The 59,223-nt window shown below is 33.8% G+C and overlaps 3 protein-coding genes across 6 annotated transcripts; 1 reads left to right on the top strand and 2 right to left on the bottom strand.

The window, feature by feature from the left end:
* Nucleotides 1-8,582: 8,582 nt before the first annotated feature.
* LOC147394948 (thioredoxin H5-like) lies at nt 8,583-10,700 on the top strand. The gene is made up of 3 exons (XM_086454452.1): nt 8,583-8,893; nt 10,264-10,386; nt 10,495-10,700. Exons 1-3 carry the CDS (start codon nt 8,774-8,776, stop codon nt 10,630-10,632), a joined length of 381 nt encoding a protein of 126 aa, XP_086310578.1. The 5' UTR covers nt 8,583-8,773; the 3' UTR covers nt 10,633-10,700.
* A 922-nt stretch (nt 10,701-11,622) lies between these two features.
* LOC147394947 (plasma membrane ATPase 1-like) lies at nt 11,623-21,623 on the bottom strand. Its single transcript, XM_086454451.1, has 20 exons — nt 21,295-21,623; nt 21,073-21,192; nt 20,536-20,634; nt 20,296-20,433; nt 19,990-20,124; nt 19,720-19,899; nt 19,428-19,634; nt 19,215-19,334; nt 18,998-19,117; nt 18,317-18,544; nt 18,069-18,213; nt 16,971-17,135; nt 16,352-16,590; nt 16,135-16,167; nt 15,112-15,193; nt 14,366-14,526; nt 13,329-13,517; nt 12,805-12,987; nt 12,531-12,709; nt 11,623-12,066 (listed from the first exon to the last, which is right to left on the bottom strand). The coding sequence occupies exons 1-20, from the start codon at nt 21,346-21,348 to the stop codon at nt 11,970-11,972; spliced, it is 2,874 nt and encodes a 957-aa protein (XP_086310577.1). The 5' UTR covers nt 21,349-21,623; the 3' UTR covers nt 11,623-11,969.
* Nucleotides 21,624-34,610: 12,987 nt separating this feature from the next.
* On the bottom strand, nt 34,611-58,634 carry LOC147394946 (inositol hexakisphosphate and diphosphoinositol-pentakisphosphate kinase VIP2-like). Of its 4 annotated transcripts, none has more exons than XM_086453494.1 (31): nt 58,496-58,634; nt 58,111-58,299; nt 57,947-58,006; nt 57,602-57,648; nt 57,115-57,198; nt 55,459-55,522; nt 55,167-55,320; nt 54,468-54,538; nt 53,771-53,875; nt 52,872-52,964; nt 50,388-50,462; nt 49,187-49,272; nt 48,857-49,063; nt 48,647-48,746; nt 48,468-48,538; nt 46,528-46,609; nt 45,443-45,595; nt 45,149-45,191; nt 43,876-43,958; nt 43,652-43,714; nt 43,462-43,536; nt 41,680-41,805; nt 40,743-40,981; nt 40,527-40,571; nt 39,560-39,626; nt 38,294-38,365; nt 36,928-37,181; nt 36,792-36,849; nt 36,175-36,342; nt 35,873-35,947; nt 34,611-35,114 (listed from the first exon to the last, which is right to left on the bottom strand). In XM_086453494.1, exons 2-31 carry the CDS (start codon nt 58,198-58,200, stop codon nt 34,851-34,853), a joined length of 3,174 nt encoding a protein of 1,057 aa, XP_086309620.1. In that variant the 5' UTR covers nt 58,201-58,299; nt 58,496-58,634; the 3' UTR covers nt 34,611-34,850. The 4 variants fall into 4 exon arrangements, with proteins under 4 accessions (XP_086309620.1, XP_086309622.1, XP_086309621.1 ...); XM_086453496.1 differs by having other exon boundaries at nt 58,129-58,299; XM_086453495.1 differs by lacking the exon at nt 58,496-58,634 and adding an exon at nt 58,407-58,424.
* Nucleotides 58,635-59,223: the final 589 nt, after the last annotated feature.

Here is a 59,223-nt window from a genome sequence, read left to right as displayed (position 1 = left end):
AAATAGGGAAAATTACTTAAAGGAACCTTGTGGAAGGGTTTCTTTCTAAATAGCCTCTAAGTTTTCGAGAGTTGCTTGACAGGGCATTTAGTAAATTTTTTCTCTCTAAATGGTCCTTGGACTTCATTTCCACATTTCTCATAATTAAATGCCCTAATTGTTTGAATTCATCATTTTTATCCAAAAATTGGATTTTTGACATTTCAATCGAGTTTCGGAGACTCCATTCCATCATAAAGGATTTAAGAACGAAGAAGAAGCAATTTTAAGGGTTTTTTCATTTTTTTTTTTAGTGATGAAAATTGATCGATAATGGTTCTCTTGGGTTGAAATCATTTAGACAAGTTGTTATCTCAAGTTTTTAGTCGATTTTTCCATGTATTTTAATTGGAAAAACTTGAAAATTTAAAATGAGTGGATTTTACTAGTGTCGAGTTCACCGCTTTTTTTTTTTTTTTTAAGTGTGTAGATATGCAGGCTTCGAAACATTTGGAAAGGTTTAAACTCATCTACATGGGTTTTAGAGTCGTCACCATTCAATTAAAGTGTGAATGACCACTATAAGAAAATATTTTTTTAAAATCTGATTTTTAGTTTGTAGTGACTCACATATCCAAAAGATAAAGGAAATTGTCTATTCAGAGATCTATGGTAAAGAGGTTCGGTTGATGGACAAAAAAGGTGTTAGGCACCTTGTCCCACTCATCCTAAGATGGTTACCAATGTATGACCATAGGTGAAGATTAGAAACACTTTTTGGATTTTAAAAAATAAAAGGAATTGTAGAGAAACTTGAAAGAAAGAAAAAAAACATAATTTTGTTTTGAAAAATGAACAAATCAATATGATGAGCAAGTCTCTATTAAAAGTAGGCGTTTGCTGAAATTTTTTTTGAACTTCAGACCTTGATGGAAACCCACATAGATCTCATCATTTAGAGTCTCAAAGCTTCAAAATAAGTTTATGTACTCCTTGGGGAGACTTTATTTGTTGGTTTGATCATTTGGTGGGGTTCATGATTTAAACCACCCCATGTAGGAATCAAGACTACATACATGAGACGTTGTCTATTTTTTTATTGTTTTGTTGGCTCTAAAGGTTGAATATAGGTCTATAAAGACCTACATCCTTACTTGTAGTCATTTTATAAAAGTGAGTATGTGCAAAGTGTATGCATGTGATAGATTTATCAAGAGAATATCACCTCCAAAGAGGGTTTACTCTCTAGCTCTATTGCCATCAAAGAGGTAAAATAGAAAAGATTAGGAAACTTACATTGCAAGTAAAGTAAAAAAAAGTAAGTATCTACACTATAAATTTAAATTGCATGAATATAAAGCAAAAAAAGAAAAACTAACATTAATGCTCTCAAAGAGCTTATTGAGGGCTTATAGGAGAAGATTTTCTCTCTTTTGACCATTGGTAACATATGGTCAGACTAAAAATTAAGCATGGCCATTGGTTACCTCCATACCTAACCGAAAACATAAATGTAGTTTATCTATTGGTTCATCGCGAGACCTTTGCGACCACTCGAAAATTTACTTGAGTCAAATCCCCTCTTGAAAGGTTTTAGGTGTTTTCGGGTTTGGCCTAGGCAAAAATGGGGTGTCTATAAGGTGAACTCGACAGTAATTAAAAAAACATCAAGTTTGATAGTAAAAATTATGATCTCGAAGGGACCATTAAAAAGAAAAAGTTGACTATAAATCTTCTGTTAAGTTAATGAGCAAAATTTAGAGATTATTTAGAAAGAAGCCTTTTTAGTGAGGGTCCTTTTAAGTAATTTTTCCTTTATTCTACTTAGTACGATCTATGAGGTCCTTGGTGGGCATGGAACATTTGTGAAGAGAGGTATTGTGAATCCCAAAAATAATAATCTATGAACTGGCCGTAGCGAATCTAGCTCACAAGAAAGTATAAAAAGATCAGTTTAGACTCAAAACAGAAAGCCAAAAAAAGAATTTAACCCCTTAATCATTAAGAGAAGATAAAATATAACGTGTATTAAAGAAATGGATATAATTTACACCTAATCAAACAAACAATTACAATCACAAATGGGGAAAATTTTCAAACTGAACCAACAAACAAAAAATTTCTAAAAACAGAATTTAACCCTTTAATCATTAAGAGAAAATAAAATATCTCTAGTAAGTAGTAAATTAAAGAAATAGGCATAACTCACACCTAATTAAACAAAAATTCTCAAGATCCAATTTTGTTTAAATTCGTAAATAAATAAAACTCACAAGTCACAAGTGGTGATTGAATTCGACAAAGACCCATTAAAGGGTTCTCACTAAAGAGCAGAACAAAATTAATTTCTCTCAAATGGGTAGAATAAAAGACATAATTTACACCAAATCAAACAAAAATTATCAAGAACTTAAGTACCAATTTTGTTTAAATTCATAAGGAAATAGAACTCAGAAGTGATTGAATTTGACAAGGACCCATTAAAGGGTTCTCATTAAAGAGCATAACAAAATCAATTCCTCTCAAATGGGTTAAATAAAAAACAAGAAAGTGACTTACCCAAGAACAGAAAAGAGGGTTAGAACTTAGAAGCCAAGGCTTGAGCTGTAGCCAATAACCAACTGGAATCTCTCCACCACAGGAAGGGTAGCAAGGGCAAAGACAATGGTCTCATCAGGCAAATCTGATCCCCTTAGAGTACTCTACTCAAGAACTTCAGACAAAAGCTTGAATCTCTAATAGAATCAGAATCAGAAGCAGAAGCAGCACGGGCAGAATCACCAAAAGCTGCTGATAGAACAAGGGAAGAAATCCTATGGGTTCTCGTTATTTGATCCTAATTTCACTATGAACCTCATTTGAGGTTGTAATTTGGAGAGAAATCAAGTGTGGGTGAGAAGCGAGAGAGTGAGTTGGATGGTTGAATTAGTAAAAAAGGTTTGACCTTTAAGTGAAGTTGTCGAGGAGAGATGAAAGAAGGAATGAAAATGGAGGAAATTCTTTTGAGGTTTTTTTAAGGAAAGAAGGTTACAACTGTAGCTGTTGATGATTATGTTGCAATGGCAGCCATTGAAGAAGATAAAAGAATACTGGTTGGGAGATTCGTCAATGTGTCCAGCTCATCTTCAATGGCAGACATTTTTGTTGGAATAAAAAGATGCAGAAGTCAACTGGGCGTTTGGTTCCGATTCTAGAATCGGATGCATCGTTTCGTTCGGATTATCGAACTGATTTTTACATAATCAGGAATCAAAGTTATGGAGAATCAAAAACAACTGTCACGTTGTTTCTCCTTATTCTCGATGACTATCCATTTATGGCGTTCTTGAAACACATTTTGCAATAATAATAACAAATGTTAACAAAATAATAAAATCATTATCATTATTATTATTTTAAAAATAATGATATTAATAATAATTATAATGAATTACAATAGTAATAATTATAATAACAAAAACAACAATCATAATAACAACTAATATTAATAAATAATTATAATTAATAATAATAACAACACCAATAATAATAATAATTTTTATAATAAAAATACAAAATCATCATAATTTTTTAAGGAATCTTAATCTTAACGTGTTCTAATATACAATTCATTTGAAAACTAATAGAAAATAATCTAAATATCATCTTTTTCAACTCTTTCAAAAAATATTTGATTTTTCCTCTTAAAAATCTATTATCTTCAATCTCTGGAATATTATTTGTGGCACCCCCAAATTTTAATACGAATCCTTATGATCTTATGTCAAAATTCAAGACATTCAAAACTCTACCCAAACTTGATATTAACATAAATACGATTATACAATGATAAAAATAATATATAACTAAAGAATATTAGCATGTGAAAAACAATCTCAATTCTAACTTATGACTCACTTACAATATTTTAGTTTCACATCATTAACAAAATGAAATAAATAATTAGATCCTAAAATATCCTTAAGCAAACGGGAATTGTAACTCATTAGTGATGAACTTTAAATGCTAACTCAAAATTTGCTCTTCAAGACTAACTTCGAAATCTGTCAAAATTGAAAGAGTGGAGGATAGGATGAGTAACAAGGGAGTTATCCTATAGAAAACAAATATCTTAAACTAACAGTCATCTAAATATACAGAAAATCATTCTAACACATTTTTGAAAGATATGCAATTTTTTTTTTCATGTAAACAATAACAAAATGGTTAAATCATTTTATATTTAAATAACTGTAAATCATGTCACATTATATAAAATTTATAAAATAGACAATAACTAAAGAGTAATAAACATCTATATCTTTTGTCAACCTAGCAGTTTTATTTTCAAAGTAATAAATTAAATACCGAGCTTTAAAACCTTAGGAGACATTTCAAAATAAAATGTAAGTCAATCTGAAAATAAGTAATTCATTTCATTTACTTATAAATATTCAACTTTGAAATCTCATTTTTTAATTTTTAGCGAAACCATTCTTAATCATAAAGTAAACATGTTAAAAATATAACTATAATCATTATTTAAAATAATTAACAAAAAAAAAAAAAAAATTCAAATTTTATAAATTAAAATAAAGCAGGTTCAATAATTAAGTACAAACAATGGTAGAATGTCTGTTAAGAACGTTGAGAACCATGACTGAATATCTCCGAATCAAGCTTCGAATATATTTCAAACTTTACCGATGTAGAATCTCATCGTTAGTTCCTAATTTTGTGGTCAGTCGTTATACTTACTACACTAGGATGACTATTTATCCGGCTCAAGTTGACCATTAACTATAATCATAAAGTGCAGGTCTTTTCACGAAGTGTCAATACGTTTGACTACTTTAAACTGTTAATAATTATTAACTAGTCATCTTCATTTAAGCTTATCCGACGAACATATGGTCTCTAAGACAACTTTACACTTTCTATAAACTACCACTACATCACATAGTTCACCCGATAAAAATAGAGATGAACATTCCGGATCTCAGTTATGATGCTACTCTCCTATGCATCCCATACTACATATGAGTTTACCATCGCAACTATTCATTTTAAGATAGTATGTCACTCCGAATGTGATGTGACAGACTATCCCTTAAGACTTTCACAAACTCTTTAATGGATTCCAAAATAGTTTTATATATATATATATATATATATATATATATATATATATATATATATTTTTTTTTTTATTTTTTCTTTTTTAAAATAAAACATGCAAATGTGTGGAATGGACATCCGATTTCTTACCATGCAATGGCCTAACTCGTAAAAATAAAACAGTACTCATCGTTTTGCTATAACATAAATTGTAAATAAACATGCAACCATCACCTCGCGATAATAGAAATAATTTAAAAATAATGACAAAAAATGATCAAATATAATTTATGTAGGTAATTCGAGGCACAACCATTGATGATAAGTTAAAGGTATGAAAAGCAGGTGAAAAAGTAATTTTTCAAAGTTCTTCAAATTGAAAATAGATTTTTAGAGATGAAAATCTTAAATAGGAGATTTAACATCAAGTAATTTTTAAATTTTAGTTTGAACGAAAAGTTCAAGAAATTGAGAGTCAAAAATCTAACAAAACGTTGAAAATTGTATTTTGTTCTTAAATCAAAAAATTAGATTTTTATTTGTTGAGATTTGGATTTTTAAACAATTTCCATTATTTTCAAATGAGGGTAATCCCTTATTTGCATTTCATAACTTGAAGTAAATGAAAAAGTCAAATAAAATATGAAAAGTGTACAAACTGATGGGGAAAAACAGTGTTGAAATCAAACTGAACTAGAGTTGTTTTCATAGGATTGGACGATTGAGGTAGTTAGGTCAACCGATCCCGAGAGTTGCTCACCCTCAAGTTCTTCATGGGGAGAAAGATGGGTCGATCGAGCAGAAGAGATTTGTCCCCTCATTCAATGATTTTTTCCCAAATTTATCAAAACTTTTAAAATTGATTCAATAAGGTTTTTAAAATTAAAAGCTACAATGCATTGAAAACTATGACTATTAGAAGGTCTAGAAGTTCCTACCTTAGATTGATGCTAAAATTCAAGACAAAAAGTTAAAGACTGAATTGAATCAAAGTCTTCTCCCTAAGATGGTGATCGAAAGATTTATTTTTCTGGTTTCCCTCAAAGTTTGCGATGAAGTGATCGTTATCCTCTCCTTCGTCGAAATCTAATGAATCTTTTAAGTATAGGAAAATTTGATTGGAAGGTTTTGTGGAGGGTAGGATTTCTCTAGGATTTTTCTTTAGAAGAGGAGAATACATATTATTAGAATAAAATCTGTAAATTTATCTTTTTTTCTTGTATTTATAGAGTTCTAGGGACGTAATGGTCATTAACATAATTGCTCTTGTATTTTTAATAAGTCTATGTTCCGAACTCCAATTTTTAAGATCTTATAATCTATTTCGATCAATTTTTCGTTGCAGATCCAATGGTGTAATCGAATTTATCAAATTCCAACTCAAGAAAAAAATTTATGTTAGTTGACCTACAAATTTCCTTGAGATACAAGAATAAAAATATGGGGCATTACATTATTTTACTCATATTTTCAATTCTTAGGTAGTGTAATTGGGTAATTTTTTTTCCAAAGATCAATTTTCAGAAACAGTGTTAACCAAATGAAATTTTGGTTTTGGAAATCAATTTCTATGATCTGATTTTAACTTGATTTTGACAATACATAATTAGAATCAAGATCTACAATCTGAACTAAACACCAGGGAAAGAGAAATCAACGTAGAATTTTATATTGTCTCATTTTTCCCCACGATTGAGAATACTCAAACGGTCGATTCTATTTTTTTTTTTTGGCTTATCCTATCCCACCTAGTCAGGCAAAACAAATAGATATAAATGGTTGAAAAAAAAAAAAAAAAGGAAAGGAAAAGGAAATACTTTTCCACCTAGCCAGGGAATATATATATTCTTCTCTAAGAGACATAAAATGACCTAAATGCCCTCATCTTCAATCACCCCCTCCCCCTTTTTTGTTTAACCTAAATGTTTGAATCTTCCACCTTAAAGAGATTATGGTTCTAGATTCTGAAATTAGTTACAAAAATCTAACACAGCCAACCAAACCACCCCTGAACGGGAAGGGTAGATTCAGTTTTTTCTCACCTTTTTTATGTCACTTAGTTTACCTTGAAAAGAATGTGTCATCTATTTATGCATGATAAGGTTGCCTAATATTGGTAGTTGGTGCGGGAAATGTAACCATATGCATCTGCAATGACATGCTAGTTGGTATAGTTAACCAAGATATTCGATTTCAACCTATATTGGAATGAAATATTCAATGTTTCGAATTGTCTTGCATTGTCTCTATTGAGATAATCCTGACTGTTCGATGTAATTTCTATGGGTGTCAATATAGAGTTTAAATTAAGCAATTATATAAATACTTAAATTAAGCAATTCATCTCTCTCTCAAGATCCCCTTCAATGTGTTGAGTTCACATTTTTTACTGTCGAACGCACCACTACTTACTGTTAAGTTCACCATTTTTTAAAATAAAAAGTGGTGAACTTGACACTTGCAAAACCCACCTATTTTTAATTTTCAAGTTTTTCCAACTAAAATACATGGAAAGATTAACTGAAAACTTGAGATAATGACTTGTTTAAATGATTTCAACCCAAAAAGAACTATTATTGATCAATTTTCATCCAAAAATTAAGAAAAGAAAAAAAATGAAAAAACCCCTTGAAAATGATTTCTTCTTCTTTCTTAAATTTTTTTTGGCGGAATGGAGTCTTTGAAACTCAATTGAGATGTCAAAATTCAATTTTTGGATGAAAACGATGAATTTGAACGGTTAGGACATTCAATTGTGAGAAATGTGGGAGATGAGGTCCCACGACCATTTAAAAAGAAAAAAGTTTATTAAATGTCCTACCAAGCAACCATTGAAAGCTTAGGGACTATTTAGAAAGAAATCCCTCCACCACGAGGGTCTTTTAAGTAATTTTTCCTAGTATTTTTAAATTGGTTTTTGTTAAATCAGTTGGGCGAAAGATAAGAATGAGTTTAATGGGCATTGGAACATCTTAAAGAGATTCTTGATGGAACCAAATTTAGCTTTGTGTGCTAAACCCATTGGACATGTGTTTTTAAATCACTTTTTGGTATTTTATTCCTTATCATAGAGGTTGTTACTATTTCAGCTACTTTTTAAAGAATATCCATCAGCACACCAACTTCCTTTTATAACACATCAAACTTAGAACCACCTATTTTTAAAAGAGCTGCTATTGCCACACCAATTCCTATATAATTCACAAAAGAATTGCATACTAATCCAATCTTAAAGCTCACTACCCTTCATTATAATCCATCCTAAATAATAATAATAATAATAATCTAATGGAGACATAAATAAAATTTGATTTGATACTATAAAATTATCCTGTTAAAAGAAAAAGTTGGTGTGGCAATAGAAATTATATACTTTTTACTATATGGAAAGGGTACTTGTTCTATGCCTTATCAATATGGCATCGAATCTCATACCCTTCCACTCCTTCAACCTGATATTTGTGTTCTCTCCCTTTTCTTCAACTATAAAAAGAAACACTTTAATTTCATTCCAAAACCAGCTTCCATAGACCAAATTAAGACTTAAAAGAGTGAAGAAGCATTTCCTTTGTATATTATTTATTGGATAAAGAAACTGTGTCAAAGCTGCTTTTTTTTTTTTTTTTTTTGGGTTTGGGACTTTGGGTTAAGTTAGTTGGTATTTGATTTGTTGGTGTGTAAGATAAAGAAGGAAGAAATGGGAGGATTTTTTTCTAAGTCGTATCGTGCTCCATTGGATGATGGCCGTGTTAAACCATTCCACACTTTGGATGAGTGGCAGAAGCACCTCAAATCTATGGAAGGCTCCACTCAACTGGTCTCTCTCTCTCTCTCTCTCTCTCTCTCTTAGTTATCCCGAGAATACATTACGTATCTCTAAGATTTATCCCGGTTACTCGGGGTTTCATTTTTAGACAGTTGGGATCGTGAGTTACTACTATATAAATTCCCTTTCCATGTGTCTATGGACAAGATTTTGTGTCATTTCATGAGTTAGCGGAACCCAATCTAATATATATATATATATATATATGTGGGTTGTATCTGTTGACTAAAAAAATAATACACAATCTTGACTGTGTAAATACAACATTCAACAGTTGGAAATTATCCTCTATGCATAGGGAAGCATTTTGAGGCTTTGAAAATGTCAAATATTGTGTCAAACAATTTTCAATATATGGGAAGTTTTGGAATGGGCTGATTTTTTTGTGAGAATGATCACTATGGTAAGGAGATCATCCTCATAAAAAATCATCTCATTCTTAAACTTTTGACCCCATCAAAAGTGATTTACAAATAATTGACGGTCCACGATTGTTCCACTTGTAAACTAGGGTTAGAAGTCTCAGCATGGCTAATTTTTTTGTAAGGATGATCTCCTCACCATTTTGAAACTTCTAACTCATATATTGAAAAATGTTTGACTCTTTTTAGGGCTCCCTATATATATACATGGGACAACAATTGTGGCAAAATCTATGAAAATGATTTTTATTTTATATAACTTAGAAGTTTCAAAAAGGGTTAATTTTTTGTGAGAATGATCTCCATTCGAAACTTCTAACCCCATCAAAAATGGCTTACAAAAAACTGTTGTCATAAATTGTCTCATGAATCGTTCCCATATATATATATGGGTGGTGTTGGGAGGCCCTACAGAGAGCCAAACATTTTTCCAATGTGTGGGTTAGGAGTAGAGTTTCGGAATGAGCTGATTGTCTCACAAAAAATCAGTCCATTCTGAAACTTCTAACCCCTATTTTGAAAAATATTTGCCATAATGTTTGACTCTCTTTAGGGCATCCAAATGCTTCCCTATATATATATATATGATTGAGATACAGATAAATTCTCGACAGTTGGATGTTGTGTTTATATGCCACCATTGAATTATTGGTCTCATTATAGAAAGAAAATAAAAAAAAACTTACCCATCGAAAAGAAGGTGTTCACTAGCTTAATTGGTAAATTCTATGGGTGATGATACCGTAGACTTGGGTTGAATACCCATCATCACTAAGTTACTGATATCGATAAAAACAATCTTATTGATCAAAATAGGAAAAAAAAAAATTAAGCTTAAATCTCTTTGCATTGTAACACACAGCCACACTTCACTGGAAATGTTATATGGATCTGATATTGTTTTCTTTCTTTCTTTTAATTTTGTGTGGGGGAGTGAAGATGGTGATTGATTTCGCAGCATCATGGTGTGGACCCTGTCAATTCATGGCGCCAATCGTTATCAAGTTGGCTGCAACATACACGGATGTCATCTTTGTCAAAATCGATGTCGATGAATTAAGGGTATATTCTCTATCTCCCAATCTTCTCTTTTATTTTTATTTTTACTTTTCCTCGCTTGGTAGGAAAAATATTTGTTAATGGGTTGTATGGTTTTGATGATGATCATAGGAAGTAGCTCAAGAATATGGGGTGGAAGCCATGCCAACGTTCATATTGATCAAAGAGGGTAAGGAAGTCGATAAGGTCATTGGAGCCGATAGGGATGAACTCGAGAGCAAGATTGAGAAGCACAGAGGACTTGTATGAGATCCATGTAATATTCCTACGTAAATAATCAAAGAATTGCACATGGTGCTAGTGTGGCGTTAGTAAAAGTTGGTGTGGCAAATAGTAACACTCTAAGTAAATAGTCTCTACTTAATCTTATCTATATGTTTCTTTTTTACACTTTTAGTGCTTGTAAGAACAATAAGGATTAAACATGCAGAGTCATCCTGTTCTTGGATGCTTCAAAGATTTGATGCTTAATGAAATCGACTCGGTGAACAATGGGAGAGTGCCTCGAAGCTATTATAATTCTTCGTTATTGTTATTGTTATTTTTATTCTAGTTAGAACGATCCATCATAATCACGTTAGTGGTGGGTGTGGCATGGGGAATTTTACAGTTATTGCTAATCCCAAAGATGATAATCTATTGTACCGGTCTTGAGAAACATGTTCAGGTCAGATATGTGTCTACTCATATCCGTATCCAAAATTTTAATGCAGGTCTAAATTCGGGTCTGACTCAAATCTTACTAGCTTAAACCATTTCAAACAATTACAAAGTAATTTATTAAAAAATGTGGTTTAAATGTGAAGACCTCTCTCCTCTTTTGAAAAAAAAAAACTGAGTACTGCACCTAATATTCTTTGTTGATGAATGATAGACTAAAAAATATATCATACAATATATAAAATAATGTCATTCGGATATAGGCAAATATAGAGATGGGTCCGTACCCGACTCGGACCAAGGGACATCAACTCATATTTTAATTCAAAGATGCTTGAAGAAATCAAATCCGTTAAGAATTGGATGAATCGGATTCGGATTAAATACAACCCATTTTAAGCTTTATGAGAAACCCTTCTCATGGATCTTTCTTTCAGGATTTTCCTAGCCAGCTGACCTTAGAATCTGGGCTGGGGAACCCAAACTCAACATTACAAACTAAGCCAACAATCACTGCTACAAAACTACTCCCCAAATAAGCTTCAACAGTGAATCTAACTCACAAGAAAGCCAAAAAAAGGCTTAAAACAACTTAATGACATAAACAAACAATGCTAATGCACATTTCTTCCCTGCCAAGCATTTCTTTTTTTCTTGGTGTACGGCATATGCTGGCGTAATAGAATTTCGAAGACGAGAGAGAACAAAGGGAGCCTCCACAATGTGGGCACTATTAAAAATTAGAAGAAAAAAAAAATTGTCTAAATAGGGTAATTATACTAATATGTGGGTTCAATTCATTGGGAGCCCGTACAAATGGGGCGGACTACACAACTTTCAACACTAGCAGACTTTACTCGTAGCAGCGCAAAAGTAGTATGTTCATAGCACTGGAGGAGGAGGAGGAGGAACACCAAGAGCTTCTATCAGACGGTATAGGATTGCTGGATTGTGTCTATGTCGAGACCCTTCAATCTCACCACTGATTCTACATGACCTTTCAACGTATGGAGTTCTCTAAGCCTGCAACAAATCACGAAAAACAAAACAAATCAAAGAGAGAATAAGTAAAAGTTTGGGTGCCAATAGTCTCTTTGTAGATTTCTATTCTTTAGGTTTAGGATTTTATATGAGCCTAACTAGGCCTAATCGTAATCAACTACCGAAATTGTTTGTGTTATAATGTTTTGTAATGTTGATTAATAACTTGACCCAAATCTTTGTAATTTTTGAATAGTGTGTTTTAATCCTTAATTGGGGTGTGATAAATAATTTTAGAAATTGGGGTGTAATAAGTGAAAGTTTGGGTACCACTAGCAACTCTATTCTGTTTCCAATGCTCAAATAATAAATTATGCTACAGCCAGTAATAACTAAAACTAAACATAAGGGGGTAAAAGATGTCATTATTAGTAACATAATGGAAATTGAGTGAACAAAAAAACCATTTTGGCTTATTTATAAGATCAATCGATCGATAGCTTTACCTTGCAATCTCAGCCCGTCTTTTGGCCTCTTCAGCCATATGATTAAGTTCTGTAAAATTCGTGTGTTCACCAAACATTTTAGTGTCAGGTGGGTGTAATCCATGAAGTGTTCTCTGAGCATGCGCCCACTTAAGCTCACGTGCTTCCTTCCCGAAATCCTTCTGCGTCGTGAAAGCAATCTGCGAAACAGAAGAATCCAAGGATTCTCAATCAGATACGTTACTCGAAAGTCGAAACATGAAGCTTAACAATGAACCAGAGTCATCATTCATACCCTTTGTTCAATAACAAGATCCCAAGCCCTCCCACTCAGAGCATAGCGGATAAAGAACTTTATGAAATCAAGTGGGATGTAAAAGACGATGTTATAAAGCCAAATGATACCAGCCCAACCCCAACCAATCCCTTCGATCGCAGCAAAGCCCCAGTTTGCGTAGACTGCAATTAAAGTAGCAATCTGCACATATTGAAAAATCAAGGCTAAGGGTGTTTCCTTGAATAAGAAGGTTAGAGCAACTCCAACCAGGCTTCAAATCTCTATGTATAGAGATGGAGGAGCCCCTCCGAACCAAACTCCAAAATGAAGATTTGAGCTCTAAATCACTATTCACATCTTCAAATATATAACGCCCAGAGAGAATTTTTGAAGCTCCCTATCTCTATCATTGTTCACCTTTTTCAGAATATCTATTCTATCAAAAAAAAAAAATCATAAATGCTATTTTTGGCCTTCTTATTGAAGAAGAGGCCAATTTGAAGACTTTTGCATATATAGAGAGGAAAAAGAAGTTGACTCACCAGCTGAGCAACCAAGAAAGCTGACACAAGCAACAAGCCGGGACGCTCAATAAAAGACCAACTTCGTGATCGTGTCACAAATATGAGAGCCTGGCTGATCGTGCTCACTTGAAGGTATATAGCTGAAGCAAGTTTTTTAATGTCATCTTGATCTGTTTTTTTCTGAAGACTAGGCACCTTGAATATCCGCTGAAAATTACCAAAGGAACACGTTTTAATCGAAACAATTAAGTGAAACAAAAATTAAATCCTGTCAAATATACTAAGCAATTAAATCATCATCTTTTACACTTTTAAGTCAATATGTTTGTCCATGCCATTTTCGGATTTCTTCTTCAAGTCCTCGACTTGCACCAAAAGCTCACTGGTGTTGTCATTTGACTTCTCTAAAATAACTTCCCTTATTTTATCTCCCTAAAGGAGCTTTTATTAAATTTTCTCAAATATATTCATTTCCGATCGTCTTTCCTCATCGTTTCTTTTTCCTACCACTCATTCATCTCAAAATCCTCGTATGCTCATTATATGAACATGTTTCTTGACAGGCCAACACTCAGCTCCCATAAAGCATGGATGGTTTTTTGTTGTCTAGAAAAAAATTTCCTTTAGTTTGAACAGTAAAGTCAATCACATAACACTTCAAATTGTTCCTCCACTTTGTCTACCCAACACTTTTTTGTGTCAATCGTCACCAATTTCTACGTCTTTATGTATAATAGAACCAACCAAGTGACGGAAATAATACCTTATGGGATATTGTTTGTCCATCAATCTTAACTAGTGTTTCATTCCTAGAAGTGCATTGACTAAAGTTGAGCACTTAATTTCTAATATACTCCATAATTGTAGTTTCAATAAACTCCCTCTCTAATTTCATCTACCAATATTAAATCATCTGACACAATAGACAGCTCCCCATAGTGCCCCGGAAACTATAAAATTCATTGTTTTAGAGTATCAATACGTGTCATGCCTATTGCCTTGTACCTTCATGAACTTGTCGATTTTAATTTTTACTAAAGAGAAAGGTTTCATACCGGGAAGAAATCTGTTTTGTATGCTGCCCAAAAGAAAATGACAGTCATCATTGCTAAGTAACCTCCAAGAATTATGCCCGTTGCAAAGATCTCGGCTAACTTCCAGCTGTCTGGAAGAGGAGATGGTTTCACCCTATCCTTCGATATTGTCATTATGGTACCTGAAATTACAGAGAGCCAACACTTGAAGTCCCTTGCACTGAAGGGCAAAAGAATAAGCATAATATTTAGGGCTTAAAATGGGTTGGATTCGGCTCGGAGATGAGTATATCCATATCCAAATTTCTTTATCTGGGCCTGAACCTGTATCCAAATCCACTCAGATCCTACTAGAAAAACCAATCAGATCTAATGTGGATCCGACACGACCAAATTGCTTGATTTGGGGTTGGATAATTCCAAATAGTTCAACATTTTTATTTTATACTTCTTTGTTAATTGCTTTACTATACTATTTTTTACCATTATAATCATTTTATATGTTATATTAAAATGGCAGGAAAGGATATTTTGAAAATTCTAAAAATATAATTTTCAAAGTCATATATAATTTGGATCTAGGTGGATATATAGATGGCTCCATATCTGACACGGATCATGGGAAATCTATCCATATCCGACCTATCTTTTGCTTCAGATCTACTTCAAGGACCTAAATCCGCTAAATTTGGATCTCGAATAAAATCCAACATATTTTGTGCCCTAATAATAAGAGAGGGATATGTGCTTTCTAGTGAAGAACAAACCGTCGTTCAGAATGGCAATGATGAGCACCATGAAGGGTGGAAAATCAAATCTCCATATCAGAGCAAGCAGCATGAAACCAAGCTGTCACAATGAAAATCAAGTGGAATTGGTTAAGAACCATAAACCTTATTTATTAACCCAACCAATTATATTTGTGGCCGGGACATAATTCTTATAACATAGCTACAAGAATAGTACTTACAAGTGTTTTTAAAAACCAAACCGAACCAACGGTCCCACCACGTCTGATCAGATTTAAAAAAATAATCGGTCTGGTTCTCTTTGAACCTGTCTTTTATAAAGAACTGTTGGTCTTTCAAAACCAATGGTCCAACAGTACGAACCAACGGTTCTCATGAACCAATTCTTGAAATCTAAAAATTATTAGTACTAAAATTCATTTTTATTAGGATTTTTTTTAGGAAAGAAGTAGAAAATTTTGTAAATTTGAAGAAAATAGAAAGATTTCACAAAAAACTTTAATCCTATTACATTTTTTTCATCAATTCATGAAAGAGCCCAGGAATTTTCTTTCTTTTTTCTCTTGTTTGATTTATAATTATTTTTATATTTTAAAATTATCTAATAAATTCAAATAGGACCGATCATTTGAACAAATTTTCGATTTGATTATCGATCCGGTTTTTAAAACATTGTGTTAATCCAAAAGACTGATCTGTTGGAAAAGAGGCGAACTATGAATATAAGAGGGTCACAGGGCTTAAATGGGGTATGACTCGCCCAAGAGAGGAAAATATACACTCAATACTCCCCCTCACCCATAAGAGTGGAAACATTAGAACCCGTGACCTATACGAACCAGCGCTCTGATACCATGTTAACCAACCAACTACTCCAAAAGACCGATATGTTAGAAAAGGGGAGAACTACGAATATAAGAGAGTCACGGGGCTTAAATGGGGTATGACTCACCCGAGAGTGGGGGAAAATATACACTCAACACATTGGTACTTATTAGAGACAATTGTGTGATGAACCACAAAAGCTATCGGATAACTTACCACAATACGGATGGTAATAGATACTGCATAAATCTGCAAAAAAACAATCTGCCCAATATCAAGAAAAGCTCATATACTAGAGAAAGAGCTAAATTTTTTGCTTTAAAACATCAATAATAGTAATCAAAATGCAGAAAGAAAAAAAAAAAAAAAAAGTAAAATGAGTAAAATTTTGACAAATTGAAGTGTATTGGCACATGAACAATCCATGAATTACCGTGTAATTTTTCATCCTTTGGAAGATTGCACGACTGGTCAATACAGCACTGATAATAACACTAAGGCCAGGCTCAGTGAGGACAATGTCAGAAGCACTACGAGCTGCGTCAGTTGAATCAGCAACAGCTATCCCAATGTCAGCCTTTTTAAGAGCAGGAGCATCGTTAACTCCATCACCAGTCATTCCGCAAATATGTTTCATAGCTTGCAAGCGCTTTACAATCTCATATTTGTGCTCTGAACCAAGAACCATTAAATAAGCAATGTCATCTGAAGAATTACATTTGAAACATACAACCACAGCCGATTAAGAGACCGCAAGAGCACAAGGGGTTGGCCTAGTGGCAAGCCGAGCCTTGATAAGCTCCTCAGGAAGGGTAGGTCAAGTGTTTGAAAGCTCACAAAGCAAGGAATTTCTTGAGGCCACCCTTCAGGGTCCAATTGACCCTCGACTCAACCAATTGCACTTAGGACTTTCTGAGGGGGCGGTGAGTGTGACTGTAGGATTAGTCTCACCCAAAGGGTAGGGATACCAAAATAAGCAAAAAAATAAAAATAAAAATTAAGAGGCCGCAAGTACATAGAACAAAACAAAGAGATGGGTCAGAAAGAAGTACCGGGGAAAACACCGGCAAAACCATCAGCTTTCTCTATTAGATCATCAACCGGCAAAGCTGCAATTGATTCATCCTTGTGTTGTCCTAGCAAAGCAGATGATGGGTACATATTGGTTCCCATTCCAAGACGGCGTCCTGTTTCCTTTCCTATCGCCAGTTGATCACCTGATAGATGTTGAAAGTTGCAACTGCTTTAAGGTTTATTTATTCTTTATTATAAAAACAACTTAATAAGCTAACAAGGAACTGACCCATAATATGACAAAGAAAAATAACTAAAAGGGCCAATGCAAATAATTAGCTAACATTAATTCACTGTACCAAACAATAACAATGTTGAAGCTAGCTTCCAAGGAAACTATGCTTCAATTTCGAGAATGTAGTTCTTGTTTAAACTAAAATTTCTTGCTAAAGGGTTTTTACCGTGTCTCAATAAATCCCAGAGGTGTTAGTTGAAGAGTTGAATCTTTCATCTAGTTCCCATAAAAGGCTCTGCATACCCCCCCCCCCCCCCCCAAAACTGCCATTTTGGAGAGCCAGACCAGAGTCCTTTGAAGGGTCTCCAACACACCCTGCAACTGCCTCTCCATTTTGAAATATTTTGAGAGAAAAGTTTTTGGTCGGCAAAAGAAGAGAGAGATTTAGAATCTCTACCCTTCGGCAGCAAAGGACAATGACAGTTGGGTAGGATTTGCTATAGCTGATTTAAAAAAACATTAAAATATTTATAGAGTTATTTTGAATAGCACGGTTGGAGTGCATATCCCTTAAATATCCATAATGGCTCTTCATAATAGAATGCCTAGTAACTATGGCTATCCCTTGGAGTTGCTCTAATATTCATCCGAGAGATTTTACTCTCTTTCCAAGAGTCCAAAGGTTAGTAATGAACCAACCTTTTTTCTGTTTATGCATAATGCAATTATAAGGGAATAACATCTTGCAATGAAGGTGGTTGTAAGCCTGAATGTTGTTCATCATTACTATCAAAGAAACAGCTCTGGGGGCAACACAAAAAAAAAATTGCACACCACATCTAAATTGCTGCTATTCCAATGGTGAAATAATAACGGATAATGTCACGAAGCAGAAATCTACCTGTAATCATCTTAACATTTACCCCAAGGTTCAAAGCCCTCCTAATCGTCTCTGCACTGTCATGTCTGGGTGGATCAAAGAGAGGCATGAGACCAATGAACTGCCATGGACCTCCTGGGCTTTCTTTCCTTCCCTCTGGAACTTCCTGTTCAATGACAAAACACAAACCCAAGAAAGTAAAGCAAACAAAGTGCATTATGAGCATATTTCAGGTATAAACAGCACAAAACATGACAAACTTAGATTACCTGATATGCTACTGCAAGTGATCGAAGGCCTCGCTCAGCAAACTTATCAATCACAGCATGAACTCTACGCTCTATGTCTGACTTATTATGCACAAGATTCAGAATCTGTTCCGGTGCACCCTTGCTGACTCGATGCATTTTTCCTTCACCATCGATATAAGTAAGAGCTGTTCGCTTGTCAGTCGGGTTAAACGGAAGGAAGTGAACCTCTTGAATGCCAGCTCGTGCCTTTTCGTAGTATAAAAAGAATCAGAAAAAATGAAAGAGTCAATAAATCAATTAATATAAATAGAAAGCTGCTATTGGCACCCCAACTTTTTACTTATTACACCCCAATTTCTTAAATTATTCATGACAACCCAATTAAAGCTTTAAACACTCTCTTCAAACATTACAAAAAGGTTTGGTTCAATTATAATCTCAACATTATAACACTTGTTAAATCAATTTCAGTTGTTGTTTACAATTAGTATTAGGCTCACATAAAATCCTACACCCAAAAAAACAGAAATCTGGCAAGGAAAAAAAAAATTGAGAGAGCTTCTATTGGCAGCCCAACTTTTACTTTTTCTCAACCATTCACTTATTTTCTTTGTTTTTAATTGGGGTGTAATAAGTAAAAGTTGTGGTGCCAATAGAAGCTCTCTATAAATAAGAGAACTCATATGGTTCACTAGTTACCTCTTTTGGATCGGCCAGTGTCCCAACTATAGCAGTATCTATTGCATCCTGGTTTTCAACACGGGAGGCTCGGGCCGCCATAAGAAGAACGGCATCCGGGTGTACTCCTTTTGAGAAAACCTGAGTAAATAAAATCCAGGCACAATAGTGTGTCAAGATTCCACATTATGCACTGAATCTAGAAAGGCAACAACACACCTAACATATCCTATCTCACCTCAATAAGATTCTTGTCAACCGAAAGCTTGTTCAATGTCAAAGTTCCGGTCTTGTCGCTACATAGCACATCCATGCCAGCCATTTCCTCTATTGCTGTCATTCTCTTCGTGATAGCTCCCTACATTAGTTAATCCAATGGCATTGTATCAGAATTCCTAAACTCACATCAATTAAAATGACAAAATTCCCCGAAATTTTCACATTGACCAACCTGTTGAGCTAAGCGATGGGAACCAATTGCCATTGTAACTGAAAGAACAGTGGGCATGGCAATGGGAATCCCTCCAATAAGAAGCACTAGGAGGTTATCGATTCCTGGGCGGTAATCCCGGCCTTGTATCGGATACATCACAATAATCTCAATTACCATCCCCACAGCAATTGAACATATACAGAAATTCCCAATTGCAGTCAAGACCTACAAAGCAATAAAACAAGACTAAAATCAAAACAACAATTTTAAATAACATGTACGATGAGCATCTCATCTCCACTTTCCTTACTTTTTGGAAGTGTCCAACTTGATTGGTGCTGTCTACAAGATGGGCAGCCTTGCCAAAGAAGGTATGAACTCCAGTGGCGATGACAAGCGCTTCAAGCTCTCCTTGTTTGCATGTAGACCCGGAGTAAACACCATCCCCCGGGCCTTTTGTTACAGGTAGGGACTCTCCTGTAAGAGAAGACTATAAAGCCCATACAAGGAAACTTCAGTAAGACAGCTTAAATCTATATGGATTCAAAAACTAAAAGGGTAAACTAGATAGTATAGAAACCTGGTCAATTTTCAATGGATCTCCTTCAAGGAGACGGGCATCAGCGGGGACTATATCCCCAAGTTTGATACTGATTATGTCACCAGGAACAAGAACAGCTGCATCTTCCTCATTCCACCTTCCATCCCTTAGGACCTAAGTATTTTTAATTAATAAGAAACCAAAACAGAATTCAAGGTGTACATCAGACCCAACCTTTAAAACAAAATTAATTCAATCTCAAATCATGAAATTATAATAGAAGAAATCCCAAACAACAAATACCGACTATTAAATCCAAATAGAGAGTTCTTTGTTTTGTACTACCTTGGCTTTGGGAGCGAGACGAGCCATGAGAGCAGCGGCTGCATTACCAGCGTTGTTCTCCTCAATAAAACTGATCGTGGAGTTGATGATAAGCAGAGTAATGATGCCAACAAAGTCCTGCCAATCCGGAGGCTTCCCCTGCAAACATGGAGTCACAATTTAGAAAAGAAAAAAAATATTATTGTGGAAGCTCACTCATTTTACAAGAAAAATGAGGGGAAAAAAGTTATCAGTGCTTACTCCTCCATTTGCGAGGGCGATGGCCATGATAGCAGCAGCTTCCATGACCCAAGACAAAGGGTTCCACATAAACCCTAAGAACTTCAAGAATTTACTCTCCTGAAACACCCAGAAATCAAAACAAGATGAAATTTTGAAAACAACCCAATTACAGACAACCAAAAAAAAAAAAGTAGCAAAATTGAAACAAAATGGGGTTTATGTGTATATCTTCAAGAATTTACTCTCCTGAAACACCCAGAAATCAAAACAAGATGAAATTTTGAAAACAACCCAGCTACAGAAAACCAACAAAAAGCAGCAAAATTGAACCAAAATGGGGTTTGAGTGTGTATCTTAAAGAATTTACTCTCCTGAAACACCCAGAAATCAAACAAGATGAAATTTTGAAGACAACCAGGATAAGTACCAAAATTGAAACAAAATGGGGTTTGTGTGTGGAGGATGAAATTTTTAGAACGTCCCAGTTACAGACAACAAGACAAAACCAAAAAACAAAATTGAGACTAAATGGTGAGTCTGGAGGCACAAAGGAACCTTCTTCTCTTCGAGCTTGTTGTGCCCAAAGATAGATAATCTCTCTTGAGCAGCCTCACTTGTTAGACCCTCTCTACTACATCTCAGATTCTCACAAACTTCTTCTATGGGTATGTTTTCCTGCACTCAAACAAAAACCCATCAACAAAATCTTCAACAACAAAAAAAAAAAACATCAAAATCAGAAAAACAGAATGAGCTCATCAAGTTCAGATCTTTAACCAAGTCCACAGCTTCCTTCAACACAGCCTCCAATACTTCAGACTTGTCCCCCATCTCTCTCTCTCTCTCTCTCTCTCACACACACACACACACACAGACACACACACACACACACTCTACAAAACAAAGAAAAGATCAGAAACCATGAAAATCGACTATAAAAGACCAAATCTGTCTGAAAGAATGGAAGAGAAACGGAACCAACTAACAGTAAGAAAGTAAGTCAGTAACAGTTGAGGCGTTTTATCTACTTTCTCTCTCTGTCTCTAAATTCTTCAGCTTTTTTTAGAGAGAGAGAGAGAGAGAGATATTTCGTTTCGTTTAGGGCACGATCGTCCATTCTCCCCGAATAGACGGCCTTAAAGTAGAACATGTACTTGGCGGGTACACTCTATTATTTATTTATTTCTTAAATTGAAAAAGATATATACTATTAAAAGACCAAATTTTACTAATACCACACCCATTCCCGTACAAATCAAGAAAGAATTGCACACAGTTTGTGCGGCGTTAGTAAAAATTGGTGTGGCAATAGTAACTCTCTTGAAAAATTCTCGATAATTCCTCTTTGTCGTTATTTTGGTGTTTTACAACTAAGCCCCTCCAGGTTCTGTGTATACTTGAGATAGATAACTAACTTGACTTCACTCTTCTTTCATAGACTAGTAGAAAATGACACAAATGCTCTCAATTTTCAACTTTCAACAAAAACCCATGTTTTTTCTCCCAAAAATGTATTATTTAAGCTCTGTAATCACTATGATTAATTATTTTTAATCTAATCAACCTCACTTCAACACTTGTAAAGGAAGGATATAAAAATCTCGTCTCTAGGGAGTGAGCCCTTTAACCCAACAATCTAGGAAAATGGACATAATCCCAACCAAATTCCTAAAACTCCAGAGTGTATACTCTAGTACGGGAAGAAGCACGTGAACCCCCAAAAATCATAGTAAATATTTATGAACTTAAAAGAAGGTTCAAGGTTCCAACATAATTTTTATCTTTGTGGCACGATGATAACTACTAATAGAGCATAAAAAGAAAGTAAATATCTTGTAAAAACTTTCTAAAAGATAGACGAGGCGAAATAAAGTAGGTCAGATTTACAAGGATTCAAAAAAGAAATTTATAAATAAAAAGGATTTAAATGCAAAGGTACACAATCTCTTCTAAATCTAATTTACTACTTTGCAACAATTAGTTTTCAACTTTAGTGTTTGAGAGTTATTGGACAATCGATGGAATTACCAACCAGAAGAACTCAAGACAAGGGTTGGAGGATCACATTATTGAGGTATAAAGGTTGTAAAGTAGATAGAATCTTAGGATTGAAGATGAAAGTTAAATATTTTTAGAAATTTATATTGACACCCTAACTTTTATTTAATACACCTCCATTTCGTAAATTATTTATTACACCGTAAAGATTAAAACATACCATTCAAATATTACAAAAGTTTGGTTCAAGTTATTACCTCAACATTACAAAGTAGTATAACACATTAAAATAATTTCAACAGTTGTTTACAATTAGGATTAGTCTCATAAAATCCCAAATTGAACCGATAAATATCTAAATAAACAACAAGAGAGAGTTTTTATTAGGCACCCCAACTATTATTTATTCTTAGCTATTGATTTATTATTTTAATTTAATTGAAGTGTAATAAGTAAAGGTTGGGGTGCCAATATCAACTCTCATTTTTAAGAAGAGGATAAGTAAACAAATAGAAGATGAGGGTATTTAAGTCATTTTGTATTAGACTATAGGAGTAGACAAAGGTCAAACGAGAGATATGCCCAAATCACTAGGTATCTCAAATAGTCACCCAAATATTCGGTACTATCTAAATCCCCATTTTTTTATTATTTAAAAAAAAAAAAGTCAAGAGAGTCAGTGATGATTTTCTTGGTCTCGTCTCGTTTTTCTGACCTTTGACTTTTCCAAATGTCGAGATCCCATACGGTGTGGTGTCCCGTTTCTAAAGATAGGATTGGTGTCTACGTGGTACAATTTGATTAGGATCAAACACATTGGGCTATGTGAAAGGCTTGGTTAGGAGCCCGAGGTGTTAAAACAACAACTAAAAATTGCCACGTAAACACCTATCCTACTACTTTATAGGAACGGGTCACCAACTCACCGTATTGGTTCCTGAGTCTTTTTCTAAATGACCTGCATATCTACTGTCCTTCTCTACTTTTGTGACACTTGTTGCGGTAGCTCTACTCCCACAACCACTGTTCCATGGGCCCACACAACTAATATCTATTTTTATTTTATTTTATTTTAATTAAATTTTTTAAAGGTTAGAATTAAGTGTATTTCATCTGTAAATAACATATTTGTATGGTCCTCCATCTTCTAGTGGGACCCTCTATCCCATTATATGTTAAGGTGCATGGATATATAGTTCATTGAAACATAGATTTTCAATCACAATGATTGGTGATGTGGGTGGGCATATATTATGATGAGTCGTGACTTTTCTAACTAAAAAATTTTCACTCGATTAGTACTCGACTGACATGGTAAGGGCATAAAACCATAGATCTTTTTCTTCGGATATACAAGAAAACAATCAATGGTTCTATGCCCTTGTCCACATCAGTTGAGTATGTCCAAGTGAAAATTTTCAAGTCAGAAAATCATTCACTATATTATGATAGCTAAGTTAAGGTTACCCATTGTTTTAGAAAAATCCAATTTACATGTTTGTGATTGTACCTTTTGTTTGAAAATAGTTTCTTTTCTATAAAAAAAAATATTTTCCAACCCAAAATCCTTAGGATTGAGGAATCCAATTTTGTATGATTATTTTTTAATAATCATAAAACGACGTGCTGATACATACGTAGTCTATACATGACTAACGTGGCAATAACACAGAACCGTAAATCTTTTTCTTGTGTATCTCGAAGAAAAAGATCTATGATTCTATGTCTTTGCCACGTCAGTCGCGTATGGACCTTGTACGTTTTAGCTCGTATGTTATAATGACTCTTATTGTTTAAGAGAAAGTAATTAAACACAAAATAATTTCGTATATACCTAACCTAAAGTCTTTTTCTTCTTCTTTCTTTTTTTATTTAATGGTTTTTTTGAGAAAAGAAAAAGGTTGCATTAGGTGACTCGCAAATGTAAGAGTTTAAAGTTTTCCAACCATATATCTCTTTTATATTTAACAAAGATTGAAATCGTAATCGAATTAGAAGAAAAAAAAAATTGCAGAGATTTAAAAGATCAAAAATAGTGAGTAATTGAATAAAGGTGGTTGTGACGATGATGGAGATGTGTATTATGTATCATATAATCATTGTATTTTTTGTAGGTTTTTGTAGTTTTCATGTGGCCCATAAACAAGGTGAGCTGAAGTAGGGCTAAGTGAGTGGTAAACTTGTTTTAAGGCAATTTTAGTAAATTTTAATGGGCAACCAATGTAAAACTTCTACAATTCCCCTAACTAGGAGAATTGTGCAAATTAAAAGATTATATTTTGGATTGTCATAATAAGATTATGAAAACTAATTTTAAGATTTTAGAATCTTTACTAGTTACATTATTTTCAAAAGTAATTTTAAAATTTAGAATCAAATTCGTTTTTTATTGGTGGTGGGTTCGATACCCACGTACCACTCCTCTAAGGATAAATTCTCATGTTTATTTGTTGACTTCTCTTACGATGATTGGGGCCTTTGGAATCAATTTTTAAGTGGGGGAATGGTTATATCATTTACGGTGTATTTCGATATATTACATAGGGTTTAAGTATGACTCGTGCAGGAGTGACTACGAAATTCATTGTGTTTTCACACTTTACTAGCGTTGAGGTGTGCAAAGAACTATATATGCTTTTCACTCGTATATCGATGAAAAGCATGTATGGTTCCATACATATATCCACGTCAACGCAGTGTGAAACACAATGAATTTCACAGTCACTTCAACATTTTCCTTTTAAGTACATCTTTAATTAAAGGATTGGGATCCATTGACTCCTAAGAATGACTCAAGAAAATAACAGACGATCCCAACTCTTTAAATACAAAATCCAATGGTTGAGATTTATGAGTATCATGATAATACAAATCTCATATATACTTATCACAAGGATAAATCTCAATCATTGGATTTTCTATTTAAAGGATTGGGATCATTTGTTTTTTTTCATGAGTCATTCTTAGGAGTTAAGGGATCTTGACCCTTAATTAAAATGAACAAATGCATCCGTTATTGAATAAACTAGATTGTGCCACATGGCATAATCTATAACATTTTTTTTCATGGAAGGTCAACAGGGTTAAGGCAAACCCAAACCAACTACAACTAAAGAAATGGGACACCAAAGGCATCCTGAAATAAAATAGAGACAATGTTGTTAGAAAGCAACTGACAATCTAACTCAGTATAAACCAGATTAACCTGGTAAAAAGCAAGTAAGTCAACAGTCTTGTTGGCCTTTCTGAAGACGAGGGAGAAGGAAACTTTGATGAACCTGTCAAACAAATTCCTTATGGAAAGAACCACACGAAGGACACTCCAAGAGGGACTCCAACTGTCCTTCGGGACTTGATTGCTAGCAAAGAGTTGGATTGGATCTCTAACATCACTCGGCTTTCTAAGGGATTTTATTACAATGTATCTCTCTTATTAATTTATTATAAATAAAAGGGTGAAACAGTGTTTATTCGATCTTGATTTAGAGATTGAAGTGTTATCTTTTTTGAGTCTTTCTGATTATCGAATCTTGAAAGTAGACGTCTAGAAATATCACAACCACCCAATAACGTGGAGGGAGTAAATCTGCTTTAGGACATCGCATGCACCTTCATCTAAAGTTGCTAACCAATAAGTTCAATTTTTTTTCAACATATATATGATTATTCTATAATTATTATAATATATTCAATTTATCCAAAAATCAAAGTCATATTAATATCATTAAATCTCTTTCGTATTTTTGTTCAATGATTCTCTATCTTTAAATTCAATTTGTTATAATATTACACATTGAAATATTGGATACTTACATGTTATTTTAGTGTAAAAAACAAAAGAAATTTTTTTTAAAAGAAATAGATATCTAATATTAGCTGATTTTTTTATATTTTCTATGAGAAAATCAATTTGATAAATCCAAAATCAGACATAATATTAGATTTTAGAATCGAATAGTGAGTAAGATTTGGATTCTAGAATACAAATCGAACAACCCCCAAGAAATAACTTCATCATCATTGAAAACATTTATAAAAAATTAAAACAATTTTGTATTCTAGAATCCAATCTTACACACACAAAATTTTAGTATTGTAGATTTTTTGTCCACAAAAAACTTCAATATGATCCCTTAAATATGGTGGGCCTCAACTCATCTTTGCAATGTTGAACAAAAGAATGACAAACCATCATCATTTAATGTTAATGGGGACCATAATGGACAGATAATAAGGAAAAGAAGTGTGGGTGAGGTCGACTTGATCATCTTAGATTGGATGGTAGAGCAGAGAGCGTGACCTGCACAAACTTTTTCAGGTTCTCAAACGTGGTTGCCACAATTGCACCTTTATTTCCCATTTTTAATAAACAGCTTTCTTCATAATCATTTTTTAGAAATAGTTGATATTAGGGGCATGTTTGCTGACTCCAAAAGTTTTTGAGTCGAATTCTAGAATTCATTTCTTAGTTATATATGATCCGATGTTATGTTTTACTTGGATTACAAAAGTGATTCTCCCATAATAAGAATTATAATTTGGCTACAATACAAAAATGAGACGAAACCGTTTCTTGGATTTTGACATTTGTTCCCTTCTTTTTTTTTTTTGGATTTTTTGTATCACAACTGTAAAAACATGATTACCAAAATAAAGTGCTGATTCTAGATTTTGAAATCACTTTATTTAATAAATAGTGTATCCAAATGAAAATATGATTTTTAGAAATTAATTTTTATAAGAATAATGATTTTCTGATTCCCCCTCTGACATACACCCTCATCACAGAACCGTAAATCATTTGCCTCAGATACGCAGAACTATAAATCTTTTTCCTGTGTATCCCGAGGCAAATGATCTACGGCTTTGTGATGGGATTATATATCAGAGGGGGGCGTCAGATTATCACGATTCTTTTTATTATATGAATTTAACAATCCAAAATTAGAATATAATAATGAGTTGTGATAATCTGACTTGGCACATGACATACTCAATCGACTTATCTAACGTGATAGACTCGAAAATAGTAGATGTGCTCTCCTCGGGATATAGAAATGTATTTTTTTATGGGGAACCGTAGTTCTGTATTCTAAGGAGAACACATCAACGGTTCCCAAGCCTATCACGTCAGATAAATCGATTGAGTTGCAACATGCCTTAAGTAAAATTATCTACACTCACATTTAAGATTAATTAATTAGTTTGACGAATGAAATTAATACTTTTATCAATTTCATCGTGTACTTAAGAAAAATAAGAATTGAATCAATTTTAGGGCAAAATATTAGATAAGTGAGGTAAAAAAAATGTGAGATCTACAAAATTACGAAATAAGATTTTAAAAAGTTTAGACCAGAACAACCTTGTCTGGTCTTGATGTTCCATGTTCCCAAACAGGTCCTTAAAAAACATGCCAAACCAAAAGAGAACCAAATCTTTGCATCTCTGGTGAGTGCTTTCTTAGGAGAATAAATTGATGAGTTGGACCACCATCAAGTTTTAACTCTAATAATGACATTTGCGGTCCCCTTGTTATAGACCATAGTAATATTTACACGTGTAAAGAGAGAGAAAGAGAGAGATACAATTCATACTTTATGGTTGATTGAGAACAAATGCTAAAATAAAAATACAAGACAAATGAAAAAGAATGTGTAAGATAAACATTATAAGATGGGACAAAAAAAAAAATATTTAAAAAAAGTGATGTTTGAAGATTGAAAATGATGTTTTAGAGAGAGAAAAAATAGAGTTGGGCCAATTTAGTGAGTCATGAGTTGACTTGAATGAGTCGATATATATGAGTCAAAAATAATTTATTAATTAGTGATTATTAACTAATAAGATTTCAATGAGACTTCAACAATCTCTACAAATATATATATATATATATATATATATATATATATATATATATTTGTTTTGGACAACGGGGGTCTCTGGACTTACGTTCGACTAAGGATACCAGATGAGTTAAGGTCGGAACCAAGGCATATGGGACCCTCCCCTGACTATGTGCAATGCCCACACATCACACATCTCTTGTTAACTCATCTTCAAAGTCACGATTGAAGGTCAAACTTCTTTTAGTGTCCGGTGTTATATATACAATAAACGTATTTATTTGCTATTTTTCAAAAAAAAAAATAATAATAATAATCTAACACATAATTTGGCCAAGTTTCTAATATGAGATGACAGAGTTTCTAATTCAACCATGGTAAGTCCACTATATATATAGAGTTCACTACTAAATTCAATCTAAGTCGAGTTGAATCTATTGAGTTTTAAGGTGACTCACTAAGATCAAAGATTAAAGAATCTACTTTTACAAAACTAAATGAAAAAATATATATAGAAATTTTGTAGATGGTCAAACGTCATCTAAATACTCATTTTGGTTCAATGATTGAGACCCAATTTTTATTTATATGATGATGTGATCAAGTAGGCCCAAAACAAAATGCTTTACTGTTGACATATAGATATCAAATGGGTGTGCATGTGCATGGAACACTTACACGTGTGGTCAGATAATAGGAGAGGTTGAGTTTGTGGAGTGGTGGGTACCCTTCATATTAGGACATTATTGGGGCCTTCAAATTTGATGGATTATGAGAGAAAACAACACTGAAATCTTGACCACTTGTCTGCTCTAAAACAAGCGAGTCGTGCTGGAGTGATGTCAGCTGGGGACACTTTGACATGGTGGTGCGTACATGTCCCTAGATATGTTTTATTCGTATCTTGAAAGAAACACATCTACAGATATGCTTGTACCACCATTTCAAGATGTTCTTTATGTGCCCCCCACTAAGGTCACTCCAACATTAAACAAAACGAAATCTATATTAGAAATATGAATCGAGTTGGAGTGACCTCATTTTGCATTTTCTTGATGTGGAGGTGAGCATAGGATCATAGATGTTTCTCACTTGTATCTCGATGAAAATCGTCTTGTGATTCATATATGCCTTCACGTAAAGAAAGTGCGAGATGGGATCAATCTGTGACGTCACTTCAATATTGTTTTAGAAACATTGACGTATAAGCTTTTCTATTTTCATCCACGTACGCTTCACATCAATCTTTGGGCTTATCCTCCTTGCGAATCTGACCAAGTTGAAGAACCAAACACTTTAAGGGGAAGGAGAGAGAGAGAGAGAAAAAAAAAATTTGATTGGGACATATCTGTTGGGATTTTGGTGGAACATTTGAGATTCTTTTTCAAGTTGATGATATTCCCTTGACCTTAGTCTTCTCTTCAAGAATTAAAAAAATGACTAAACATGCCCTCATCTTCAACATCTAACCTTGGTTCTGAAAATCATTTGAGATCGAAATTATTTGAGGGAGTTGTCTCAATCTTATTTGTGAACAAGGATACATCAAAATTGGGACTTGTTTTTCTTCCTCAATTCTTCTTGTCCTTCTTCTTCTACTTTTCTTTTTTGGTTCACATATCTGAATTAGACTCCAATATCACCAGAGAAATTGAGATGAGTTGCGAAACTAGGACTTAAAACCATGGCTCTAGTTATAAACTCTTAGATTTTCTCCTTGTCATCTTCAATCTCCAAGGTAAATTCTTTAGGAAAACATTAGTCTCAATCTAGGGTCGAGGTTCTCCATCAAATATACGGTAGAGATGTTAGGGATTCCAAAGAAAAAGTATCCTTAGAAAAATGAGTGTTGATTTTGTAACTCAACTTGACGGGTAACTCAAAAACTCACTAACGTGGTAGGTGCAAGAATAGTAGATTTTTTCCCTCGGTATACACAACTACACATGTTTCATGGGGATGTTCAGTTGCGTACTCGAGGTAAAAAATCTACGCCTCTTGCAAGGTACACGTTAGTTGATTTTTTGAGTTACAAAATCATTACACTAGAAAAATTGTATCAATCTCTAGAATGTAAATAATAATCTCTAAGTAAAATATATATTTTCCTCTTATTTCAACTTTCTCCATCTGTTTGATGGAGAGCCTCAAACATGGGTTGACACTAGAAAAATCTAATTTTTTTAATTTTTATCTTCAACTTTAAGATTTTATCTCCTTCAAACATTTAACTTCATAAATAAGATAAGATACAAGACCGTGGATACTGGAGTAGAAAAATCAATGATTTTCTACAAGAGGTTAAAGTAAAAGTTGGATAAATTATAAATAGTTTAGTCTAAAGATTGAGGTACATGGAAATAGGGTTTGTAACGAATCGATTACCACTCCAATACCAATTTGAAATTTTCTAAAGATGTACCCAATCCGATCAAATTAATGAATATATGAACTGAATCCAATCTGTTTCGTTTTATCCTTATTCTGAATTCGATCCAATTCGACAAAATTTTCAAATTATCAATGTTTAAAAAATTTATAATATTTAAAAACATATAAAATTTAAAAAAAAATCCACTTTTCAAGTGAAAATATAGAGGGAAGACAAAAACACTAAAATGTGTTACTTATATGTATTTAAATGAAATTAAGAATATAAAAAATATTAAAATATGTTCAGATCAGATTTGGGTAAATCTGAATTCGATTTGAAATTGCATTGGATCTAAGATTTCAATTTGAAAATTTGATTTTTCATATTTTTTAGATCATTTCAGATCATTGTCAGTCCTACGTGGAAATAAAAGATTTTAAAAAAAAACTTTGGGGAATTTTCAGACAAGATTTGAAGTTGAGGGTATTTAAGTCATTTTCGTAGATCATCCCAATTATTCACTAAAATGTGGGTGGATACGTCTTAGACTAAAAATCACCAAAAGACAAAAGTGTAAGACAGCTTTTTAATTTAAAGCATTTCAGAGGGTCAGACTAAAGTAAATTTTACGTCTCTTTTATGAATCATTTGTTTACGATGATATAGTACATCTTTAAGTACTGTAATAAATCTGCATCAGTATGATGGACGCGATTGATTTGTTGACGTAACTGATTCCGTACAGTTTATCAAATTTTGAAAGAATTGTCGAGTGTAGAATCCGAGTTGTACGGATGAGGGTATTATTAAAGAGGAGCCTAGAAAGTGGCGTCTGGTCCATATTTGAGACCAAGATGACTCGTTAAAGTCAACTCCTTTTGAACGAGTCAAAACATTAAAGTTGAGTCCATTCTTTTTATAAATAAATTATTATTATTATTATTTTCTATAATTCTATTACAACAGTTATAAAATATTATTTTTATATAAGATTATAAATATTTAGATTATTAAAATTTTAATATTTTACATCACAGACAACCAAATCAAGTTGACTCAATTGAGATATTCTAAATATCCTAAGAATCATTTCTGATCTTAGATATCTTGTCTCATTGCTTGCAAGATCGAGATGATTTGTCTGAGTCAACTAGGTTTTTGACTAATTTTATATTTGAGATTTAATGACTTGGATTCTTCTTCAACTAAAACTTACTCCCAATCACATTTTCATTTGTAAAGATTCCATATAGATAATATATTAGAAACGCAAATGATTTTTTGACTCCAAATTTTCACTCAATCTATACTTAGTTGACATGGTAAAGGCACAAAACCGTTGATCTATTTCTTATGTATCCCGTAAAAAAAGATTTATGGTTCTGTGCCCTTGCAATGTGAGATATGTACAGATTGAGTGAAACTTTTCGAACAAAAAAATCACGACTCTATTGAAAAATGTTGAAGTGATTGTGCATGACACTATGTTTCGTATTGTGCTGATGTGAATGTATACATAGAACCATATATGTTTTTCCTCAAGATACGAGTGAAAAAAGCATCTATGGTTCTGAACACACCTCCACATCAACACAGTGTGAAACACAATGTCTTGTGCAATCACTCAAACACAGCTCCAATATATTAGACTTTTGAATTATACGTAATGAATTGTCGATACTTTTAAGAATACTCTCCGTACCTTCTAATTGGATTTTTTGTTTTTATTTTTTACAATAATTATGATGGTAAGATTTAGTTATCATAACTATGAGTCATCTAAAATAGATCACTCAAGTATGAGTAAAAAAAATTATTTATCAATTTTATCAAGTTTAAAATCCAATTTAGGATAAATTTGACGGCGAAGATTGGTTCGAGGTAATATTTTTCCTGCCCCACTGCATCAGATTAAATTATCTTTCTCTCTTCTTCATTAAAATAAATAAATAAATATGCATCGACACCAAAAATAATGTGGTGGCGGAAGTAATGGGAATCGGATTCTTAAAAGCTGTAATTGAAGATAGTGGAGAACTTTTTTAAAGAGAAAAATCTAATGCGAGGAACTGACATTTGCATTATTTAATTTATCTTTTGTTTCTGATGATCTGTTTCGATCTTATATACATTTTATTTTATTTTTTTGTTTATGTAAAAGTTGTAATAAGGGGGGTATGAAAATTTATCACATTTGGTGTCCTGATTAAGAATATTATTTACAATAGGAATCTATAGATTTTCTTTGACCTTTTTAAGTGGTAAAGCATTCAAATGTCCAAAGAGCAGAGACAATTCGTATCCCGAGAAGTATCTCTGTGTCTTATTGCATGTGGACTTATGATCAATCCAGTTCAGACCTTTAAAAAATTTAATACATTTAGTCTTTATATGGTTGTACTTATACATTTGAGCTACGTGGACGGCCATGTTGGCTCAAATGACACCTCTTCCCCCATGATTTTAAATCTCGTCCGATACGTCTCGGTATGGTCCACCAACGAAACAAATAGTCAAGTCAAACATGTCAGACGAGATTTAAAATCATAGTTCCTTTTTCTCATTTTTGAACTAGAAGACTCAAATGTATCAGAAAACTCTTCCAGGAAGACTCAATCTCATTCATGAATGAGACGAGATGGTAAAATGAGTTTTAAAACCATGCTCTGCCCCCTTCATGGTTAAGTTTAGGTTTAATAAAAATAAATAAATAAACACAAAACTTCTTTTTTTTTTTCCATATCAAAGACTTCGAAAGTTGAACTCCAAAAATTAAAATGGATTTATCAATTAACATTTTTAAAAGGAGTCCTAATAACCTGACTCTCTTTTTCTATACGCACCCTCCACAGAAACTGTACAAAATCATAAAGATCTGTCCTTGTGCATCCTGATGCAAATGATTTGTTTCACCCAGAAAGAGGAGGAAAACTATTTGCCACGCTCACACCACCAAAATTTGGATATCATCCTCTATTTTTGTATCTAAACTTAATATAATCAAGATCATTTTGATTAAAAACAAATAAAATTGCATCCTCTACCATCATGGTGGTTGGTCTCTATAATCTATAAAATCATGGTCGCTAGTTTTCAAAAAGTATAAAAATCTCCATTTACCCATATAATTTTCAAAAACCTTTCAATCAGTATTAAATTTTAAATATAAGGCCTTTTGATACATGAACGTTTACACATGATACCTTCTATTTTAATTAGAAGTATATATATATATATATATATATATATATATATATATATATATATATATATATATATATATATATATATTTTAATTAATGTGCTCAAACAGTGGAAAAGTATTTGCTTGTACATCATCTATCAGAAAAATATTTTCCCTGTAATCAAACCAACCTTAAGTAAGATAGATTTTTCTCTCATTAGTAGTAAAGAGATAAAGAGATTGGTGAGCCACATAGAACCTGGACCAAGGTCCTCATTCGGGCTAAGTTTGTACTTTCAATGCTAGTGTTTTTAATGGAATCAGTTCTTCAAAGACATTGTATACGCAGTTGTACAGAGAACAAGTAACATTGCATTTGATGCACCCAGAAATTTTCTTAATAAAGAGATTTCGAATTCTAAAAGTATGATATAGCTTCTATTGGCACACCAACTTTTACTTTTAACACAACATTCTGCACTTGAACAAGGGAAAAGGTTGCATGGACCGAGGCCCACATTTGAGCCATGTTGGTCCAAATGACACCTCACCACTCTTGATTTGTGGTCTAGATTGGATTCAAAATATATATATATATATTTCCGGGCCAGATCTTGAGTTTGAAATTTAAAATTTAAATTCAAGGGTAAAAAATAAAAACAAAGAAGGATCCAAATAATGCCAATGGTAATGACTCACAAAGGGAGACTTTGTCCCTACCTTATATGAAGAATGAGAAGCAATCTAGCAGAGCACCATATGCAAAAAGAATGTTGTTGTTGAACTTTGTTATACTTTCAAAGTATCAACCAAGACAGACACATTCCATGATTATTTAGCCTTCTTTTCTTCTGTCCAAAATTGAATGAGTTGAGAAGAAACACAAAGAATGCCCAATAAGAAAAAGAAAAATAAAAATAAGGGGTAACAGTTACTTCCCATTAGTGGTGGCATGCTTATGGAAAGGCCACAGGTTTGCGAGGCGTTCTAGCACTGCGGCGCTTTTAGAGAAGTAGCCTGAGAAGCCCTGTGGAGTTGAAGGGGGTGGGAAGTCCTCGGCAGGCATTGCGAATGGGCGAATCATCTTCTCCATCTTCTCTAATGTGAGATATGATCCCACTTCTTGCAGTCTCTCTGGACCCATTATTGGGAGCGTGTGCTCTTGATGCAATGAAGCAGCCTCACCATCCTTATTCTGCCAAGAAAAAAATTTAGAAAAGAAATGAATTTGCACTAAACAACTGAACATCACAAGCGTCCATAATTTAATTTCAATTAATCAGTCCCCTATTACCTTTCGGAACAGGCCCAGTTCAATATTCAGTTTGATCAGATGATATTAGCATTCCAATTAGGGCTGTCAATGGAGTCTGGATTGATGTTTTGGATTCCAATAAGGTTTTGATCCAATATCTTATTGGGATTGGATTTGGATCAACCAAGTTCCAATCCGATATTATGTTAGAAAGTATATAAATTATATTATATATTTGATGAGATATATAAAGTTTATTTATATTTTGTATATAAATTTGGGTTTGGCCCGATCTAGACCCGGTCTTTAATGGATTGACTCTGGATCTTAGTATTGAGATCCGATAAGGGTCCCATTGGATAATTATTGGGTCATTCCTGGACCCGATCTGATCCAAATTGGATAGGTACCATATCAACCCGATCCAATCCATTGACAGCCCTAGTTCCGATGGATAGTGTGGGAAAATAAGATCAATAAAAAGAGAAAAAAGAACACATATTGTGCAGTCTAATCTTACAGGCTAGACCACATTCAAGTGGTGGCCAATTTAATGTACCAGAGCTAATGTGTACTTCATGGTACCCGGCTTCATTTCATTTTAGTGAAGGACCAAAGTCTTATTATATATTTTTTTCTTCAGATATTCCTTCAGTGGCATCTTACTCCATTCAATTAAAGAAGAAAAAAAATGTTACCTCCAGAGGGCTTAAATCTGCACCTCGGCTGTATGACATCTCTATGCGGTATCTCTTTGGGTCTTCTAGAGGTACCTGCAGATCAATTTTCAAAGGTATCCTCAAGAAACTACTTTCCAGAAGTTTATTTTTTATTTTTTATCAGTAAACAGATAATTTATTTAGAGAGAGAGAGAGAGAGAGAATAATTATAACCATAGAATTTGTAATTACTACTATAAGTTCTAACAAATTAAGAAACATTACTGAGAACAAGTTTTCAGGATCTTAATGCCATTAAATAACATTGAGAAGCTACGCACCTCTATATTTTCAAACATCCTCAAAACAATATTACTCATGTAGTCAAGTTCCCTTGTTTTAAACAAGCGCTCCAAAGCGCCAAGACAGACAAGGCCATCCTCACCTCGTAGAGACTCATCCAAGTGGCAGTAGCGGAGAACATTCATTAGAGAGTGTATATGTGACTCCTGTAATCAGAAACCATCATAAATCCCTGAGCTGTTAAAAATAATAATATGAGACCCTGATTTTAAGGGTGTATTTTTTGAAGATTTTGTTATTAGATGGGAGGTTTTGTGCTCCAACAAATGGGGCGTTTGTAAGTGGTCTTGGTTAGGTTGGTCATCTAGACTGCCTTCCCCACTTTTTACCATCAAGGTTGGTTTGCTATTGCCACACCAACTTTTACTAATGCCACACCAATTCCTATGTAAATCACCAAAGAATTGCACACAGTTGGTGAGGCGTTAGTAAAAGTTGGTGTGGCAATTGTAACCCTCATATATATATGACATGATAATTTGAAAAACAAGATGAAAGTGCATCAGAGGGAAAATGAATCTGTGAAAAATATAACTAAAATTCCACGGAACCATGATAATGACATGATAATACTTAAGAGGGATAGTATGCTTACCGATGTGAAATAAAGGCGTGTCCGAACATGTCGATCAGGTGTCTTGACATTGGCATACCTGAACGAAAGTAATCATGATACCTTGATAAATTATAAGTTTAAGAATAAATTACTATCAGAAGATTCAGATATATACTTCGGGTCTAAACGGTATTTGGTCTCTTTATCATCCTCTTCTTCTTGGTCCAGCGACTTTTCACTTGTGAAACTAGATCTTCTTGTGTCTTCAATCTTAATCTGTAGCTTTGATTGGTGATCGCTATCTTCCTTTCTAGTCTTAAAGGGTGCTAAATTTTGGTCTTGATTGTTTTTCAGTTCAGCTACGCTAGTAGCTTCTTCACGAGTGTTCCGTAAGTCAATTAGAATCTTACCCAATAAACGTCGGGCAATCTGAAGTATCAAGAAAACAAACCAAAGAGAACAGATTTTACAAAAATCAGGAGATTTGATCATAGACATAAAGCCTTATCACAACTATATGGGATCAGCCGAATGAATCAGTTTCCTCAATTCAATCTCCACCTAAAGCTATGTCTGATATAAAGACAAGCCTGACATGGTAATCGGCGGGCACTACGCTATGAGAATTTACATTGTAACCACATTCTTTTTGGAAGTAAATGAAATGTATATCCTAGTGTGCATGTTTCACTAAACTCTTTTTAAGTGTGGCCAAGTTTCTATAGAGCTAAGTGAAAGTAGAATGTAGATCGTTCCACAATTTCAAGTGCCAGGAAGTAAGGTCAACAATCCTTTATGGTTTTTTACTTTTTACCTACATTGCGCTGAGGGCCTGATGCTTGACCTTGTGGACCAAATACCACCATAACAAAAATATTGACTTTATTTATTGGTAAAAAGTTAATTTTATTAAAATGAACGAAACAAAAGAGGTGGTGATATTTGTTTTAATAAAATTGAGATTTTACCGATAAAAAATCATTTTTTTCTGTAAGGTAGTAATCCACAAGATCAAACGTTAGACCACTAGATGCCCAACCTGTCAACAGAAACACAAGCGGAATTTGACAAAATTAATTGAAATCTAAATGCATCAGCTTATATGAAAACTTGGTGAAAAGCTTTATGAGTTGTTTGGCATACAAGTGGTTACTGATAACCACTCATATGTTCTTGATGGTCAAATGTTAATGGAGAATCATCACCACTTGGTTTGGACACCATGCGGCGCACATTGTTGCCCTAGAGTTAATTAAAAATTGCACATACTTTTACATGTTATATAGTCTATTATTTCAAATGTGGTTTTTTTTTTTTTTTCTCCTTTTCTTAACATTCATGATCCTTTATCATATCCCCTACAAGATGATAAGTGAACATATTTAGTTTGCAAGAATTGAGGAGTCTAAAACCATTTTATTAAGATGAAACCATTCATGATACACTTCATAAAGACTAGATATAAATTAGCTGAATAATGATATATAATCCATTATAAGAGAAAAATGGTAGAGGGTTATGCTCAAGTGCAAAGTGCAAACCTTTGATCCAATTTTGAGCTTCTGCTTTGGATTTATTCCGTACTCATTTGGTATAACACCATCTGCAAGTAACTGAAATAAGAAAATGTGAAGTACTTAATCTACTTGTAATGGTGATCCAAAAACCTAAAAGAACAGAGGGACTAGTCATTTTATTTCCATCATGGTGAATGCCTTCCTAGTAACCAACCAAAAACAAATAAGAGATGCTTGAATACATGCATACGGCACCATACATGAACATATGTCACATGATCCCATCATAGGAAGAATTATTGAAGGAAAATCATCCCTAAAATATTTATCAATCAGCTTTTTGTTTCCCTCTTTTATTTTACTCTGATTTATCATCCCAGATTTGCTTTCCTAGCTGCCTTTGTTTGGGGATCTAAAATCCTATCCAAGGTAGCTTCTTTGATTGGAAAATTTCGTAGGATAAAACTGGACGGTAGATTGATTGGTTAGGAATGGGAAAGTCCTTGTTTATTTTTGTTTTTATATCGGGACTAACTGAAAATCAGATCAACATTTACTGCTCCATTGGGGTCTTACCAGAGTGGTTAGGATTCTTTGTTTAGGCCTTCTAGGATTTGTTGTGCTCTTCCAAGGATGGTTTAGAGCTCTTTAGTAATTGGAATAAAGATATTGTTTGTTCAAAAGGACGGGTAATTTGGAGATACTACCTTTTGTATTTATGTGGGCCTTTGGGAAGGAAAGGAATAGGAGGTGTTTCTAAAGCAGGGAGGAAGATAATCAAACTATCAAAAAAATTTATAGATAGTAAATTGATAAAGAATTTGTATTCAGATCGATGTCGTTGTAAAGGAGACAAGTTAATGTACTTTCTAACTTGATTCCTACCAAGTACATCTCATCGATCTCCAAGGTTATTTAGATTCCATTATAACTAGTATCACCCTGTAAATCATCTTGAGGGTGGGTGTAATCCCACACAGTAACTTGCGAAGTTGTTAGAAACAACATGGTTTGATATTAGAAAACTAATTTTGTTAAGTTAAGATGTATTAAAAAAAAAATCGTTTACTTCTCATATATTTCACTCACTATATTTAAATAAAAACTCTACTTCAATGTAGCTTAAATATTATACTATAATACAAGTTTAGACATTTATGGCATTTTGGGTTTATCAAAGCCGTTGCGTTAGATACCACATACTCATGTAGGACAGACATGTGCTTGTGTCCTTGTTATATATGTAAAAGAAGTACCAAACTAAAACGGAAGAATTCATTAAGTATATACCTGAGCAACCTTGAAGAGCTCATCCAATCCATCAAGATTAAGATGTGCATTGTGCAAGAGATCATATCTATAAAGCAACACCCCAAAGATAACAAATTATAATCCTAACATCTGATGAGTCAAAAATCAGAAGCTAAAACAAGAATTGGATCAAACTAGAACAAGCATGCCCTACATTAACAAAATTTTCTTCTCAATAGCATATTGATATAGAACCATAGTATTAAATTTCCTCGTATTTCCACGAAGTATTTCCATTTCCACAAAGTCCGACACAAAACTTAACTATCAATTTATTTTCAAATATATTTCAGTGACAATCACTATTCATTTAGCAAAACATTCTAGTGAATTTAGACTGGAACAATCAAATTTCAGTATATAGTGGAAATATGACAATCAATAGTAAATTTCAACTAAAATTTCTTTGTTGAAAAATTATTTAAAAATAATAACAAAATTATAAAAATAACAAATCCTATCTTATAGAAAGGACTAGTAAATAACAATAACAACAGTCAATAGTTAAAAAAAATTACTTATAAGATTTAATCACTAGTATAAATGAATTAGAACTAGTTTGGTATCTATATCATCTTATTTTGATGTAGCATAAGCATATTATTGTTTTTGTATAAGCACACACATACAATGATACAATAATAGAGATTATTAATTTATTAATACATATTTAAAAAATAAAAATACAGTATTGCATCATGTTATCTCATTTGCCAAATTAAGCTCAAATCCATTTAATGAAGACGGCACTTTTCCAAAGTAACCATCATATCTAGTTATACAGAAAGAAAAATGTCAAACTTCTTGACTTGTGCACACTAACGAGATATCTAGTTCTTAGACAAATTCAGAACTGGAACATGTGGAAACCAAGTAAAACTTATGCATAGGTTAATCAATACATAAAAAGTATGTATGTATCCATTGCAAAAGTCAAGTGTCTTACTTGCAGGAATCATAAACATCTGGAATTTGTGTGATATCGAACCGTCTGCATATGAAATCAAAATGTCAAATTGGATTTACTGATTCATCATATGTCATAAACAGTAAAGCAAGGAAGATTCTTGAAGCAGTCAGTAGAAAAATGTCTCCCTAGATATGATACTCCTAGTAGTCTAGCACAATCATTCGTTTAGCTATTTCGACGATAAATGCTTACTCCTTGCGTTCATTATACAAGTCTCTCTCAAGCTTTTTCCAGCGAGCAAACATCAAGAGGAAACCCTCACTACCACAAGGTAAGCCAGCAGCAATACGATCAACATCAATGTTTGTCTTCCCAAGGGCCCTTGCTTGATCATATGGAAGGACTGCATACGGAATGGCGTTTGCAAGTTTCTCGTCCTCATCTTTGGCAAGTAGTTCTACTTGTGCAGTGACTTTCTTAGTCAATTTGACCTACTCACAAGAAGAATGATTGGCCAAGCTAAAGAGATTCAATTTTTATCGTACAACATATCGTGTAAACATTTGAAAATTACAGGTGCAATAATGGCCAAGGAGCAGCACAAAATAGGCTAACAAAGTAAAAATAATAATATATGAATCTGGCATATGGCATATGGATAAATTTATGATGCAAAATGCAGCAATAGTTGAAAGAAAAGAACACGACATATGTGAACAGGAGAAAACACATGACCCAATAGAAGAATTTTTTGGATTCAAATATCTGCTTTTGGTATTGTAATTAAAATTTTCTGAATGCGTAGGAACATCCTATTGAGGCTCCACCCGACTATTACTACCTTGGTTCTATATTGAAAAAAAAAAAAAAAAACAGGAGAATAGTCAAGGTTCACTGGTACCTAAACACAGGGAAGTAAAGAAATATAATGCAAGGTAAACACCTTGGAAGGGGTATATCTGAAGTATAAGACACCAATTTATATGGAAAATACACAATAGAAATGAAGATTCTCAACTAACAAAATTTACTCTATAATTAAAGTCAGTGTTGTCATTTTCTAGTAGGTCCAAAATATATCTGGAAGAAAGTATGTATGGTACCATACTAACATAGATAGAAAAAATTAAATCTATATCAGAATAAAAGATATACACCCCATTGCTGTCTCACTGAACAGTGTGATTACCAAAGTTGGCAAAAGTTCAGAAGCGTTAGAAGGCAGTCCAGAACCATCAACCGTCCATGGAAATTCAGCAGATCCATTGGTATATGACGTCTTTGCTTCAGAAGTAATGATCTCATTCAACCTAGCCTGTAACAGGAGATACTTTTCACTGTTTGCTCAATGAAACACTAGAATAGCATGCTAAAGTTATGAAAAGACAAAAACCTGGAAACTATCAATCTAAATTCCATCCAATCTACTTATCAAAAAAGAAAAGAAAAATGCATCCATTCTTAAAACCCTTCTTGTATGTCCTATTAGTTTCAAATACTTTTCATATAGGTGTGTATTACTTCTAGCATTCAATCTACTAAACAAATAATTATTTCAATAGGCTATTAAGGAAGAAGGAGACATTGTTTTGCCTTGAAGACCAGACAAACTGACTGAGATCAGCCACTGTTAAACAATAAGTGAGTTCGTCGAGACTCACATTGAGACAAGACATTTGGAATTCCCCCATTTATGGGGGGGAAATTTAAATCCCTGGCGAGTTGCACTTTTCTTCGGTTTTATGGTGTACTGTTATCATACCTGGTACTTGAAAAAATGAACCCTACCAGAGCTCATCACTAGTAATGGAAATGAAGATTTGGATCAAAATTTCAGTCCTGTTTCGGTATTACTAATATATTTAAGCATGTACACATATATGTTAACCTCTCAGGGAGTACGAATGGATATCGCAGGTGTTGGATAAATTCTACATCTCAGACATTGACAAGTGTAATTCACATATATTTAGACCTTTTTTTGTAAGTACATATATTTAGATTTCATTTTAGGTTGAGGAATATTTGTATAGAAGAAAGAGATAAAATAATGAGTCGTCCTTATCTATTCTCCAGATTTACTCAAAATGAACTATATGGGCATAGATCAAGTATAAGAGAAAAAATACTTCAAAATTTAAAGAAAAATACAGCAGTCACCGTCAAAGGTCAATATATACCACAGTTTTTCCGCATATTCATGCAAGCAGTAAGCTCATGAAAGTTCTTAAGTATATTAATTATGTTGGCAAGAACTGCATGTAATGAATTCAGGTCCTATAATATAAACTTTTGCCCTTTTAGACAGGGTTTAAAATCTCAGTCTCATTTGGCACCTATCTATGTTACAGCCAAATCAACACAATATTGATACCAAACACTAGATTGATATTTCTACATTATAATTTTACCACTTCCTATTGTACTACTAATTATTTTCCTAATTCCTTATAGTTTTCTTGTTTGCACTGTCCATAAAATTGTTGTATAGTATATAGAGTTGTGCTGGAGAGTAACATTGAAATTGACATTGTTTGGGACATTGGTGTGCACAGAACCATAGATGCTTCTCACTCGTATCTCGACGAAAAGCATCTACAGTTCTATAGACACATCCACGTCAGTAATATCCCGAACGGTGTCAATTTCAATGTTACTTCAGCATTTTCCTAGAATATATTATACCAAGTGTGACTGGAAAAAAAAAAAACACTACATATATATTGTCCCCATACCTTGGTGAAACATGATGTCCCAGCCTTGATGGAACATAACTTTGAATCATGCTTTTAGAGTTAGTTCTCAAAAAATCAAAAGAAGTATTAAATAGAAACATTTTCGTAGCAACACTTCTATGTCATGGTCTAATTCAAAATCAAATGCATCCTCTCTTTATTAAACATCAACTATGATATGATAATTAGAAATTGTGATGAACTAATAACATTTCCTTTTAAAGGAACACACCAACCTTAGCATTCTCCATCTCAATGCTAGCATTGTCTAGTCCATCCAACATAGAAGAATCTTTGCTCACAAGTGACACCTGTAAGTGACAAATCGAATAAGTCACCCAAATATATCATCAATGGTACCTACCAAATAGATACAAATTTCTATGACCAGTCAAAACTCTTTATAGAGAAATAGGGACCACTAACCAGTATTGGGGTTAATTGTCCCTCCAAGTCAAGAAGGCCTTTAGCAAAAGCAGCTGCAGACATCTGCCAACAAAGACCTACTAAATAAATGCCACTCACAAATGGTGCAAACAGGAGTGTATTTGGTACCCAACCAAATAAAAAGGAATGTGAACCAAGAATCACCTAAATGGATGTGATTTCCAAGATCAAGACATAATTAATCTTTTACACTAGTTAAGTACCTGAACACGACCCTCATCAGAGCTGTATATTTTCAAATCATGACGATAAGTACTATGGAGGCGAAGTAAACCTGTACCTTCACCTACAAAAAAGAAATAACAGAATAAAGGACAGTACGACATTAAGCCTGACACTAATTGGATAACAAATTAACAGATCAGTCAGATCACTAAATTACTGGAGTTCTTGGAAGCCATGCAATGTAATTAAATTGAGATCCAGCATTTAGAAACCACTCCAGTCATCATAATTATTGCACTTTCAGTTAGGTCTTAGGGATTTGTTTTCTTGTAAATATATGTTACATGAATATGTGAAGGGACTTTTGATTGTTGGAGGAACTTTGCTTTATAATTTCATCTAGTTCCTTTGTGAACTCTAGAGACTGCCTGGATTAGCACCCTGTAGGAAGTTTTGCTAGCTTTGCCCTACAAAATATTGGCTTCAACTGTGATCAAAGTCTTATAACTAATTTGCACTCCCATTCTTCCAGCTACTGACTACAACCTGAGCTATTGCAACAAACAAGCTGCCACTGAAACAAGAAATCCTCAAAAATAGACCCCTCAATTTATGGAACTGCTCACACTAAAAGAAAATAAAGACTAAAATGGTTTCGTTAACGTTGGAGACAGTATTCTCCTTCCCTTGAAATATCCAGCCATTTCTCTCCTTCCACAAGCACCAACAAACAACAAAGTGAGTCAAACTCCAGTAAATTCTCTTCCTGCCAACAAAATCAAGATTTGCCAGCTTTGAAATAAAGGTTGACCTTCGGAAAATCCAAGAGATTTAAAAAGAGATCAAAAGTGGAGACCAAATAATCCTAGCGTACGAACAACGAATAAGGTGGTCGACAGATTCCCCGTCGTATTTGCATATGTAACAAAAACTAATACATGCATGCCTCTAGCAATAACATGATCAAGAGTCAAAATCCAATCAAAGGCCACTAACCAAATGAAAAAGTTAACCTCGGAAGGAATTTTATCATCCCAAATAGCTGATGGCCACAAAGGACCAACAAAAATAAAAAAAATAAAGCCATGTAGAAAGATTTGACAAAAAGACTCTATCCCCACTTCTCAACCAAACCCTACAATCATCATTCAATAGAGATAAAGGACAATAATGAAATCTGGCTAATAAGGTTAGCAAAAGGCTCAATTTCCCAATCATTCCAAAGACCCGAGGGAATTTAATACTTTTGGTTCTAACACTGGCACAAATTATCTATAAAAATTCAAAGAACAGATTTAGTCAAAAGATAACCTGGATATATATGATTTCTGAAGTATCTACCCAATTCTTCTGCCTGCAAAAAGAGGGGAAAAAATTATATGACTACCATCACTAACTGATAAAAAACAGTACCTCTCAGCTACATTTTCCAATTATAAATACCTAATAATATATGCAATATGAATTAAAGATAAGCAGCATATGCAAGAAAGTAATTAAAACCAATTTTAAATTTAGAACGCAACATCATTTCAGAAAACCAGTTAAACATAGAATCATGTCTTTTCCAAAATATTTTGAAATACAAAATGAGCTAGAAACCACCTGCTTTCTTCCAGCATGGGTAAGAACACCTCCGTACTTAAGAACCATCAAAGCTTCAATAGGATGTTCTTCTTCACCTTCGCCTTTTAAAACTTTAACCCACTTTAATGGCTTTAGTTGGACTTTCCTATAGATACCAGAAAAATGCCCTCCCTGGATACCATAACATTTATAATATTTTTAGTAACGAAAAGAAAATAATTCCGACGTATCTCAAACACTCATGTATTTTAAAATAAGTTGAATAAATTTTGGCACATAGCAAATTTTAATTGAAAATTTATCCACTTGATCTAGTCAAATGGACCAAAAGTGCTTTGGTGAAAAGTGCACAATGCATATACAAAACCCAGACTTGCAATCCACAAATTATCCACACTCCATAGATCATTGCCAACTCAAACACATTTAATTTGGCTCCCGTATGCATTGGCACATTTCAACGTAGAAGTTAGTAACAACCCCTAAAACTCTTGTTGGGAGGCAAATGAGTTCCAAAACAAAGTATAAGAGAAATAGAATGGAAGAATCCTACTCCCTTAGAATCACTAGTAGATAAAACACGAGATTCACAAGAAATAAAGTTGCACTACCGGACATAAAAGACAAATGGTGAATAATTCAGTTATGATGCAAAACAAATATTTTCCAGTATATTTAGATAAGTAAGGGCGAAATGGTTGAACATTTGGTCTACATTTAATAGATTCTCCAAGGGAGGGGTAAGGGCAATAGAGGCACAAGGACGGCATAAAAACTTTTGATGCTTGAACCAGCTACTTTAGACTCAGAATCTTTCTAAGAATACTTCTTCATCTCCAATCAAGTCACCGAAGAAATGCAACAAAATTAGTACAAAATATAATGGACTAGACAAATCAGAAAATGCAACCACCCTCTTGGACTTACGACTTTCCCAGGTTCAATCCCATGTGAGGGAAGATAGATGTCACAGTGGGTTAAGATACCCCACACTTGTACCCAGCAAGTTACAAGCTTGCCTTGCCACCCATGGTCCTTGACAGCTCTTGCCTATCACAGAAAAAATAGAAATGCAAAAGGTAATAATAATAGGACAAGAGAACCTCCTCGAGAACTGCTTTAACTTGGCGAAGCTTTTCAGCATGCTCAAGGTCTTCTGCATCACTATCACTTTCTCGACCAGATCTGAATGATTTGGAAATACATGTCATCAGTTAAGAATCAGTATCATTATTTTTGTCTTCACATATGTATTCTCTAGAGGCCATTCCCAGTTTCCCAAAGATAAGCACAAACAACCACCAAAAAATAAAAAAACACATAATGGGAGAATGCCAGTAAACATGGAATAAAATCAAGAAATAAGAAATGCATAAGCTGGTCGAAAGATCAAAATCACGATCTTCTCCAAGATTTTTGCAGTGTTAACTAACAGAGGGACCCAGCAGGTTCTCCATTTGACCATAAAACTGAAATGTAGGTTGCGAAGTAATTTAATCATTCTTGTCACTTATCACAAGATGATAATACTCATCATCTAAGCTTTGCCCCCAAAAAAATGTTCCCCAAATTTTCGGTGTGTCAATTGTTTCTCTAGCGGTGCTAACTATTTCAATAAGCCAATGGAGCTCAAAGCAACCAGTTGTCCCAACAGACAACAGCTAACACTTCCAAACCAATCAAAGGGCAGGAAATGAATGCCACTGCAAAGACCAAAATGTTGGAGCAACTGTGTGAGAGTGAGCCTCTAGCTCCATTTGATCTGAGTTCAACATATGCCTAAATGATGGTAACCAACGATACAGTGACTTGAATGTTGCACCCAGGAAAAACTGCACTTGATTCACTAATCAAAGAGAATCCAAAGTGAAAGTCTCTAGGCGGCCGAGAAACCAACATCCACAGGATAAATCAAAAGTAAAGCAAGATATAAAAGGAATGCCACAATCTTCTGTCCCGTGATTATGGCTTTTGGCATCAGAAAGGGATCCACAAATCAGGAAAGTAATATGCATTGTTAGCCAAAGTTATGCAATCCCCTTTGGGAAATCTTCTTTATGTCGGTTCCGTAGTTAGAATTTCAATCCATGACTCTGTGTACCATCATCACTTACAATACCCTTCCAAATGTTTGGTGTCAGCACCATGAATCCTTTGCTTCCATTCATTTCTATTTGGTATCTTGAGGAGCTTCTAGATGTTTTCTTGAATACCATAAAAAAAATGCTAAAACACAATGGCTAGAAATCATCATTGAGATGAAATGATAGAATCCAACAGTTAGAAGTACTCTTATGCTGATTTTTGGTGTGTGGGTCCACCAAGAGGTGGGCCAAACATTAGAAAGTTCAGTGGACCTACAATGTGTGTCGTGAGGTACCCTGGGGTGAATTTATCAAAAGTTTTGCCCATCCCCAAAAAAAAGCTACATGGTTAGCTTGCGAATAATGGTACAATTAGGCCTATTGAAATGTTGTACTTCCTATAGACACTTGGCCAACATAGCCACAGTGATCTTCGAAGGTGGATGAGTTTTTGTTAACTGACAAGGTCTTCTCTTTCTGCAAAAGTATTAAATGAAAGAAAACAACATCATCCCCAGTTTCAACCCATGTCATTGCAGATCATTTTCACAATTGACACAGGAATACCTAGGACTCAATAGCCAAGACCATGTCAGTAAAGTATTATATTTAAGCAACAATGGTAAAAGCTTCACACAAAAGCATAAATTTCTCATCCAAAGGTCCCATATTTAGTCCCAGCAATGCGGGACACCAGCAATAATGTACAGGACCGAAATCATAGCCCTAATGCAAAATTAATCTAATACAAACTCATGTAAGCCATTGGATATGAGACATGTCATCATACACCGTCTAAGGCCACCGCTATTTTTACATCCAATGGACTGAGTTGAGGTTCATTGTATTACTAACCAACACTAAAGCATGGCATCCTTATCCTTTTGTACATGTTGCATGTATGGGTGCATACATACACATAGTAAAACCATGGAACCATTTATATTTAAAGTGCATACCTGGTACGTGGTACTAGCATTCTTGTAGCATCCAACAAATCTTGCAACTGAACAGCACTCTTGAGCTTTGTCTGCTAAAAGAGAACAAAAAAATATTAATATAGAGGAGCAAGATAGTATATAAAAAATTGAAAAATTAAATCGGAGAAAGCAGCAAAAGTTTCAGAGAAAAACACCACCTCAGATCTAGGCCTCCCACCATTATATTTTAACATTAAATTTAAGAGTTTTTCCTCTGTAACCTTCAACTTCACCTTCTGTTTTGGTGTTCGATCACCACTGTCAATATAAAAAGAAAATGAAATAAAAGGAAAAGAAAAAAAATAGGGCTATGAAAAGAAGAAAATAAAACATAAACAAGTAAAGAAACTGGGATAGATAAATCTTACTGACGGATAATGGCAATTACACATCTTAGCTCCTCTGACTGCCCAAAATTGCCAATAATTCCACTCCCTTGACGTGTCAGTCCCTCTGAAGGCTGTATTGGTTCATTGACCTTCCATGGCAGGATTGGTGGAATTGTACAAGAAAGATGAGGGGCCTTTGCATCTAGAAACATTTTCCTCAATACACAAGCAGCATCATCATAATACCTATATGGTAAAGATGAGTGAATAGAAAAAGTTACTCAGAAGTATAATATTTAAGGTTGAGATATCAAAGAGAGTATCCCAAGTTATGGATGGAGAGAAGGATAGATAAAGTGAGCACATTACTTGTGAGAATTCTTCACAAAACTCCATCCATTCACATCACAGACATATGACCGTCCCTCGCTACGTAAGAGATCAAATCCACAAACCTGCAAATAACATTTAAACATCATAGTTGTTCCCTTAAATTGCCATTTACAAAGAACATCAGGGCTGAAATAAAGTAGGCATTTCTTTCGAGCATAAATTCAACCAAGAGCTTATTATGAAAGAAATATATATCACATTGAGGTACATGTAACTTGGGGTTCAACACCCCATCCACAGATGCAATAACCAAATATCAACAAATACTCAAGCATACCCTTGAGGACACCTGGTACTCCAATCTGGATAAAAAAACTAACTTCTCTTTCATGGCCTTAACAGGCTAAAAATTCAGAGGCTCTGTTAGATCCTTTTATACATTTCTAATATTTCGACATCGTCATTCCCCTCAATTGCAATATGGGCTCCACAAGTCCCCTAAAAATATATTGCTTTGGTTAGCCTCCTAGACATGAATACTTAGTATGGATAGCGCTATTTGTAAAGGTGTCATCTAAGTGATTTTTTGTCATCTATGTAAGAATGATATCGAAGTCGCTGATCACCTTCTCCTACATTGTCCTTTTGCTACGCATAGTCACCAAGTTGGGGTTCGGGAATAAGCCGGCAAAGTTAAAATTAAGAAAATTTGGTAGAATCAGAAGAAAAATCGAGAAAAAGAGTTTTCATCAGCAGCCACATCAAGCCTTATCCTGAATATTTGGGATCAGCCAATTGCATCCTTTTTTCTTTTCTTTTTTTTTTTGGCTAGGCAAGCAAGGGGTGGTGATTAGCATAGGTGAAGCTGGGGTCAAAGGATTTGAACCTAGGTCAAGGGAACAACAATCCTCAATGTTCCTAATAAGATGTGTAATAAACTATAAACAAAATCTGCATGATTATATTAAAACATTTGACATTTTATTCAATGTTTTTTTTTCTTCTTATAAGTAATTATTTGACTCATCTGATGTGTACAATGCCTTTGATAAAAAAATGATGCACTTTAAAATCATCATGGCATGGAAAGACAAACAAACTCAATAGAAAAACTAAGAAATACAAAATAAGAGGAAAACCAGTAAGCTCTGCCACAGCAAAACATGGAACTATTAATGAAACCACATACAATCTCATCAAGTAATAAGCACTCTGTTAAACATTCAGATAACTTTACCGCTTGCCTAAATGCTATGCAAACATCTCTTGCCATTTGCTTTTCAGCTGGAGTCAGTAATACTGGATACCTCACCTGCAAAAAAAAAAAAAAAAGCTACAATTTAAAAAACAAATGTCATTTTCCAACCTATTAAAAAAGTAGTGCAAGTGCATATCGTTATTCAACTCATCGCTACTTGCTAGGAATAAATATAGGGTACTGCCGTACTGATATGAAATAGCTGTCACATTGGGGCAAAAGAACATGGCTGGGTTCTACATTGAAACATTTTTATACATGCATACACCACCACAGCCTTTCACACACTGAGCATGAGGTAAGGTACGTGACTAACCAGCACCTTGAGGAGTAAGCCTCATGGGCATGAATTACAATAAATAAGTAATTGATACATAAAACATAAAATAGCAATACTTCAAGAAGAAAAATAGGGGAAATGTGAAATAATAAGAAAAATTATAACCATTCATAATTTCACATTCCAAATTCCCATTCTAAACTCATCAAAATAGTGCACCACATGTCGATGTTCTCAGTAACATAATATCATACGACCATACTTCTTATTCATTCATTATCAAAGCCTTACTTCCAAGTTCCAAATCCACACAATGAAATCCATATTTATAAATTCCAAGTCTTAATCCCCTAGAAGATAGAAGGAAATGGCTCCTAGTTAAATCTTTCTATTCTTGTACCTTTCCTCATTTTGACAATCAATTTCCAGGAGCTTTCATATGGGGATCCAAATGATCACCTTATTGCTCACAAAATGATCATTATGGACTTCTATGTCATGTATAAGGAAAGTAGAGAATGTATTAGTCACCTCCTCTTTCGTTGTTCAATAGCCTTGTCTATTTGGTCTTTGTTTTTTTTTTTTGAAAAAGTCTCATCTAAAATGCATTTTGTACCTCTAACAATTAAAACAATTATTAAAAAAAATTCGACTTTTAAAAAAAATTACATTTTTTTACATTTTAAACTTGTTTTTCAAGAAAAATAATAATAATAACCCTTTTTTGGTTGGCATATGGTTAATTTCCATGGCCTTATGGTTGTTTGAAACTTGGTTCATAAATGTTATACAATGTGGGATTTGATGATAATGTATTGATGTTATGATTTTTTCAGTAGTGCATTATTTGCTCAAACGATACATTGATGATTAGACTTTTTTTAGTGTGGAACCATGTTATCATGCATAGACAGTCAATAGTGTGTGTTTTTTTTTTTTTTGCTAAAAAATATATAGGAAACTTAGAATAAATGTCTAATGTGTGTGTGTGTGTGTGTATATATATATATATATATATATATATTTTTTTTTTTATTTATCGTTTTTTTCCCATTTTGTTTTCAATTCTTTGCATTTTTTTCCTAAAGTTTCCCTTGCCGTCTTAAACTCGTATTCCGACTTGGTAACCATAAGTGTTTTTTTTTTTTTGTGGTGGGGGGACCTACTTTTTTAGCATGACCTCCTTTGGACCTCCCTCCCGTTTATATTGCTTCCAATTAAAAAGTCTTTAATCTATGAAAAAATAAATGGGAGATGATAACTATTTATGTTCCAGTCATTTTCAGTATAAATATGATGGTGCCTTTTAATATGCACCTCTTAACATTGTTGCTGCCACCAGCATAGTGTTTATTTTACACTACATTGCCAAACCCAAGCTTGGATAAATGAGGGTAACATTGGTTTGGCAGCTAGTGTAAAGTTTGCCACCTCCATAAAGATAGAATTGAATAGTGGAAAAAGATTCATTCGACACCCCAAAATTTTTTGGACCACTTCAAAGATGCTGGTGATGATGATTGTGTTTTTTTAATGTGCACACTAGACACGCACCAAAAGCATACACCTCCGCCAAAATGCCTTCCTCTGGGAAGTGCATCTTAAACAAATAGATAGCTACCACTTGAACGATAATGAATGCACTAAGTAGGAAATGTTTTCCAAGCAGATTCAATTCTTCATGGCACACGTTAACAAATCAACTACAAATATATTAAGGTTTTTATAGAAAACACTGAGATGCTTTTTCTTGGAGATCTTAGGTCTTTTATATCTTTGGTCTAAGCAGAACATAGAATTCTTGGGAATTACTTTTGATGATTTTGTGTTTAGATGGAACTCTTTTTGTAATCATTGATGTTGTAGTTTTCTTTTCGTTGCTCATTACGAGGCTTTCTCGGCCTCCTTGTATCTTTTTTTTCTGATTCAATATATTATACTTATCAAAAAAAAAAAAAGTAATCTTAAAGAATAACATGTGTGTCTAAGCCAAGCATTTCATAAATATTGAACAAGTTCAGTATTCATGCCATAATCCAATACCTTGGAAGAGAAATAGGGATACCATACAAACAAATAGCATGGGCAAAATATTCTTCATATAAAGAAACAGAGAAAACAATCCAAAGTTAAAGTATATATAATAACCATGGTTTTAGTGCAAATGAATGTAAATATCTTACTTCTTTGCCATCAGGATTCCTCATAACAACACCATCAACAACAGGAGACTTCCTTGCCTCAGCATGCGCATATTCAGGACCAACAGTATACACCTGTGGTAGAATGACAAGACCCTTTTTGTTTGATGGATATTGATTAAAATAAAATAAAATAAAAGTGGTCAAGATGACCAAGCAGTTGTAGAACAAGAAAACAGAACAATAACAATAAAAGCATTCAAAGAAGATTCCCCTGAATTCCTTAAGAGACTTTACTCCAGTAAAACATGAAGCCCATGATACTAATAATTTCTAGAGTGCGTGGCCACGGCACTCAACGCTCAACAGTTCCTCTCTTTCCAGATGCCCCAACAGCCCAGGTGTTAAACGCTACAGAATCTTTTTTCAAGTTGACAAAGGAGAATCCAAGTGATTTCCACCCGTCAAAGAAAGAAGAGAGCAAGTTGGGAAAACATCTGGATATGTGAAAAAGGGACAAAAAATGGGACCATATCTCATAAACCATATTGCAATGGAGTGAAAGGTTTGTGGACTCATCGCTTGTTGTTCGCGAAGGCCAAAAGTTAGGGGAGAGGGCCATTGATTTCTTAGCTGGGATTTCAAATAAATAAGGATATTGCTCCATAAGAGGCAATGTGCCACCCCAACAATCTTCCCAAAATTGAATTCTAGATTCTTTCCCCACTCTAAACACTGTTTTATTATGAAATTCCGGAAGGATTTTAAAGATCCCACAACAAAAAAGATGACCGGGCATCCCCACTCTTTAACCAAAATGCTTCTCTCCATAGGGCTTTTAGAACGTTTTTATCAAGAAATATGACATTTATATTAAAAGGACCAAAAAATTATATTTCAAGACCCAAACAATGATAGTATAGATGCATAAATTAGACAACCTTGACATCTGTTCCACCTGTTGGCATGAACTCCTCATATATATAAGAGCCTTCGCGTCTCACCCTTCTAACCTCTGGATGAAACTCGCTTGATCGATTTCCAACCTGCAAAAACATAATCCCATAGATTCATGGCGCTCATATCATTTATTTGGACGGCTATGGATAAATATTTTGATGGATAACAGCATTTAGCAAAAATTTGCATATCACTCGATTTCACATTTTTCTCAATAAGAGTAGCTAGCAACAAAAGATTTTCCTCAGAGAAAATATAAACACATAGAAGGTGGTAAAAGCACATAAACAAGCATGTTCAAAGAATAAAACGGAAAACACCATCACTTGGAAGAAATCTGAAGACTGAAGCTTAACACCAACAACAGCACTCAATAAATAAAAAAGATTAAATGAAAAAAAAAATCATTTTCACAGTTCAAAGTCTTACAATTAATACAAAAGCTCTACGCTTATACATATTGGTACATGTATCGGTCACTATAAACATCGACAATATGGTCAAGTTACAGGCACATTTATACATATAAAATTATCAAATAATACACTTCACACTAAATAATTCTCTAATCTCACTAAGATATCCTGATTTCCACTGCATTAAAAGCAAGGCAGAGCTACACATAATCATTTTAATTGCAAATGAAAACCACCAAACATACATCGAGAAACGTCTCACCTTCCGAAATAATTCCTTCATACCCCCACCTGCAGAACTGGGATAGTATATCATTATTCTGTGATCATCCCCTTCACAACAGTAAAAGCTTAGTGATTATAGGACATGCATGTAAAAAGAATTGCATCAATGAACAAATGCCCATGCTAATAGAAGTTTGAATCATCATTTGGGGATCACAACATTAAAAAGAGGTCCATTGCTAGTTCACAACTGAAGGCATAATTATGTTCAAGGTAACAAAAGCAGACCCATTGATTGTTGAACACAAATAAGTAGGTAAAATGAGTAAGCATTTTTGCAACAATTCAAGCTTGAAGATTTTCTTTACCCACTAACGTAACAAGCTCAAATAAATATGAAACACTTATCATTAATAACGCTTAGTAATGGTTATAGTCAACTGTGTTACACACACATGCAAGCATGCAATAACAGTGGAATTGTATTTTTAAAGTACTGCCACTAGAATCAATTTTCTTTTACAATTCATGCAGAATAAAAGATAATATCGCATTCATGCTGCACAACTCAAGAGGTAAATAATAAAATCAGAACCTCTAGTCTATGGATGCGGGTATCCTTGAGCTTAAATAAAACAATAGTTTTCCTGTAAAGGATCAAGAACCTGTTTGCCTCAAATGATGAAGGAAGCGATCAAAGGAGAATCTGTTGATAAAAGTAAGAGATGGAACTCACCATGAATAGGCTTCTCAACAAACGGCTTCCAAAAGCGCTTCCCATGAACCTCGACGAAGTCTTCTTGCTCGACAAAATAGTCCAACTCTTGATAAGGGACATCCCTATTTACAAGAGCAAATCTTGGAACAGGAATTTCATACCTTTCAAGACGCTTGATTCCAAAATGACAAATATCAGTCTCAGATACTCCAAAAGGACCCACATTAGCATCCACAAAAAGTCATACAAACTAGTATGCAATAGATTGGGGACTCAAACCCAAATTACAAGGTAATTGATTCATACATACCTCATATACCTTCCTTCTATCATGTAGAAGGTGTTGCTGTTCCAATTCATTTACTAGAAAAGGCCTAAAAAACACCAGAAAACACAGTTATGCATATTGAATCTGTTTTTATCCAAATCACAGGAGTAAAAAAACCATTCATCCATATGTTATGAGTTAACACACTTAGCAGAAAAAACAAGCTATAAATCAATAATATTTGAGAACCTAAAGAAGATAAGTCCACAATTCAAGGTCACAAGAAAAGGTCCAAGCTCTCAAAGTTTGTCAAATCTTCTCCAAAACTCATCATTTTTCTTATGTATTTGATCCTTTCTAGGTAACCATTTTTTCTCGTTGAGGGAATATGTATAATTGTCTATGGATACCTCAAAGTGAAATCTAAAGTTAGCTCATAAAAGGAATTGCAACTCTTACTAAGGATATAAAGAGACCACCAATTGGAAGTCAAACAAAATGCTACTAAGCATAAAAAAATTACATGAAGAGATATGACATATTACATTTTAAACTCCTAAATATTATTCCCAATTAAATCGAGAGTTGGTGCCTCTTATAACCTACAGAGGAATATCTAATGTAGGAGATGTGATGACAAGAGAATGAAAATCATATTTTATCGGATCTTCTAGATCTCATAATCATGCCAAAATTCCATAAAATAAAAACTGGAAAATTTTCTAGGCCCATTGCCCAGCCTAATTTCAGTCCACTGTAGATTGTAGAGCCCATCGCAGTTGTTTAACAAGGCCAGAGCTCACCCCACTAAGAGGGAATTATTTTGTTGCTTGAATTACGTAAGTTACTATTTTTAGTAAATATTTTTTTACCATATATAGTAATATCCAGATATATTATATACAATGAATCACAAACATATTGTTTATAATGCATTCTCATTTATTATTTTTAATAATGATGGAATTAGTATTTGAGTTTTTAAAGTATGACGATGGAGTAAATTGTGGACCCATGGTTGGTTAATTAGGGGTTAAGTAATTAGTGTCTTGTTAGGCAATGTTTTTATTTGCTAAATTGAGTCATCAACAAAGTCATAGAATTGTTAGGAATTGCGTAGTTTCTTGATAAGTAAATTAATAGAATTATCCATATAGAATGATTTTTTTGCTTCGCCAGCAAGTTGTAGCTGTTTTCTTTGAAAGTGTGACTCTTCTGGTTTATTGGTGCAACTTACATCAACCCAGAACTGAGCTTTAGTCCCACTACCATTTACTTATTGGTTCTACCCTTAAAATTCTGCTTTTAGCCTAAATTCCAGCACTTCAAGCCCTAATTTTATTTCTTGTCTAAAGTTGTTTTCAGGTTAGTCTAGTATCCCCAATATACCTTAGATCGGCGTCAAATTTCAGCCCTTGAATGCCTAAAATTCCAGCATCTAAAAACCTAGATAGAGCCCAACAACCACCCTAAAACCCAATGTTAAACCCTACCACAATAAATAAATAAATAAAACAGGTTATCCTACATCAATACCTAACCATGTGACATAAAAACCCGTCCTCTGAAGCTAAAAAGAAGAGATATATGGACCCATCCACAATATTTGCAATCCAACAACAGTTTTCTTTACCGATAAAAAAAAAAACAACAGTTTTCTTTTAGCAAATAAAAAATGAAAGACCAAGTAAAACTCACTTTCGTAAAGCAGAATATGCTTCAGCCTTTTCGAGCGGATAGCCAGAGGAATGGAAGGCAATTAAGCAATCACATATTGGCCAGCTGAAATGATCAACACAGGTCAATAATCTAGTCACTAACTAGTAACTAATGAGATTTCTTTTCAAAAAAAAACTAATGAGATAACCAACTTGTGGCTATTGCAAACTAAGGATGCCTTGAAATTACAGATGAAACATTCAAGCTAATGACATGAAATTTAAATAATTACAAGAGAGGATAATGGCATTCAATGTCATCCTCATTTGCATAATCTTTCTTTGATGCTTAATCAGTAAACTGGTCACTATCATCTTCATCAAGGTCATCTCCTCTTACTAGTGCACTAAGGTTATATTTCATTTTCTCAATTTAATCGCAAAGTTCGTAAAAATTGTGGTTTATTTAATCACAATGTGAAACAGGTAAAATAACCGCTCTTCCATTAATCATATAAAAGACATACCTTTCTATTGGATCCTCGAGAATAACCTTATCTCCAAAATATATGATCTGCAAAAAAATACACAAAAAACAAATCACAAAAAGACCAATACCACCACTACAAACCGATAAAATTGTATAAATTGCAAACTCGCCTATAAATAATAAACACTCAAATTCTTTGATAAAAAAAAAATGCAAGTAGTTCTCAGAAATTCAAAATTTAACAATTTAATTGTTTGGACTCTAGTTAATGTTAAATAACTCAAACAATCATAAATAAAAAAAAATATAAAATTTGGCTTCATGTGAAAAATAAAAAATAAAAACTACATCCAAGTTATAACTGAAGAACCGATCCTGATACCTCAAATTCACCGAAAGCCTGTAACCTGTCCAAGATCTCTGCCATGGGAGCTGAAAATGCCTGAAACAACACAAAAACGAAGAACAAATGAGGAAAAATCCATCCATTAATGTACGGAAGAAGCACTTTATACGTATATAAGTTTTGAGCAAAAAGAAAAGAACCTCCGATCCGCATTTCACCTTCTTTTCCATGACACATACACCAATCTTTATCTTCGATTCAACATTTTGCTCTATCTCCTCTGAATCCATCTCTGTTACTGATCTTTCTCGCTCAATCTTTATCTTTGCGGACAGAGAAAGTATGAATCAATCTGAATCAAAAAGTGTTGTTTTTCTAACTCACTTAATCTGCTCAAATCAAGAACATTAATAGAAACATCAATGATAGAGTAAGAAAAACAGATTAAATCGCCATTAAAATAACCAGAGAGAAAGAGAGAGAGAGAGAGAGAGACGAAGAAGAAGAAAAGTTATCCAAAATCTTGTTAGAGATGCGAGAATCTCGATGAAGGAAAGAGTAACAGAGAAGAGAAGAGAGACTCACGTTTTTCGTTTGCTTTATAAAAGACGCTTTTGAGGTTTTTATTGTAGAAATTGAGAGACAGAAAAGCTGTCACGGAGCACGAACGAACTCTCTTTTCAGAACCAAAATGAATATTCATGAAAGTACATACAACTTATGAGAAGGATGGCCGAGAATCGACGTGTAAAGCTAAGGTCCTTCTCATTTTGGGTGATTTAGAGATGCCCCTCTGATATTTTTGTCAATATTAGATATACCATCCAATGTTTTCAAATTAATGACAGACCCCTAATTACCAAGGTCTCTTCTCATGGAACATTCATTTAATGACTTATATACCCCCATCTTCAACCCCTAGATTTTATCCCTAAAACCGGTCTTTCACTCAAATCTCAATCTTTACCCTCTTGGCTAAAATCTTTTAGTCTCGACTTCAACCTGAAGTTTCAAGAGTCCGACTAGCCTTACTAAGATAGTCAGGAAAAAAGGCATTGCTAAGCTCTATCTACCATCAAAAAGACATTGAGTTTGTAAAATAGGTCCTCGATATTTATAACAAATCTTGAGGTATTGTTTTACGAATCTCGGGATCTTTTTAATGGTGGATGAGGCTTAGTAAAGAAAGGGTTTCTCAAGTTTCAACCAGCAAACCTAAAAAACGAGATAGGATTTTTGCTGAAATAGAATATGATGATTCAATTTGGATAGAAAAATCTGAAGGTTTCGTACAACAAGAGGTTAGGTCAAGG

The sequence above is a fragment of the Akebia trifoliata genome, chromosome 9 (genome assembly GCF_017979445.1).
Source record: "Akebia trifoliata isolate Shusen 1 chromosome 9, ASM1797944v1, whole genome shotgun sequence".
In the NCBI taxonomy this organism is placed as follows: Eukaryota; Viridiplantae; Streptophyta; class Magnoliopsida; order Ranunculales; family Lardizabalaceae; genus Akebia; species Akebia trifoliata.
Note: the sequence above shows the minus strand (reverse complement) of the source record. Positions and strands in the feature narration are given on the sequence as shown.

Bases quoted from the DNA above. Each gene is read 5' to 3' on its own strand.
- LOC147394947 (XM_086454451.1), bottom strand. From the start codon at position 21,348: ATGGGGGACAAGTCTGAAGTATTGGAGGCTGTGTTGAAGGAAGCTGTG. The intron at 20,635-21,072 runs GTTCCTTTGTGC...TGGGTGTTTCAG, and splicing joins ACAAGCTCGAAGAGAAGAAG to GAGAGTAAATTCTTGAAGTT. The intron at 18,545-18,997 runs GTAACTAGTGAA...TACTACGAAAAG, and splicing joins CACTGGCCGATCCAAAAGAG to GCACGAGCTGGCATTCAAGA.
- LOC147394946 (XM_086453494.1), bottom strand. From the start codon at position 58,200: ATGGATTCAGAGGAGATAGAGCAAAATGTTGAATCGAAGATAAAGATT. The intron at 55,321-55,458 runs GTATGTATGAAT...TTTGGAATCAAG, and splicing joins ATAGAAGGAAGGTATATGAG to CGTCTTGAAAGGTATGAAAT. The intron at 35,948-36,174 runs GTGCGTAGCTTC...ATTGATCTGCAG, and splicing joins GGATGTTTGAAAATATAGAG to GTACCTCTAGAAGACCCAAA.
- LOC147394948 (XM_086454452.1), top strand. From the start codon at position 8,774: ATGGGAGGATTTTTTTCTAAGTCGTATCGTGCTCCATTGGATGATGGC. The intron at 8,894-10,263 runs GTCTCTCTCTCT...GGGGGAGTGAAG, and splicing joins TGGAAGGCTCCACTCAACTG to ATGGTGATTGATTTCGCAGC. The intron at 10,387-10,494 runs GTATATTCTCTA...TGATGATCATAG, and splicing joins TCGATGTCGATGAATTAAGG to GAAGTAGCTCAAGAATATGG.